General features: G+C 41.5%; 2 protein-coding genes across 2 annotated transcripts; one reads left to right on the forward strand and one right to left on the reverse strand.

Moving 5' to 3' along the window:
• The first annotated feature begins 2,755 nt into the window (after positions 1-2,755).
• Positions 2,756-50,068, forward strand: col2a1b (collagen, type II, alpha 1b). The gene is made up of 54 exons (XM_083971038.1): positions 2,756-2,970; positions 6,093-6,302; positions 7,784-7,800; positions 8,253-8,285; positions 9,374-9,406; positions 9,670-9,723; positions 11,272-11,373; positions 12,137-12,214; positions 14,518-14,562; positions 15,903-15,956; positions 17,620-17,673; positions 18,707-18,760; positions 19,392-19,445; positions 19,562-19,615; positions 19,833-19,877; positions 19,998-20,051; positions 20,369-20,413; positions 20,611-20,664; positions 24,353-24,451; positions 24,650-24,694; positions 24,972-25,070; positions 25,277-25,330; positions 25,488-25,595; positions 26,272-26,325; positions 28,413-28,511; positions 29,910-29,963; positions 30,844-30,942; positions 31,122-31,175; positions 31,574-31,627; positions 32,057-32,110; positions 32,296-32,349; positions 32,549-32,593; positions 32,685-32,783; positions 34,828-34,935; positions 35,056-35,109; positions 35,343-35,396; positions 35,557-35,610; positions 35,936-35,989; positions 38,213-38,320; positions 38,739-38,792; positions 38,908-38,961; positions 39,608-39,769; positions 41,493-41,600; positions 44,088-44,195; positions 44,452-44,505; positions 45,156-45,263; positions 46,213-46,266; positions 46,452-46,559; positions 46,648-46,701; positions 46,817-46,924; positions 47,838-48,126; positions 48,337-48,524; positions 48,634-48,876; positions 49,682-50,068. The coding sequence occupies exons 1-54, from the start codon at positions 2,877-2,879 to the stop codon at positions 49,826-49,828; spliced, it is 4,476 nt and encodes a 1,491-aa protein (XP_083827164.1). The 5' UTR covers positions 2,756-2,876; the 3' UTR covers positions 49,829-50,068.
• A 4,315-nt stretch (positions 50,069-54,383) lies between these two features.
• Positions 54,384-55,244, reverse strand: LOC310986344 (leucine-rich repeat-containing protein 3-like; the record flags this gene model as incomplete). Its single annotated transcript, XM_083972196.1, has 1 exon — positions 54,384-55,244. One exon carries the CDS (start codon positions 55,242-55,244, stop codon positions 54,384-54,386), a length of 861 nt encoding a protein of 286 aa, XP_083828322.1.
• Between the last annotated feature and the right edge of the window lie 6,029 nt (positions 55,245-61,273).

Here is a 61,273-nt window from a genome sequence, read left to right on the forward strand (position 1 = left end):
TCCTTGCCATTTATATATAGCTAGAGTTGACACTACAGTACAAGTAGCTCTTCATGGCATGAGCGCTCAGTTAGCTGCTGTGATTTACAACCTCAGCTTCATGTGACAGGGTTAGAGCAGGGACATGAGTGTCAAACTGTAGACTCTGTCCACAGCTCTGATGAGAAGATCAAGGCTGTTTGGTTTGGCCATGTGTTGCCTGTGTGAGCAGAGGTGGCCCTGGAGATCATCATATTAGAGTCAATATGGAAAGGATTTTACTGCTGCAGCATTTGTGGTTTAAATGTGTAGGAAGTGCTGTTTTACAAAGGGGAATAATGTTCAGTACATTTTCTCACCTAGTACACTTGCAGTACTTGTACTTTATTTGAGTAGTTACATTTTCTGCCACTTTTTGCATCTCCTACGTATCAGAAGGAAACATTGTTCTTATTTGTCTATTTTATAAATTACACTTCCACATTACAAAACATGTGATGAGCTTTTCAAATCTTATGCACTTCATTCACAATGTCTGTGAAGGTATTTTTTTCACATGTGTCAGATCTATGAGAGGCTGAGTTCTCCTCCAAACCTCTCAAATGGTTCCACTTCACTTAGTGTTTGGGGCTCAAATTGGCCAAATCATTCAATATTTCACATGAAGAGCAAACATTTAAAAAAAGAAATAACTTTTTTATTATTTCAAATTCCATTAATGCCCTCCTGAGCCCCCCTGACTTAGCTTGCGACTCCTTGGTGGGGCTCAACTCCTGTGCTGAGAACTATATTGGACTTCACCTACAGACACTCTACATTACGTAAATGTACTTTTACCAACACAAAAACCAACACTGGTGCTCTTTGTCTTTTATTTGAAACAATGCATCTCACTGAATTAATAAACACGCCCAACAGTGATAAACTGCATTATACTTTGACTTCGGTTTCATTGTGCATTTGGCCATAAGGGAGTCACAAGTCCAGGGTAGCTCATTAAACAATGTCGAATGTCTGTCTTCCACTATTTTTAACCACAGTTTATAAAGTCTGTTATTTATACACTTGTCATTAACAAGAGACATGGAAATTACAGAAGCAGCTACTAACATCGCATTGACCATCAGCTGGCTGGAATAATCTGAGCCGGCCACAGACGGCTTGAGAATGTTTTCAATATTGAAGACACCAGAGCCATAAACAACCAGACTGCCATGGTAACCACTCAAATACAGAAATAAATCAAACAGCCAGCCTCTCCTCAGTGTATTCAGCTATCATACATGTTCATCTCTCCACATTAGGCTGGAGGATGTGCCCTCAAACCTCGGCCAGGGTCGTTCCTTCTTCTCACACAGACCTCACTATCAGATCAAATTCCTCCTCAACACACACAGCGGTGCAGTTTATCACATCCATGAGATTCACATCCCAGCAAACCAGCAGGTGAGTCCCCTGGTTCTCCACTCTCTGGCATACATTGGCTTTAAAAGCTAACAAGTGTAAAATAAATACTTCAGATTTGGTCTCATATCTTGACTGACACAGGGGTTAAGAAGGTGACAAGTGTGAAAGCTGTCATCTATGAGACAGTGTTGCAAATGAAACACAAACTGTGCTTTTGCATTCCCTTGAAAAAAAAAACTAAGTCCAGGCTGTATCCACTGATTATATTCAGTAGTGATTAAACCGACAGTTATTCTCCATTAGCCATCGAGTGTAAAGCCCAAAAACTGTTCCCACTTCCCAGTGAGATCTTGTCCAGGATTTGATTTCACACATCACACAAGTGTGTGTGCAAAGATACGGTAGATCCATTATCATGATAAAGTAGTTAGAAATTCATTGTCTTTCAATCAACTAATTGATTGGCAAATCATTGCACTTGCACTGCTAAACTCCAAATACAGCATGATTGATCATACCAGAATAAAGTCTCATGGCTCAAAGTATTAAGTTTCATAATGTACGGTACAACCTTTACTGTTTGACCACAATCTGTAAATTGCAGTAGCGGTGAATTATCATCCATTAACATCCATAAACTAAAACATTACATTATTACATTATACAATATATACAGGAGCCATGCATTATTATATTTACAGCATTTAACCTTTACAGTGATTATAACAATTTATGTGTGAAATGGTTTCATTCCTGTGTGTGTGCCTGGTGCTCTGAACTTTAACTGTCAGTGATGCTTCCTGTGTGTTACACCTGTTTCTCTGCAACACGAGCTTCCACTGTTCTCTCTGTAATAAAGTAATGAACTGGTGAGATGAACATGTGAATTACCGGTGTAGCATCCTTGCCAGTTTAGCCTTCAAACACTTGGAGTTGGACATCGACTTTATCTATCGGAGTGCACATGCCAAGATACAGAAGAAGCTCCTTCTTGCGTAACGAAACGACTCTGACATCGCTATGCTTTCGATGAACAAGGCGGGAGGCGGAAGAAATGGGAGGGCACCAAAAAAAAAAAAAAAAGTTTCAGTTTTTTTGGGTTCAGTAGCAGCACGTGGAGAAAGGAGTGGTCTGGGACTGGAATAATGGAACCTGGGAGACAGAAAGGGAGGGAGACGGGGCTCGGATTTCAGCCTGACAGGGGGTAAGGGGTTGGACTGATATTTGGGAATATACGAAGATTCATTGAAGGCAACGGGGACATAAAACTACAGCGTCTGGCCTGAAGCGGTCGGTGCTGAGTTTCTGCAGGTCCGGGTCCTGCCGCTGGATTGCCCCCATCATTTTTTTTTTTTTTTTTGGGAAAGGGTGAATGTCGAAGGGTTCGGCTTTTGTAACTGGGGACACATACACTAAACACTGAGAGAAGCCAGCGCACCCTTCGCACCCTTTTTTCTCCCTGAAGGGCCCTGCATGTCTAATATTTAGACATGTTCAGCTTTATGGATTCCAGGACTGTACTGCTACTTGTAGCAACCCAAGTCTGTCTATTAGCCGTTGTGAGATGTCAGGAGGAGGACGACCGTAAGTGACAGTTTTGATTTTGTTTTTGTTTTATTCCTCTGAGAGCTTTATTCAAGAGTTTTCCTAACGTGCACAAGGACATCAAACGTTTTCCAAGTCTGATTCTCTGTGAAATATTTAATTTCAACCCACGCACAGAAACTCTGATCAGTTCTGAGGCTGGGCAACTTTTACGCACACGAAGTTCACTTTTGTTCAGGTATTCTGTTGCAGGTAAAGGCATTTTTTGATCAGTGATATTGTGGATGGTCAGTTCATCAAGGGTACTGGTATTACTGCATCCAGGAGCTGTGGTAAAAGTTGGTTTCTCAGAGCTGTGGACGTGCGTAAAAGTGATGGACTGGATGGAAGGATGTGGGACCTTTACGCGAGAGAATGCGCACAACGTTTTTGGTCTCTTGGCTGTTTATATCTACTCAGATTCATGTGTTGATAGCAGTATTCGTTCATTCTTGTTTACGTTGACGTTCTCAGATATAGTTTGGAGACGCGAAAATCCCCAGATTCAGACTTTGATCCACTACAGTAGTTCTCACTGCCTTCTCCTGGCTCCCCCTTCTTTCCTAAGTTAAACTGCCAGACACCTGTGGGTGCTTTAGGGGCCTTGACAAGCTCTCCTTTTAACTGCAGATTCACTTAATATAGAGGGGGGGGAGGGGATGGGCGAAAAGTGAAAGGTGGTCAGGCTCAAGGGCCTTTGGTGAAAAGTGTTCACATTCCATTGCTGTCAGAGGGCATCCAGGCAGATCCTGGCTTGTTGAGGCGGAAAGGTGGACTAAAAACCAAAATTTCCATTAAAAAAAAAACTCCATTAAGAGTCAGACGGCCTTTCTATCGGTCTCCATACCTGCAGACTTTCCTCTGTCTCTGCTTCTTTTCTTTTTTTGGGGGTGGGATTATACATCATCACTATTGATTTTAGTATCCTCAAAAGACATGTGAGAGTTAAGGTATGCCAACAGATTTGGGGCCAGAAATAATGTTCCATATGATTTCAGGGTTTCCATCTGCTTGAAAGATTACCCATAAGCAGTGACAGTCAGCCCAGAGAGAGACAGAGCCAGGGTGCAAAAGAGAGGTGATTGGAGGAATATAAGACAGAGAGTTTTTTTATTGTAATTCTCAGAAGCGCAGTCTTCTCGGTATACAATAAGTCAGGTTTACCGAGCTTTTAAGTGAAGAAATTGTTGTTGTTTTTTCAAGAGGAATGAGAAAAGGGGGGGAAATGCTCATGCCAAAGCAACTGAGAGTCTCAGGTTACTCTTTCAGAGATGTAGGCCCCTGGATATAATGAAAGCCCCTTTCCTCTGCGTTAACTAGAGGCAGAATCTTTTTTTTCTAGGAGAAGTGGTGAAGAGGTCTGATTGTGACCTCAGCACAGCAGGCTCAATGGCCCTGAGAGGACAGGGGTCAGTTCTTTAGCTCTCAGATTTGAGGCCAGTGACTGACCTGTTGATGCAGGTGAAGAGCTAATCAGACAGAGGTTAGAGCTGGAGCCAGGCCTAGAAGTTAGTTACTACACCTGGGTTCACTTTACAATTTTCATTGTTCATTTTACCTCCCTGGAAAACAGAACGTCTGCCAACACACGGGAGAGGGGACTTAGAAATGATCCTCAGTGACGAAAAGCCAGCTTTCTATCAGCTCTCCGGCAGATAGAGGAGCTCTTGTCCCAGAATATCCCATATCAGAAGAATCTTTCATACCTGAGTCAGTGAAAGGACAGGTGCAGGCCTTTGATTGTACATCCAGGCCTGTAAAACTAGATTTCAAAACCGCAAGGTATGCGCATGAAAGCTGACCATTTTCTTTTTCCTGACGTGCTTGAACTGGCATCTGACACAGCTATGGCTTCCAGATGGGGTTTAAAATGTGCCCCGTGTTTATACAAGGCAATAGTTTGTGAATTGCCCACTCTGTCCCTTTCCAGAAAGACCTCATTCATTGCGGCTGAGGTCCGTTAGGTTACCTAGACTTAAGCAGCGCTCAAAGGTAAATATAGCTACTGTACTTGCCCCTTCCCCTCTCACCCGCTCAGCTCTCTGTACCTTGAGGCCATGCTCTGGATACGTTGGACTCTGTCACCCTGTGGTGCAGGGTCAGTGGCTCTAATCAGAGCATGTCTTTGAGCAAGTGTTTGACCACTGACCAAGCTGCCTGACTGTAAAATAAACTGTAATTACCTATGTCTATTGTTAACTTAGTCTGAGTGGTGTAATTGCAAAGAGTACCTGTATTCAAACATGTCCCACCTCCATCACGTTTCTCTATTTGCCCTATGTGCCAAACTGTGGTCCATGAAAAAAAAGAAAGAAGAAAGATCCAAACATTATTCATTTACTGAATGCAGAGTCTGTCTCCTTTGCAGCACATTAGGGTGTCTCCCGCAATGTAAACGAGCCCTATATTTAACTTGTTGAGGAATTTGGGCACATGGTCTCCAGCTCCTGTGAAGTTATTAGAGGTTTCCTGCTGGTCTTACCCACCTTCATTGTGAACATGCGATGCTACACTGCCACCATGTGGCTACTGTAGAGGTTGCATGTATTAGACTAGTACCTGAACTCAATATTATTTATTCATGGATGCAATAGAATATTTTGACTTACACTATTAAGGTTAGTTTTGGGATCGTAACATTGCAGGAGACTTTTGATTTGTGTAAATTGTGCTGATAAGAAGATATATATTGATGCAATTATGAATCAGTATGGGGGAAATTAGCTTTTTATTGGCAGATCAAGTGCTTTTGCATCGGCCCTGCTGACACAACTACAGTGCAGCTTCACTAACACTGGTCTGTAGATGACATTAGGAATTGCTTGGAAAAGTTCTTAGAGGGAATCAGGGACATTCTTCCGAGGCAAACAAAAAAGTTGTGTGGATTAGTTTTCACACAGGTTAATGCTTTTCAATATGTTTTTTTTTTTCATCACTGCACATGTGTTTCCCATCTGAACAAAGCTTTTGGTTTTCTTCCTCATCTCACACATATCTTGTGACTTAAAGTAAACACTATGATGGTTTGACTGCTATTCACACCTGATGTGTAATCTTCTTTTTCCTCCCACCATCCACCTGCCTGGGCCTCTGTGTGTCCCTTGCTATGATCGCACACACAGAGGAGGATGTTTTTAGCTGTTTACAGGACGGACAGCGCTATAGCGACAAGGACGTATGGAAACCAGAGCCTTGTCGCATCTGTGTGTGTGACACTGGAACCGTCCTGTGTGATGAAATTGTCTGCGAGGAGCTAAAAGACTGCCCCAAACCCGAAATCCCATTTGGAGAGTGTTGCCCCATCTGCGCAGCTGACCCGTCCACGCCCATTGGTTGTAATTTATTTATCTCACACCTCTCATAAATAAATTACTGTACAGCATCATGTTGTTTACTTTGGGAGGGAAAAAATGACAAAGTCTGGCATCAATCAAAGGTTGGCTGTGTGCAGTTTAACTTCAAGCCTTTACTGTACGTCACCCTTTGATTTGACCGTCTTAACTATCCCCAAAGCAAACAAATGATAAGAAATAAACAACAACAGTGACACATCTGAGCAGATTTCGTTGAAATGCTACCTCATCATTTTTTTTATATATATATAACTGGCTCACCTTGGCCCCATCTTGTTTGAATACTCTGTTCTTCCCTGAGTATCATGAAAACATGTGGGAGCCATTAAGGAAATACCTCAGTCAAGCAGACACGGCCTCGCATTTCTCCTCTATATCCTCTCTGTGGATTTCTGCAGATCTGATGGCAAGAAAAAAAAACAGTGACAATCCACTGAGGGTTGAGGCTTTTTGAAGGAGTTATTCACCACATTTAAAACGGCCATTTGCCTCCCGCTAAAAAGGGAGCTCATTGGTCGGTTTTGGAAATGTGGACAAATTTTGGCTGAGGAGCATGAATGAAATCAGAAGTGTCACTGTTTGCAATGCATGCTAAATGAATTCAAATGCTTTAGAAAATACTTATCTTCCATTCAAGTCAAAGCTTAGTGCTCAGTTAGAAGTATATAACATGAAACGCATAATTTTAAGTTATTAACCACCTGAGGACAAGAGCTGGCTTTTAAATCTCAATGCAGAAATTTTGTTTTCTTCCTTATTTTCTTAAAAACTGCATTTGATCTGGTGAGACTATTTACTAGAGGCAAATGTCTTCTGGCTACTTTTATTTAGCTAAGATTTAACATTTGTTTTTTGTTCCAAGTCGGGAACATGCTGTTTTTTGGAGTCAGTCCTTGACAGTTTATATCAATTGGCACAAGCACCAAACAGTTTCAAAAACAAAATCTATTTTTATTTCATTTTGCAGATTCACAGCCCTAACTATGTGTGCAAGCTCATAATTGATCAATATGGCTACCTAATCATCAACATGTTCTGAAATATACATAACAAAAATCCAGCTTTATCTAACAGCTATATCTGATTATAATGAAAACATACATTTTCACATACACTTTACGCAATTTCCAATGCTTTTGCTTCCTTTAGTCTCTCTCTTTTCTTTTTCTTTTTCTTTTTTTTTTTTTTTTACCTCCAGCTGCTTTGCTTCTGCTCTGAACTCTTAAGATGGTGACTCAGCCAACACTTTTTCAATCCTGATGGGCTCTTTGGGTACCACAAGTGTGATTTGGTGGTGGTCTTTAGAGCAGTTTAATTAGCAAAGTACAACTGGTCATAAGCATGTACAGACTTTCAGGACTTCTGGGAAATATTGTGTAACCCTCATTGATTGCATCTCTGTAAGCCAGTTACTAACTACAATCTGTTTTATCCCTCTACGCCTCCCGACCACATAACAGGAGTACCTGGAGCTAAGGTGAGATATCAAGACACTGTGTGTGGGTAACATGGTGTTTGTGGATTTGTCTATGTACAGTATGTGATTGTGATGTTGTATGTGTGTGTTTTTGTGTCTGTGGTGTGAATCTCTCCAGCACCTGCAATTAAATCACTATCTGTCCCAGACTCCTATCAGTGCTGCAGGGGGGAACTGTAGTTTATGGATTTGGATGAGACTTTGATGTGAAAAAGATTTGCCAGATGGATTACAGTTATTTCCTGACCTCCACTGAGTGCCATATTTATGTGTCTGATGATACTGTAGAGGATCCTCATTTTCAACATTAGGCTCTCGACCAGTTTTCTTGCAACATCTCATTGGAAGCACTTTTTTAAAATTATTAGGGTGAGAGAAGACTGGAGAGAGATCAAATGTTTTGAAGTCCAAATGCTGATTGCTGTTTTTATGTTTCATTTCTTCACTATCAGGGTCAGAAAGGTGAACCCGGAGACATTACTGATGTAAGTTGACACCACACAACTGAAACATACAACCAAACCATGGTCTTTAACTTGAATGCTCATTAGTTAAATGGCTGAAGTGATAGAGATCTCCTTCAGCCTCGAGTGAAACACTTAACAACCCTTACACCAACAGAAGAAGTTACAATACAGCAATATAAGAATGCACCACTATTAGCAAGTGTGAAGTATTTTAACAAAATCAAAATACAAATTTGAAAATGGGATCTGTATAAATTATATTATTGTACTATACTATTAGATCATTGTTATTGATTCATCAATGTGTCAGTAGTTTAGGTAATTTTAGGTAGTTTCATCATCCATATATACATTTAATCTACTGTAGATAAATACATCAGTTTATAATCCAAAGTGTCCCATTGTGTTATGCACAATAACTACAGTAATAATGGAAGTATTACTTGAATAAATGTACTTAGTTACTTTCCCTCACTGTTGTTAGTATGGATAAGTGTAATGTGAAGGTTTTTAACACGGTATCACTGTTGTAACATTTGTAACATCACTCATTATTATGAAATAACAATAGATTGTTTACTGCCAGTCTAAAGAGAGAGAGAGAAGGCAGGTCTGTTTGCCCAGTCATCAGGAGGACAGCCAAGTGCAATAAGTCTCCATACAATCCTCCATCTGCATAGGGTAATAGAGAGAGAGAGAGAGGGGAGGGGGGAGTGGAGGGAACTCCCTGCTGCTGCAGAGCTGCACCTGGAAATGCTTTACCCAACTGAGGGAATGCAAGTTCATGGCAGGAAATAAGGAGGCATTGTTTATTGTATGTTTCTGATAATGCTTTGCCTGAAGATACAAGTAATTAACAGGTCTGTTCTGATGGGATCCAGATAATGTTTCCCCTCCTGTCCTCGGAGATCTAAACATCACATGAGCAAACAGATGCTCTAAATGTAGGCTTTAGCGGTGGGCGGCTTCAGTTTGTGCACACCAACGTGCCTACATACTGTAGGCTACACCAGCGAGGACACATTTTATGACAAATAATCAACATTGTACAAAGCAGATGTCATCATTATATATTCTCCGTTTTCTCCCTTCCTTCACTTGCTCAGGTTGTAGGACCAAGAGGACCAGGTGGCCCAATGGTATGCACCTATTTATACATTTGTATATACAGTATATTATTTTCCTTAGGGAGCTTATAGAACTTGCTATTTAAAGAGTGTCCTGTATCATCTGTGTTCATTCATTCAAGTCAGAAAGAAACTGCATGCCACTATGATCTGACATTAATAGTAGCAGAGCTCCTGTGTTACGTCTACCTGCTGATGATACCTATAACTGATTTATAGTGAGATCCTACCTGACGTTACTAATTTACTTGAACTGTTTATTTACATTCACCCAGGGCCCACCAGGAGAGCAAGGAACCCGTGGAGCAAGAGGAGATAAGGGAGAGAAGGTCAGTTTGAGAAGGTTTTTTTTGTTTGTTTTTCTTAAATGGCCGTCTTAGTCTCGCTCTGACCCTTAAAATAACAGTTGGACCCACACTCTGCTGCCATAAGAAGTACAGTATGTGCCATTGAATCTGATAGCTTTAGGTCTTTGGGGGCGGGCGGTGGAGGTGTGGGGGGGGGGGGTACCTGCTATAGCTTGCAGGTTTTGCAGAATGGTAGCCTTTCATTGAGCAGCTCAGACTAACTAGTCATGTGCCGTTTCCATTAGTCTGTGTGGTCTGGGTTGTTTAACAGATGTGGGGCTGTCGAAGTCTCGTAATGTAAACCTCTGCTTCTCTCTGAGGCCTCTCAGTCTCTCAGTCTCAGTCAGTCAGTCAGCGCCGCCGCCTTGGCCTGGCTTTGATCACCACATTAATGCGACAACACTTGAACGTGATAATGGCCGCAGGCACAGAGTTTATGTCATGTAGTCAGCTTGTTTATGTAGATTTAAGCACAAGGTGGACTGCGTTTTGGCTAGCAGAGGTTAAATACACATTCTTCTCTCAGGATCCCCCTCGCAGGGTAATTTGTCACTACATGCACAGAGGTATGCCAGGTAGTCTGATACCTGCGCTGATAAATCATCAGCATTCACAGCAGCCCCCCCGAGGAAAAATATCAATTTTGTTTTGAATTATGTAACCTGCAACGGTTATGGCAGTTTTATCTAACAGTTCAGCTCTTTTAACCTTTAAACGTCTGGTGTGACTGAGTTCCTCAAGTCAAACTTCAGTCCTACCTGTGTTTCAGGTGTCATCATGTTCCCTCGTGTAGACTGTCAGTGCAGTTTGGAAAAAGTTCAACTGAACATTAGGCCTCTGTCAACACTATCTGACAAATGTAGTCCAGCAGTCAATCGTTTGCCAGCTACCGTGTAATGATTTATCCAAAGTAGTTCTCAGTTCAAGTGTTGGCGCACGGGCCTAGAATAAATCAAAGCTGGGTTGTAAAAATGGTAATTTGCTGTGGTTGTATAATATGCTTCAAAATAGAACTAGAGGATTATTCATCAAGGAAGTGCAATATGTTATCTGCTTTTTCTTTCAAATGTGTGCCTTTAGTTGTCTAATAAAGGAGATTCAGTAAAAACATAAAGAAGATTAAGATATTTGAGATAATTTGCAGATTAATCAAGAAGTTGGTTAACAGAAAAGACTGTCTTTTTTAAGTCAAAAGTCTAAATTCTTCTGGATGCAGCTTCTCAAATGTGAATATTGCTTTTTTTGGTAGATTTATTTAAAGGCAAATTGAATATTTTTCCCTTACAGACGGTTGGTTAGACAAAGTAGATATTTGAAGATGTCAGCTTTGATTTTTTGAAACTATGATTTGAACTTTTTGGCAAATTTATCACAGTTTACGGACCAAATGATCGATGAAACCAAAGGAATGTGATAATGTAATCTGATTGATTATTTGCATTGAGAGTTATTTCCCACCTCAGGTCTCATACTTGTCCTTTTAATGAAGTTTATGTATTTTAAATTTGTAAAAATGTGAATCTATCTCAGGGAAGCCCTGGTCCCCGTGGCAGAGATGGTGAGCCTGGCACCCCCGGAAACCCCGGCCCCCCTGGACCTCCAGGACCTAATGGACCCCCTGGCCTCGGTGGAGTAAGTATCTCATGACGAGAAGAAGTGGTGGACTGGCATTCACTGCAGACAGAGGAGCTGACAGGTCGACACAGGGCAGAGCGCGGGCTCTGGAGAGAGAATGGTAAAAAAAAAAAAAAAAAGGAGCAGGGAAGAATTGAGAGGCACAAAAGATGTGGGAAACTGCTGGCAGTGGGAGGAGGCCGAAAGACAACGGAGAGTGGATGCAGAGAGAGAGAATAGATCGAATGCCTCTCATTCTTTGCAGGAGAATAGAGGGGAGGAGGTGGACTGAGGGGAGGGGGGGTGGAAGGGCAGGAGGTAGTATGATAGACTTGGGGAGGGGAAGGGGAAAGAGCTTTCCTAGGAGGGGGCAAACAAGGAGAGTCTTTGTGAGGGAGAGAGAGATGAAAACTGTTCACATGCCCTCTGTCTATTCTCCGTCTGCGTCAGGATTCACATAATGAGCTCTGATGCTAACAAACCTCTCTCCTGCCAAAGTGACACTGCACCCGCCAACCTCTGAGAATCAATAACAAACACGTTTAGGATACTTCAATTGTGCAACACCTAAAAACCAAAGCTCAGTTTTAAAGTAGATGCAACTTGCAACCTTCCCCAAGTTCATTTTTGTTTTGTTTTCAGTCTAATTCCAACCAGATGCTTCACCCTGCAGTCGATATAACATCTTTTTCTTTTTCAACAAATGCAAATGACTTTAAAAGCTCAAGTTCACTAACTGAAGATAAAACAACTCACCGTCCCTTCTATTTGTCTCTTACAGAACTTTGCTGCTCAGATGGCCGGCGGCTTCGACGAGAAGGCCGGCGGCGCTCAGATGGGTGTGATGCAAGGACCAATGGTGAGCGAGTGATGATGAGAGCTGCTGCCGCTCCTGTGATTTGTTTTTTTTATGGCTGTTATTGAATCTGCTGGGATGCAACAGCAGCTACAGTAGCAGCTAGCAGCAGAGCAGAGCGCTTAGGCAGGCTTCCACCCCCCTCTACGTGAAGACCCGGGTTAAAATTCTGCATCGACCAACATCTGCAACATCTCAAAGTGTTGGAGTGAAATGGCGTTTTTTTTTTTAATACTTTTTTTTGGCCTCTCTGTGGCTGATTCTGCACTTTGACCCTTGTGGAGGAACACAAAAGACATCGTTACACGACCCAGAGAAGGATCACATGGTTCTCAGATGTAAAATACAAGACGGACACATTGTCACCATTGTTCTTCGCCAGGAGAGGAGACAACCATGTAGGATTTTAAATCACCAAGGCTGGGAGGAAACTGCGCAGACTTCTGGTTTATGTAGCACCGCATACGTTGTAAATGGTTTTGATGAAAGAAACCTAAGCCATAAAAGTGAGAAGTTTCCCAAGTAATGGAGAAAGAAAACAACAGAGTTCTGCATCCTGAAGGAAAATAAACACCTCCCATGGAGTACAGAAGGGGTCATTTTATAAATTGAGGAAACAGCCATTGATTGTCATTACGCTCCAAACCCATGAAAAACCCACTGCTGCTGTCAGTTAGCTGGCACGATGGCAGAGAGGAGCACACTGGGAGTTATTTGGGTTCAGAGAGCCACAGAGCAGCTTGGCAGCGGCTTTGTGGGGGGTGGTTAGTGGTGGTGGTGGTGGGGGGCAGCGGGCGGCTGGAGTCAATCAGATCCCCACAGCTAGCAGCGGTGTGTGTGTGTGTGTGTGGCTTCACTCCTACTGACTGTCCCTCCACATGTCAGACAGCGCGCCACAGTGCTGAGCCTTTTTGAAGCCAGTCCACATTTACTTTGGCGTTTTCTAGCCTGCTGGGGGAGAGAGACGTGAAAGAACAGACTGGACTGATGTTAAATCACAACACACACACACACACACACACACACACACACACACACACACACACACACACACACACACACACACACACACACTCCGGACCTCAAATCATATCCATATAGTATACCTACATACCAAATGCTCAAACAACGCTCTTACTGAAATGTATGCACACACACACACACACACAAGGACACATATCCGTGTCCCTCAAACACACATTCAGAAGTTCCTCCAGATATAGAGCCCCATTGATAAGTTCCTAGCCACTGTGGTTGGGGGTTCCCACACCCACTGAAAGGTGACTTTCATTCCCCCTCTGAGGACCACTGTGCCGTGCTGTGACGTTTTCTTTGGCTGCCATGCCTCTTTTTTTTTTTTTTTAAACATAACCATGATGCTAAAAATGAGGGGTTATAAAAACAAGCCGACTGAAAGGAGTGTTTTCACCCAAGAGTGAAGCCGTCCCAACTGATCTGAGTCAAGTTATGTACTGAAGAACACCAGAATCATTTAAAGAGTTTTATTTACACCAACTCGTGTATTGTTCCTTCTACAGCTGCCTTCATATGTATATAAGTATGAGTGTGTATGTGGGAGGGGGGTTGAGGGGGAATGTAATGAAGGTTTGGCTCATCACCTCTACAGAATGTGATTTTCTCTTGCTGAGCGCTGATGCATGAAGCTAAAGTAGAAATGACTGAAGGCATTTGACTCCAGCCAGAAAGCCCTCACAGAGGAGATTAAGGTTCAGTCAGAGAAAATATAGTGGCAGAAACCTCACCTCTTCTTGTTCTGGTGCCTGAAATCTCACATCTCTGGGATGAGGAATTTCTCTAAACCCGGACAACTCTGTATTATGTTGTTTTTCATTCCATGTCAAAGTGGAAGAAGTCATACAGAGTTCAGGCACTTCCCCTTAAGAAGAGTACAGCACTACTGCTGCTGATGATGACCTTCGAACTACAGAAAACACACAGGACTTGGGTTAAAGGAGCTGACAGAAGAGGAAAGAGGTTGGGGGGTGGGGGGGGCATAAGTGAAAAAGAAAGAGAGACATTGGATGCCATTGAGGAATTTCAAAGGAGTTATGGATTTGACAAGTCGAGCTGTTGAGTTTTGTGTGGCTTTAGGGCAAAGCAGGTGAAATGTTTTCATAGCTTCTGATGGAATTCAAATGGACAAGACCAGAGAGCAGGATTTCTCCCCAATACAGCTCATATGAATAACATAATGTGTGAAATGGCTGTTCTCTGTTTGTGTAGTTTGAACTGATTATATGTTGTTAGCCTGATGTTGTGTCTCTGGTGTGTTTTCTTGCCCTCAGGGCCCCATGGGACCCAGAGGACCACCTGGCCCCAGCGGATCACCTGTAAGTACCTCCTGTTCTCCTCAAACAAGACCCAACCTGGGCTCACCTGTAGACCACATCCTGTGTTCTGACAGGATGCCAAAGATTAACTCTTGTGTGTTCGATGGCACATAGATACGACACATGCACATTGTCTCTTTACGTTTATTTATTAAGAGTTAGATTCATATTTATTTAAAGATTTACATGAAAAATTACCAACAGGGAGTAAATCACTATCAGAGATAAAAAGTTTACACACAGACCCGTTGAACTGCAGGTGTCTGCCAGTTCACAGAGCTGGGTGGTGGCGTATGGAGAATACCTGTGTCTCCCAGCTGCAGGCTCCAGGGCTTTTTCCTACGCCACAACCCAGACGCGCTGTAGAACACCTGACAATTTACCTTTCACAGAGCCCACTGGGCTTCACCCTCCGTCCCCGACCTGCCCGCAACTCAGCTCTGACTTCCAGAGTAAAGCTATTAAGGTTTAGGCAGTGCCAGCTGACTTGCCTCAACTTGACGGTTTTATCACCATCAGCCCATATTTGGAGGGAAGAATTTTCTTCTTGGGTAGAGACGAATGCTTTTATATAGGAAAAATATTGCCTGACCTTTTTAAGGTGATAGGTGATATTTTAAATGGCTGCAGTTTGTGGTGTAGACCAACAGACACAGACATGTAATGAAATGGTTTTTGCAATGATTTTAAGCTGTTAATGAAGATATGAAATAAAGACCAGGGTGACTATAGTGTCATCTGCTGCAAACGTCTAAGACTGAAACAATTAGCTGATTAACTGATGAGTCCATTAAATAATCAGGAACTATTTCGATGTGAATTAAATGTTTCAGTCATTATTCAAGAAAAACTTGTGAAAAATAAGTTACACATTCTTCAGTTTCAGGTTCCTCAGTGTGAGGAATTTGCCCTTAAACTCAACATCTTTTGGTTTTGGTCAGTCAAAAAAAAGAGAAGAATGGGTTTTGAGTTTCAAGAGGTTGTAGTGGGTATTTTTCACTATGTTGCAGCCCAAATTAAAAATTTGCTGCATAACAAATTGACAATATCAGTGGTAAATAGAAGTATCTTTAAGAAATGGCACAATGCCTTTTATTATCAACTAATCTGGCATTTATTTGGTTTAACAATTAACTGTCAACATAAATACCGGAAAATGTTCTAATGACATTGTCCTTAAGCCTGTGCTGACATTATGAAATTGGCTATTTTGAAAATGTCACTGTTAATTATAGAAGTCATGAGTCATGATCCACAGGTTTTTTTTTTCTCCAGGTGTCCTCATTGCCACAGTGATTATAAAATAAGTTACACTCTCATCTTTTCTTTCTACATCACAGGGCCCACAAGGTTTCCAAGGCAACCCAGGAGAGGCTGGAGAGCCCGGACAATCTGTAAGTGTCCCACAGAGTGCCACCGCTTCCCCAGTCCACATCACATGCTGTATTATAAATTCTTGCTGGTCCGCCTTTTTCATAACCTCTTCAGATGTCTCCCCACCCCTCCAAGGCCTTTAAGCCTCTCTTCTTTTCATTGTGATCCATCTCCCTCCTCTCATGTCCACAAAAGCACTATTTGCTACCTTATAGTTTACGTTACCCACTGAAGTAACATAAAGGAAAGTTAGACATTGTTAATACAGTACAGGGCGTTCAAGAGAGACAGGGAGCCATAAAATAGGTCTTAAAGGGACCAAAAGAGCTGGATATAGTCTGTTTAACCTCATACTACTCAACTCTACATGGTGGAGACTTCTACTATGGCAGCTCCTTTGTAGCTATACTTTACTTCTATTAACACTTTCTAACCTTTCACTGCCAGACACTAACTTATATATCCAGTGCTTGAGTAGCCAGATCTCAACATTTACAACCTTCACAGTCAGTCAGTCCTCACAGGCGCAGACTCACTGTGGAGCCTGACATTTAATGGTAAAAGGCAGAGTGGCTCTCCTGCTCTGTTATACAGTATTTATCCTCAGATAATTCTCTTGAAGTAACTCCTCTCCCAAGGCTCTAAGCCTTTTCTATTCATTTTCATTATGTGTTCCTAAATTCCTCCTCTCACCCCCTCCTCGCTGCGCCCCTCTGCTCTCTTAGCTCGCACCACCCTCCCGTCCTTCCCGTTCCCCCAGCAGGTAGACAATTCAGGGCCTCCACACCGCTGTGTTAATCCGCTGCTGTGGAGTTCAGATAAGCAGGTGGAGGTGCCCTCTCTTTTAAATACATGCCAGCGCATCATTATGAGCGATTAAAATCAAGCTTTCCACCAGAAAATAACTTGACAGTTGTGTCAGGGTCACAGTGGTGGCTCTGTGTTTGTGAAGCGCAAGGATGATTTTAGCTCGAGAAATCATAATGAGTCAGTAAAAAATACCAACAGTGTGTCATTAATATATGTCATTTTTAATTTAACAACCGCCATGTTACTGCAGGTCAGTGTTTTATTTACCATGAACACTTAAGGGATTTATTTGTCAGTCGTTTCGCTTGCTTTCTTGTGCCAGAGTAATAAAAAGAAAACCAGATTGGTCGTCCAGATGTCAAAAATAATATTGGTAGCCTAAGGAAAAAAACTCACAGAGAAACAGCTGAACTTTATAATAAGTTTATTTGTTCCATCTTTTTGGCCTAATCTCCTCTATAAATCCTGTTGATTCTGGGCCTTCCTCGTGATACTGTCATTGGGAGTCATAATATTGTCACTATTGTTCAGGGGTATGAAAATGTATATGTACTCATGTACAAAGAGATGCTTGTATTAATTACAAAGCAGTGTTCAATGTGTTTTAAATGCTTTTTATTAACAAAATAGTAAACACATGATTAATGGCACCTTATGTCAGTGAGTTTAACAGAGGTTGAATGCTGGTTAAAGTCATGTGTAGAAGTGTTTTCATGCGTTTCATTCATGTTTTGCTAATTGCTTTCAAGGACAGCAAGAATTATCCCCACATGCTACACATTTTAACCTAAAGTTCACAAAGTTGCCCCCTGTTGGTTAGAAATGGTAACTCTGACTCACCTTTACTTGTTTTCTCTTTTCTCATGATAATAGGGCCCCATGGGTCCCCGTGGCCCCCCTGGACCTTCTGGAAAACCCGGTGATGATGTGAGTGTATTTAAACTTCATATTACAGTAAACACAAACATCAGCTGTCCAAAAGTCTGAGAGGACTTGAATGTGACGCCAATGTAATGTAATGTATCTATACTGAACCATCAGAGAAGTTGAGACCTTTTCTGACTCTGGCAGAAGACTGTAAATGCCATAGGTGAATTATGATAAGAAGAATTACCATTCACCTATCACATAAAAACACTGAATTACTGTGTTTATTTCCAGCAGCTGTACTGATATAAAAGTATAAATCCCAGTATCTCCATTATAAATTGATGTAATAGTTTTATATATTTTACTTATCTCACCTTGGCTTGTCAGATGTTTTTGTTTGGTGTTATAACTGCTACTCTAGACTAGACATAAAAAATTGTTGCAAATGTGTTTTACTTTTACACAATTTCAATAAAAAATTGCAATTCAGGGTAAAGCTAGCACAACAACTATGACAGCATTAGATGTGCCACTACTGTCATACATTTAGGCCTTCTGTCTCTCTCTCAGATTGAATCGTAGGCAACGGGACTTGGATTTGTCTAGGAAGACGTTTCGCCATTTAGGCCTTTACTGTATTCATTAAGACTGTATCAGTCAGAAACAGAGACAACCTGCTCATTTAACCTGTGTCGTTCTTTAACTTGTTAGAGAGAGCTCTCATGCAATGTGTTCATAGATAAGTCTATAATGTCTTTTTATATGAGACTACAGATTCATTTCTCTTACTTCGTTCATGTTGCTTTTTCCATTTTCCTAAAAGTGACATGTTCATTGCTAATCTACCTGCCAAAGGAGCGATGGACACCAAGGTGTAATTCCTACTTTTAGCCACATGATGGCAGCAGACATGACGTGTTATGTTGTGTCCACTAGGGGCGCCCACTCTTGCGTCAACCAAAATTATACATACAATACTATAATGAACAGCATGTGGCATTTAAAAAAAACACCAACACAAGAGTGAAAACAACAAATTCAGACATTTTATTACAATGTTTTTACTTTACACTTCTTTTCCTTTCATTAGGGTGAAGCTGGCAAACCTGGAAAAGGAGGCGATCGTGGACCTACTGGACCTCAGGTGGATCATTCAGACTCTTTACATAATAGGCATTTATCTAAAGGGAAGCTTCACTTGATGTACTTGATATAATGAGAGTTCAAAGAACTGAGTCTTATAGCAGCTCTCAGACTAAAGCTGACTTCTTGGAAATAAATACAAAGCTTTACTGGGATTTGCCAAATATCTATCTGAACTTTTATATGACGACTATCGCTACTGTTACTGGAGAATCACTTAAACTACTCAAACTGCCAGTGTATTTTCACATTTCACCCCATACTGTTTATACAATAAAGCAGCTCTCACAGGGCTGATAGTCATGATGGATTATTATAGAATAAACATACCTAAATTTGAATTAGAGCGGTAGTGTATCTGAAAGTTACTATAATGATCTAGAGTTTAGAAGGAATTCTTCATCGTCTCGAGCCAAGAACCTGAGCATGGAGCAGGAGCCAAGAGGAATTAACTTCTGAAATCCATCCTAATGGACATTGGACATGGACATTTGCCTCAGAACTTTTTGTAAAATTGTTTACTACCAGGAGAGAAAATCATGATATGAATGTGATTTTTCACTCTTAGCTTCATCACCTTTCCCTCCACTATGTATTAACATTGGACTACTGTATCTCTTCCTTTATCATAGGGAGCCCGTGGATTCCCAGGAACTCCTGGTCTGCCTGGCATCAAGGGACACAGAGTGAGTGTGTTAGTTGTCTGTTGATGATGATTTCCAGAAAAAAATATGTTTGGTTGTTGTTTGATTTCTTATTTGGTATTTCTAACCGTGCACTGTCTCACTGTACAATGTTTTAGGGCTATCCAGGTCTTGATGGTTCAAAGGGAGAGACTGGAGCTGTTGGTTCTAAGGTAAGATTTATGTCTGGATCAACTCAAGCTTGTGCTGTTGGCAGAATATCTAAGCCCAGCATAAAAAGGAACAGCTCAGCTCAAATACCGTTTGGTAGGCCTTTAAGATGATTTTCCATTGACGGATTGAGAGATGTTGCACAGGTAGCAGCTGATGGGGATTCAACCAAACCATATTGCCTTGTCCCACTCGCAACTAACTCTTCTCTGTCTTTAGGGTGAGTCTGGCTCTTCCGGAGAAAACGGCGCCCCTGGACCAATGGTGTGAATTTCTCAACATCACAATATTCAAACATTAACAAGAAAAAATATGTATTACCATCTAAATTCTACAAGCAATGTGATGTGAGGGTTTCTTTTCCTCTCTCTCTCTCCTGCATAGGGACCTCGTGGTTTGCCCGGTGAGAGAGGTCGCCCTGGACCCAGTGGATCTGCCGTGAGTGTCTTTTTTAATCGAATACTCTTATTGGATGAAAAAAATCATAGACATGGTTTAGATATTTTCTGTAGGTTGGGGAGCATGTCCTTAGAGTGCACTTCAGATATTTTACCCTTTATTGTACCAAACAGTAGAGGTAATAGTTGCACTGTAATTTGGAGGAGTTGTGCAAACCGTTCTCCAAAACATTATTCCCATGCACCATTTTGCTCATTTACACAGCTTGTGTGAAACTTTTGGATCCCATTGTGAAGAAAATTTTAGTCCAGCTGTTTATGCCACATGTTGACAATGCATTTATTCACCATTTCCAGGGAGCACGTGGAAATGATGGCTTGCCCGGCCCTGCTGGACCCCCAGTGAGTATCTGAGTCTCATTTCATTCACTTTCATCCTATGGTTTGAGATTTTAATAAGAAACAAAGCGTATAAACATCAAACATCCTGGTCTCTTCAAAGACTTGTTTCTCCCCGCGGTAACATGAGAGCTGTCTCTACACCTGGAAGTGTCAGTGATTAAAAGTTGGGCTGAAAGTCTGTCTTTTCCTCTCTGTAGGGCCCCGTTGGTCCCTCTGGAGCTCCTGGCTTCCCTGGTTCTCCTGGTTCAAAGGTGAGTAGACCGGTGCCATCCTCTCCTCTGCTCTTTCTTTCCCTGTTGTGTTTGAGAGAATGAGTGAGTGCATCTCTAGTGTGCGTCCTTCTCTCGCTCTCTGAGAAACACTACCAACCAATTGCACCGACTGCCTCGAGTGATAGTTTCCTCAAACAACAAGAAAAAAAACTATGTAACAGGCATGAAAAAGGTTTTGTGAATTCTGTGTACTGTAGTTGAAATAAGACTTTCTTGAATCAAATCAAAAAAGTTTATATCTCAGAAAATGGCAGCGCACATACAGCTCAGGGAGGATTTGTGGAGACAAGTTGAAATGCTTTAGTGAAATTGGAGAAAGCTGCACTGCATTGAAAAGTGCTTTAAGCCTCCATCTGTGTGGAAAATTAGAGAGGAGGGGGTTTTAGAGTGTTATTCTCCTTGTCTCGCTCACCCTCACTGTGTTTTCTCTCTCTCTCTCCGCTTCGTATCTGATTTATTCCTGCTGCATGGCAGACAGGCTCAGATCTGTGCTCGAGGGCCTAGTGCGGGTGGTGTGCTTTCTTCTCTGAGCCCCTTGATAGTTTGGGAAAACTTTAAGGAATTACAAATGGAGTATCTCTTTGCAAAATCCAGGAGTTCCCCCTTTAAGATATATCAAGGCAGTCTCAAGATGTGAAAACTTGTGTCTGTGTGTGTGTGGTTGGTACATCTAGAAACATATGCAGTGCAGCTTATTGTTCGTCTGCCTCTGTGTGAATGGGTGTTGTTGTGTGGCTTTAACCTCAGAGGAAGTGTCCCATGGTGAGGAGCATTAAAACTCTCAAATTACCTTATTTTGCCGTACCTTCAGGATCCCACACTCTGTTTGGATCAGGCCTGTTCGCTCCCTGCAGCCTCATTTCAGTTGCTTCTTCTCTGGGCCTTATGAGCCGGGCGTTGCATGTATAAAGGGACCCAAGACTAACCCATAAAAAGAAAAAAAAAAGTTGTAAGAACAGAAAAATACAATTATTTGAACTTCAACTGAGTAAACTTTGTTGATCCGATGGGACTTTTTTTTTTATCCAACTGAATATTGTTATTGTATTATTTTTTTAAACCTCCAAGCACAGCAGCAATCCCATCATTTTTGAATTTTTCCCCCCAAACTTTATTTTAAAAACTAAACCTCTGTTGCAGAAGCAGTGAAATATTGCCCTTGACACTATTATGTCACCATTTTTGCAAACACTCAAACTCTACTTACTACTATTATGTCATACTCTCGAGTCTGCAAAGTGTACAAAGCTGCAGCAATAGCAAAGGAATTCCATTCACTACCATGAGGCTGCATACCAACAGTGTGGTAAAATCTCTGGCTTGTGTACATAGGAAGGGGTGGGGATGAAAATATTGACTTCAGTTCCTCTGAATAAAGGCTGAAATCATTTTTCATCCTGACCCAGAGGATCCATAAAACATTACGCACTTGGCCGAGGATAACACGTCCTGGGGATAGTCATAGAAAACTCTATTTTGTGTAAATATCTAACTGAGCTTTCACTTTTTCCCTCAATTTAAAAAAAGAAGCAATTGATTACTGATTTTAGTCAGATAACATGTGATATCTTATATCTTATTATCAAATATATAGACATTGTTAATATTTGGTGTTGCCTCATCTGTATAATAGCGAACTGAGATGAACTTTTCTCCTGACATTCATCAGAAAGCTGAGAAACTCTAAAGAGCAGGAAAACTCTAATCATGAAGTACAGCAAATGACAGTACACAGACACATGTGGAGGACAGTACATGCAGCAGCAGCATAGCCAAGCATACTGTACTGTATATAGAGCAGATGGAGTCTGGCTGCGTTGGAGGTTTCCTCTCTGTTGGGTTTTATTATGATACACAGGGGTGTGAAGAAAAGTAAAGCAAGCTGTCACACAAACACACTAATTTGACAACATGAGGACAACACAGCAACTTTGTGACTCTTCATATTGTGTGTGACAGACGCCGTGGAGAGTTTCTGATCCAGTCGCTGTAACAGGGAAATAATGATGTGAATAAATGGGCTGCATGCAAGACAAGTCGTGCTGAAGTGCCCAAAACAACAGCGACAAAAAGGAGGAAATGTGTCACTAAATAAAAATCAATACAGCCAACAGTGCTCACAGTGCTTATTTCATTACTATAAACAGAGAAAGCTTTGTAATAACAGCAAGCAAAGGAAAAAATGAGCCCGGCAGCCACAACAACAAAAATACTACTACCTCTAAATAACCACATATGATTGGAACTCAGCAGCATGAGCTAAAGCAGAGACAGCAGCATTTTCTTGTAAAACTGAAAACTTTTATTTGAAAACACTTTGGATAAATGTCTTGTCCATGTGATGGTGCTACTGCGTTTTGCCCCAGTGACCGACAAGGGGCAACAATGAACACAAAATTCCACACTGGGAACTAACCTTACTGTCCTACTACCATGACAAAGCGGTCCAACACAAAATCTTATATTCTTTCTTCTGCTATTCCCAACTCAGCCCCGACCATCAATCCCCTGGCGCTCTTCTTATTGTAGCTTCTTTTGGGTCTTTATGTGAATGTATTTGATGATGATGTATTCGTGATATGTTGGGTTTAAAATGTACCTAATATTTACCCCTCTGCACATACAGTATACAGTAAGCAGCATGTGATCAGAGTGAATTCAGAAACAGTAACAGTTGTCAGGACACAAGCAGTCAGGTCGACCTTCAAACCTCAACCGTTAAAGTTGCAACTTGGTCCAGTGCTGTTGGTGGACTAGGAGGCTTTAAAACTGCTGTATGGGCAGCAGCAGATAACAGCCTGATAGTAGCAAGGCCTTCACATGGATCATAAAAAACAGTGCAATGAAAAACTGCACCATGGATAGATGACTGAACAGGTGCCAGGGTGTCAGGAAGAGGCTAAATCTGGCCAAAAATGGATTAGTATACAGTATGTCCAGCCCAAGTATCCTAGAGGACACTACATGGCCACAAAGATGCATAGCAACTGCAAAAGGTCACAAACCAATGGTAAACCACCACAGAGAGATGTGAAAGACACACAAGGAGATGTAAACATGTTCCTGAAGAGACAAGAAAATTATGAAAAGTGAAGATCTTAGTCTGATTTAAAGATGAATAGTTACATTTCAGTTCAGTGTATCAAACAATGGTTTTGATTATTGTGCACACATTAGCTATATTGCCAGTTGTTAAAATATTGGAAAGATATTTTATTAAAATTGTTCTATCATAGAAGATTATTTGACAATTTAGTGTAACATTATCAGCCAATCAGTATATCCTTTTTTTTTTTTTTTAAACTGGTTATGGCTAGAAATACAGAGGCATAGCACAGTGTATTTTAGGGCTGAGTTGTGTGTGTGTCTCAGATAAGCCTTGATTCTGATGTACTGTAGCCTACTTGAGATTATAGTTTTTAAAATGTAGCTACTACATGTAAATTCAGTTTAAACTGGGATGGACTCTAATCTCTCCTTGTCCATGCCAGGGCAAGTTTTATCCAGTAAAAATCCATGTTTGTGTCAGCTCTGTATTTATCTAATTTCTGCAGGATTTGTCTGTTCTTTTAGCTGGAGGACAATTATTATATGTACTCAAACCTCCAAAGATCTTTCCTCACATTTTAATCTGTCTTCATCTTTTCCCCCCTCTGTTGCTGACCAGGGAGAAGCTGGTCCCACTGGTGCTCGTGGACCTGAGGGAGCTCAGGGACCTCGTGGAGAGTCTGGCACTCCTGGATCTTCTGGACCTTCTGGTGCTTCTGTAAGCAAAGATATTAACATATATTTCAAAGGACAAAGTTTGCATATGAACTCTGACAGACCAATACTCAAAATAACAGCTTTTGAAAATATCCCTTTGTATCATATCAGCTTCTCAATTATGCCAATCAGTCCCAGAACAATAACTGAATCAGGTCATTGCTGTCTGTTGACTTGCTGTGTTATTGTTTCTTCACAGGGCAACCCTGGTACTGATGGTATTCCTGGAGCTAAAGGATCATCTGTAAGTTTAAAGCTGCTTTCTGTCTCTACTTCAAACTGCCACTTTCTTCTTACTGTATATTTTACATTTAGCTGCCGTACAGTAAAAGTGCATGAAAGTAGGCTACATTATCTCTATGTCTGATATATTTTCCAATAAAATGCAGAAGGTCTTAAAATTGTTGAGTATTGCAGTTGCAGCCTGTGAATCTACATCCAGTTAGATGGTAGAGAGACCAATCACCTGACTGATTCACATCTCTCTCTCTCTCTCTCTCTCTCTCTCTCTCTCCCTGAAGGGCGCTCCTGGTATCGCTGGTGCTCCTGGTTTCCCAGGACCTCGTGGGCCTCCTGGGCCTCAGGGAGCTACTGGACCTCTCGGGCCCAAAGGAACATCTGTATGTACTCACTGAACCATTGATGAACCACAGATAGTCCCTGTCATTGCAGTTGTGTTGCTTGGAAACAATTTAGGTCCAAGGTTATTCCCAGTTCACAGACAGTATCAGCTGCTGATTCCATTTTCCAAATAATGAAATGGAGCAGAAAGAATAATGACAACCTGCTCACTCTTCTCCTCTCTTGTTTGTCTGTTGCTGTTTAGGGAGACCCCGGTATTCCAGGGTTCAAGGGAGAGGCTGGACCAAAAGGAGAATTTGTGAGTTTTGTTTTGTTTTCTTTCAATTGTCCCTGTTGGATCATTTATTCAAAAAAGATGAAAAGTCCCCGTCTTTTCATTTAGTTTCAGTTATGTAATAAAATCACTTCTTTTATTGTCCTGCATTAACACCGTCTGATATGGGAATGTTTTCCAGGGACCAGCTGGTCTTCAGGGACCAAATGGCCCACAGGGAGAAGAGGGCAAGAGAGGTCCTAGGGGTGAGCCCGGTGCTGCCGGCCCACGTGGACCTAATGGAGAGAGGGTAAGTACTGACACAAAGTTAAAAAAATAAATAAAAAAAAACACTCTGGTACTGCACCAAGTGTGTATATTACTTTTTAATACACTTTTTAGTATATATTAATATGCTTTGTCAGCACCCTGACATCACGTTGACAAAGTTTGATCCACAAAATCCATACGTTGAAGTTTTTGTTGCAGTTGAATACTACAGTCAGGGCCGTTGTATAGGGGAGAAAGGCGATGATAACCCTAGGGGCCCAGCGCCCAGTGGGGCCCACAAAAAACCCCAGTAGTCTTATCTTTGTATCACTGATTTATTCTGCATAAGATCCTGACTAATACTCATAGTAATGCTGCATTAGCATCAAAACAAAGTAGGCTAAATAAAAAATGATAATACATACGTAGTCTAAGAAAAAAAAATGGAAAAGTTAGGGGGCAGGGGCCCACTTTAGTATTCTTTAAGGGGGCCCAGAATTCCTAGCAACGGCCCAGACTACAGTAGGTATTACACATATGGAGAATAAATAAAAAATATCAGTGAGAGTTTAACACTTTAAATGTTTTGAAGACGGGTATTTTCAATTAAATCTTCCTTATTTTGTTGGTTACCACTTCTGCAAAGATCATTATAAGATTCCCTGACATATATTGGTGTTGTAATCCTAAATTTTTGTCTTATGTTTTGTGTGTAGGGAGCCCCCGGTAACCGTGGTTTCCCTGGTCAAGACGGTCTGGCTGGTCCCAAGGTGAGTTCATGATGGTTTCAGTAGTTTCTGAGAAGAGCTTTTGGTCAGGACAGAAATTCTGCTCCAAAGGAGAAAATAAACAGAAATGTGTTCAGATGGAAGAGATCTGGCCGAGAGCTTCAGATGAATGCTGCGGATACATCTGTAGTCACGGATGTAAAACTGTGAAACTGATCATTCCCATATTCCATCGGCTCTAAATTGGATTTGAAAACTGCAGTTAGCAATGTTTTTTTTTCTCCATGTGACATTTCTGAGTCATCTAACCACACTGTCGTCACATGGTACAGTGCCATATGCATATTGATTAAAAATCACATCACCATAACCTGGAATTCAATTTCACTCATTGCAATTGGATAACACTCAAATCCAAGCGGAAAAAGATGAGTTGCTCGTAGTGTTTTGTCATCTGCCTCACGTCTTATGAGCAGTAACATCACTCTGCTGTGACGCTCTTTGGAGAGCAGTGACTCAACACTCTGAGCTTCAAACAATCCTGTATGTATTCTCCCTCCAGCCAAACACTGAATCCACCTCCACGCAGCTGTCATTCACAATAAATGGCATTTCTCTACAGAAACAAAGTCACAAACTGGGCAAAAACATCTTGAAAACAGTTCCACTTTAAGGCCAGCTCCTCATATAAGCTCTGAATGCAAAACTTTCCTCCGGTTTTGTTATTATAAACTTTTTACCCAGATTGGTTGTTGATCATTACAAAACAGGACACTGTTCGGACAGCTTTTTCATTTTCACACGGACAATGTTCCGTCTCATGAATGTGACACCTTGATTATTCAGCTTATCAGATTATGTAGATTATGTAATATAGTTCTTTCTCTTCCTCTAACTTTGCTTTGCACAAAAAAATAACTACTTCATTAAAAATGATCAGCCTTGTACAATATAGTGCTGCCCCCTGGAAACGCTCAATTTGACCTTAATTTAACAGTCAGACAGTTTTTCAGCAATGAAGGGAATAATTTGGCCTCCAACTGCTTCACTGCATCACAAACAGCTGGGGTGGGGGTAGATTTCAGTTGATGTCCTTTAACAACACTCAGAATCAGGATTTGACAGCAAGTACAAAGTGAGCACTTCTCAAATATCAATAAATAAGAGTTCAACCACATTGCATAATGTATATGACAATACATTTTTAAAACTAAATTATATATTTCTCCTACATAATATGTTTTTTCCCCAAAAGAAATTTAGAAAATAGATGTTACATTCTGACACATTCAATTTATTACAAAATAAAAGTCTATGCAGGATGCTGGCCTCCACTGTAACTTAAAGGGTCTCCAGTTTATATTGATCATTAGTGTTTAAGCTAGAAGAATGAATAATTAATAAAGAACTGACCGTACTACACAGCATTTCTCATTGTTCATATTCTTCTGCATAATGGTAAGAGCAAATGATAAAAAATGAATACTCAGCATCTTTTGAATATTTCATTGAGCCAGTTGTCCCTGATGACATCCCAAAGATAATTTCTCACCTCATTAAGTCAGAATAAATCTCAAATCAAGTTAAAGTGTGTAGAGCGGCTTAACAGTTCTCAAATGATGATAGTCGATGAGGCGCGAAATAAGTGAAAGGCTTCCTCATGGTTCACTCTGGAATCAGATCAGCAGCCTAACTGACAAATTAAAGGAGAACGTTGTAAATCACTTTTTTTTTCCTATGACAAAAATTTTTCAATACGTCTTTTTTTTTCTTTTTAAACATGATTCATCACAAGCTGACTTTAGAAGCAGCAGTGGTACATGCAGTTCCACCGTCTGGCCTCAAGATGGCAGCATAAGCCATTCGCCTGTCATGCACTACTGACCTACATGTCCCATATCAGCCAAGCCAGGATCTCATTTAACATTATCTTCTCCCCACACAATTTCATTTATACCAAAATGAGCCTGTCAAAATTTTAATCTTCTCATCTCCAGCAGGTCAATGAAACTCCTTTGCACTATTAAACGAGAAACTCATTTCCTCTGCCGTTTGAGATTTAAAGCGTTTCCTCCTTTGTGATTAACTGAGTGACCAAATACTGTTTTATATTCTTTCTCATAACACAGGGAGCCCCCGGTGAGCGTGGACCCTCTGGTGCCAGTGGTCCCAAGGGTGCCAACGGTGACCCTGGTCGTCCCGGAGAGTCTGGTTTGCCCGGTGCCAGGGTAAGTTTAGCCTTTACCCGTAGTGTGCCTGTCGCAGATCTGGATGTTGGAGACCTGTCGGGACAGTAATGTTAATAAGAGTCAATATCAGTGTCAGGTGTCAGTCATTCTTTTGAAGATTACACGGATAATATGTTAGTGGTAATGTTCAACATCAACAAGTATTGTGTTGCTGTATTGTAGACCCTTAGTGGTCCTGTGAAAACGTTGTATCTTTTAAAAATACCTTTTAATACTGTGAGAGAAACTGCTGCATTTTCAGCTTTGTGGCAATTACATGGTTATTTCAGCTTAAGAAGTGTGAGATTTATCTCAACTGAACAAACAATAGATGCTCCAGTGATTTAATGTTGCACTTCCATAAATTCACACAGATAGGCTGAAAAACGAATAAAGAGTCTGCTGACCTATCCTGGGGATTAGCCTTGTATAGGTCAGTTGAATAAAATGCTGGATCCTTTATATATTATTCCACATAAAGCAGCCCAGTGTTTTGAACCAACTCAAGTCTCCCTGCTTGATCAACACTCAAAGTCCTATTTTCAGCACTGATTTTTCCGGTAAAAGATTATTCCACTGATTTAGCATTGAGCTCCTGTGATGTTATCAGAACAGTGGATTATAGTTCATGCAACAGAACAGTCTTTTGTTATTCCCCACTTTCTACTCCCTCAGATGCCTACTTTACCTACAATGCAGCATGACCACCAACCATTCGCTCAGAGATTCATATGCCTTGTACTTGTCACAGCTAATGAAGCCTTGAGCTGTTTCCAGCTGAGATAAGGAGTGAGTCTAACTCTGCATTTGTAAGCTGCAATAGCTTTATACAACTTTTTTTTTTATCAGATGCTGATATGCAGGTCCTAATGATCTGTTGTTTAAAATAGCTGGAGCTGTTGTTTATTTGGACAATCTCAAAACCAAAGCTGACAGTAACCCTGACACCTGACAAAGCTCATCTGCTGCCATGGAGGCCTGCATACAGCTGATTTCACAAAGGGTGTGTTATTTTCCCATGAGGAGCAAACAAAACAAACCTGAAGCATAAAATAGGGTTATCCCAATTATCAGTCCTGGAGATACATTGTTTTCACCAGACAACATTTTTGATTTTTTTTCCTCAAACAGTGACACAAAAGGGTTGTTCATGTTGGAGCACAATAACCACAAAGGAAATGTGGAAAAAAAGCAGACTGAGCCGAGCTGATCCTTCATTCATGTTTCAATCATTTCAATCAGCAGGTGTTCAACTGTTGCTTCTTGCACATGGGGCCAATCAGAGGCGTAAACCCAGTTTCCCACAGTGCCATATGCTCCTGCCTTTATTTAGCACATGTCTGCATAGAGACGTCTGATGACTCATCTGGATTGCGACTGTGTTTTTTCCTCCTTCAGGGCCTGACTGGACGCCCTGGTGACGCTGGTCCTCAAGGAAAAGTTGGACCTTCTGTAAGTGCACTTTTTTTCCTTCATGTAGTAACAACAATAATGTACTGTAGGCCAAATAAAATAATCACACAGCCGGATCATGTGTTAATGTATTACAACATGAGAGCGGCTCGTAATTTTATCAAATATGCTCTCACATTATGACTCATAAGTGGTTTCATCAAATTGAATTGCAGGAGATTTATCCAATCATTATCCACCAGCTTTGTCCCCAGTGGTGTTTGTATTTCAAATCATCTCAACCTCCCCGGTTTTCAGACACCCTGCAGCTCCTTTAAACTCTCACATTGAATCCAGAGCAGTCATTTCCTCCAGCTCAGCTGCGTTCGCTAAACAGCCTCCTGTTTCTCATGATAACGCTTAATTCTGAAGCGTATGCACTTTGTGTTCAGTCCACTCTGTTTCCTGGCTCTTTTCATGTGGGCTAAATAAATATAACATTCACATTTAAGAAACACATAAGACATTTTTTTTCTCTTTGGGAACTATATCTCATTAAAACTCAACAGTGCACTGCCAAGTAAAGCAGTATTTCCCTTTTTTGCCTGTTGACAGACTGGCACATGGGCAAATTGATTAGGATTGAGGGATTATTTTATGTGTTGCTGCTGGATATTTCTGTTAGACACCACTCCAAACCCACAGCAGCATGACCAGATCCTCTGATAAATGACTCATCATCTCCAGTCAAAATACAATGGTACAATTGTGATTCAGCACTTTCCACTGCTGACCTAAGACTTGAGAGTGTTTTTTTTCTTTTGTGCAAATGTGATCAAGACTTCATGTGTGATTATCATTTGTTTCGATTTTTTAGTTCAAGTACTTCAGTTATTACTTGTTATTATTTTACTAAAATCACTTCCCTTTTTCTGACTAGGGAGGAGCTGGTGAGGATGGACGTCCAGGACCCCCGGGCCCACAGGGAGCCCGTGGACAGCCTGGTGTCATGGGATTCCCCGGACCCAAAGGAGCAACTGTAAGTACAGTATTTATCAAAAAGAAATTATTTCTTGAGTAGGATCTTCATCTGGATTTACCACTTAGCAGGATTATGCTATTTCAATGTGAGCCATCTACTACTACTACTACTGTGACTGGTACAGGATCAAGTGAATCAGCTGACTAACCACTGTGTTTTGTTCATGTTGTGTTTAGGGTGAAGGTGGCAAGTCTGGTGAGAAAGGACTGTCTGGAGCTCCTGGTCTGAGAGTAAGTTCATTCCCCTTTCCTGCTTCCACATGGATCTGACATTAGCATGCATGAAGATGCAAGAACCATTTAGCTGATATCACATTATGACATTTTAAAGTCAATTACCCACAAATATATACAAAAATATTTATTTAAACAGATCCAATTTGAACTTTTCCTTCAAATACCGAGGACACTTTATCCTCTCAATCTGCTGTGAGTCACTCATTGATCTACAGTTGTGTCTGTAGTTCAGCTTCCACATGAGAAGCATGTTGAAAAGCTCAATTATAGCTATCAGATGTCTTTCCAGTTAATAGCATCACCTCTGGCTTAACTGTTGATATCTATCTATTTGTTGCCCTCCCCTCCTTCTCCTCATCCTCCCTCCTCACTCTCTTTCTTCCTCACCTCAGGGTCTGCCCGGAAAAGATGGAGAGACCGGCCCTGCTGGACCCCCCGGCCCTGCTGTACGTATCCCATACCCGACCCCTCCCATACCACTCCAATAGCTTCAGCACTGATATTATCTGTCCCTTTTTCTTCAGTCTGCACTTTAAAGCAACCTTCAGTATCTCTCTTTCCTAGACTGCCTCCATCATAGATCTGTCTGGGGAAAAAAAAAAATTATTTGACACAAAGTGAATATTGTCAGATGGCATCACTGTCTCGCAGACTTTCAGCTTTGAAGTTTGTGTTCGAACAAATTGTAACCTGATTTAACCTGATATGTAGAAAACACAAATATTCATATGATGTTGATGAGCGTCAGAGCTGCGTTAATGGCAAGTTTAACAATATTTTCCGACCATATTAGCCATTAAAAGTCACATGTGAAATCGTTGACATTTAGTTAATGATAGTTGGCTGTGATCATGAATTATGGATTGTCTACATAGGGCCCCGCCGGAGAGAGAGGAGAGCAAGGACAGCCCGGTCCCTCTGGCTTCCAGGTGAGTGTGTCTGCTCACGCCTTCACTTCTCTAACTGTGTGGTAAAAGTATCCGTTTTTACGATGTAAGGCTCACACATACAAACTTCAGTGGCTCAGTTTATCTCTGATACCCTCCTAATCTGTGCACACATCAGCACACATCTACACGATTCCCTTTCAAGGCTTTTTTCCTCTCATACACAGGGTCTGCCTGGACCTCCCGGCCCCCCTGGTGAGGGAGGCAAGCCTGGAGACATGGTGGGTGAACTCATGACAGATTAAATACTAAGATATTGTTAGTTTAAAAAAAACACATTTATAAAGTTAATGTTACCTGTAAATACCCTGTTCAGTCTACAGTATAATCTAAATCTACCAGTAGTACTGTTGTACTAGTCCCTCTTTTTAAGTTTATATAGATATATTTGTTACACGCTGATCTTTCTGGTCATTTCAGGGTGTTCCTGGAGAGGCTGGAGCTGCTGGTGCCACTGGTCCCAGAGTAAGTCCACCATCTTGATTTAACTCAACAATTCTACGCTGAACTAATTGTTAGACAAGCCCACTGACTGATCGTTGTGTCACTTGTTCAGGGAGAGCGTGGTTTCCCCGGAGAGAGAGGAGCTGCTGGTCCTCAGGGTCTGCAGGGACCCAGAGGTCTGCCTGGAACTCCTGGAACCGACGGACCCAAGGTGAGTCCAGCATTTGGAAAAACCCAGGCGGATCTTCAAATCATAAAATGTTACTCCCTGATATGTACTCACAACCGGCAAATAACATTCTGTGGTGCTCATAACACAGACAGATTTGATATCATCTGATCACATGCTGTGGCAGCAACACAGCAGTCGGAGTATGCGATTAAATGATAATTGCCTGAGTTGTGTACATTTAGTCATTAAAAATCATCTATGGCCCTGACTTTGACACAGTTGTAGGTCCCTTTTGTTTGCTGATGACAGACTATTGGCAGTCTGCTTTATGAAAAAGCTTTTCTGCTCAGTTCATCTGAAGGAAAATGTGTCATTTTGTAGAACTGAATTAATTAACGAGCATCCCAGACAGGAAAGCAATAAAGAAAAATAAAAAATAAACATATTTTTGCCACATTAATTGATACAATTAATGCTTCGGGGCTCAAGAAATTATTTTAATTAAACAGAAAATTGTGAAAAATACATAGACATTGTTTTGAGTTAAGGAGTAACAAGCAAACAACAACAAAAAAACCTTAGGAAGCTCAAACAGTTTGGATGTCAGAGTCTTTTTCTTGCCTCTAAAATCCGCCCAGAATCACAAAAAAGGAAGAACTGAATAGGGAAAATATAATATTTATCTATGTAAAGATGTATTTTAGTCACATAGACTCTATATGTATCTGTACCTGATCAGTCATAAACACACTGTATAGTCATACAAACATGCACACTGTAAACACATTTCTGGACATAAACACTGTGTGTAGATACTGCAGGAAACCCTATAGAGAACATTATTATTAGTATCACCATCAATACTACAGTATAACTCTTTGCCTGTATAATCCCTGCATTTTAATGAGTTCATAATAATGTTTTTTTTTAATAGATAAATTAAATTTAAAAATCCCCCATATTCCCCGAACAACTGGTACCTCAGTGTATTTCCAGTCGCTTGTTTATCAGCCATCAACACATTTCAGCCACTGCAGTAATTTCTCACAACAGCACTGTAAGTGGAGAAAGAGCTCAGAGCTGCTGCAATTCTCACTCTTGGTTTGTTATCTGGTTAGATTTTAATCCCAGTTCATAAGGTTTTTTTTTTTTTCCTCTCCCTTGAGGTCAGACAGGAGTAGATGGGGGGGATGAGGATTATTGAGCTGACGTGAGTGATGGAGGAGGAATCAACAGAGAGTTTGTGGAGGGTGAAGCAGGACTGAGACAGATTTATGAAGGATTTGTTGCCGAAGACGCATCATATTGGAACTTAAGTGGAGCTGATGTACAGTTTTAATGCATTCACAGTCAGCCAGCGCCGAGGCTGAGCGAGCCCCGTGGTTACGGCTTAATGAGCGCAGTTTGGCGGCTGAGTTGGTTCGTCTGATCTACAGTGTGAGGCTGCAGCTGATAAGCCTGACAACTTTTGACCAGGAGTGCTTGGGCCTGGTGGAGCCACTTACCAACAAAATCAAAGTCCGCATTTGCTTCCATTTTCTCGGCTTTGATTTGTGGGATACAGTTTTTAATGATCAAACTTCCCTTTCTACTTAAAATACAGCTTTACACGAAACACATGAAGGTTGAGATATTTTTTTTAATATCTAAAACTGATTGATTCAAAAACTCCAAAACTTAGTTGATTTTCTTTTTTGTCAAAAGATTTGATAAAAGTTTGTTTTAACCCAGAAAGTGAACGTCCTGTGTGTGGTGAATACTTTTTAACAGCTGTTTTTTTTCTTTTTCGTAAACCCTCAAGCAAAATATATAATACCAAAACAAAGATGGATATGCGACAGAAACACTTTTGTGTTTCTAACTTTTGTAAATAAAGACAAAATCTTGGTAAAGAATCTCAGATGTGACAACAAAACAAACACAATCAAAGTCTTATTTCTGCTCAAAGCCTTTGATGCATCAGTAAACATACAGCATCTCCTCCTCCCATCTGTAGCAGCTACAGTACACTTAATCAATATTAACTTCAGGTTACTGCGCCAATCTCCTCAACACATCTCCATCTCCTTCTGCTCTATAATAGGGAGCCATTGGACCTGCTGGTGGCCCCGGAGCTCAAGGACCCCCTGGCCTGCAGGGTATGCCTGGAGAGAGAGGAGCTGCTGGCATTCCTGGACCTAAGGGAGACAGAGTAAGTCATGACGAGACCAATATGTTAAGGACAAAAATGCCAATACACAAATATAAATGAGTTCAGGTCATGAGCCTACAACTGCCAGATGACTGATTTGTTTTCTTCTAAACCCCATAGGGTGACCTCGGAGAGAAAGGAATTGAAGGTGCTCCCGGCAAAGACGGCGGCAGAGTGAGTCATTGTTATCAATTTTGTTTTTCATGAATGATAATAGTTGGTGTTTAATATGGACAGAATGTACTGGCTCTGCTGTTTTATATATATATATAAAAGTTAAAATCCTGTGTTCTTACAAAGGGAGCATTCAGTGTTTCAGAGCTGATTTCAGGAAAAAATGTTCATTACTGCTCTTACTGTAGTTTAAACCTTTTTTGTAAAGTTTTTGAACTTGTTTCCTGTCACAGGGTCTCACTGGTCCCATTGGTCCTCCTGGTCCTGGTGGCCCCAACGGCGAGAAGGTGAGTGCAGCAACATGTGATCTGATATAATCTGTATCATCTGTTAATACTATAGATGAGTTAGTATGACGTCCTTTTGGTATATTTCATGTTTCCATACATCTGATTCACTGTGTATCTGAGACTGTGTTTCTGACTTGGTTCTCCTCTTTCCTCTCAGGGTGAATCTGGTCCTGCTGGTCCCTCTGGAGCTCCTGGTACCCGCGGTGCTCCTGTAAGTGTCACAGCTTGATAACCAGTATCAGTTCATCCAAAAGTGGGATGTTGTTGTTGCTGTCAGGGAAAAAGGAAGCTTGAATTATGAACTTAATGACTCCATAATAGCGGCTTGTACCAGGTAGAGATCGATGTTATCCCATGTTACATTTTTCAGAGGTAGTTTTCCTGTTGTGCCACAAAAATCAGAGATGATGGTTTTGTTTGTCTGTGTTGCTGTTGTTGGAGTCCAGGAGAAACACATTTTCCCTTATTTTCTCAGTCAGCTCTGCAGCCTGAACAACCCACTGAGTTTTGCGTGCCTCTTTTCCTTCTTCTTTCAGGGTGACAGGGGTGAGACTGGACCTCCTGGGCCTGCTGGATTCGCTGGACCTCCCGTAAGTAACAAAAACACCACAGTCTGAAACACCAGAAATCTGAGGAACATCACTGCAGAGACACAGAATAAATGTCAACACATGCTCTCTAGAGAAAATTGAGTGATATGCGACTCAAGGGACTAAAATTGGAAATCCGTTTTTTTTTAATCAGTTTAAAAAATATGTTACTATAGACTATTTTCCTACAGTATGTATATTTACAAGTATATTTACAGCAATGATACTGTAAAGAACAACACAAATTAAAAAACGTAAAAGCAAGAAAACTAGCACCCACCGGTAACAAAGGTTAGAATTATAATAGGTACAAAAACATCTAATGTTATATTACTGGATTAAAGACAAGTTCAGTTTATTCATGCTGTAATTTGTATTTATAATAATTAGTCCTAAGGCTTAGAAATCCACAACCATAGAACACAAGAGAAGAGCTCAGCAAGATACTTATCAAATCAGGTTATAGTGACAATGTTATTTTATTCTATAAGCAAAGTGGAAAGTGAGACTTAGCTCTGTGTCATTCCCAGCTGGGAGAGGACACACGTCAATCTGACACAGCTTCGCTTTTTTTATATGGAAACACTTGGATTTCCTATTCCCCCTGTTTCTGCCTTCAGTGAATCATCATCATTTTTTATCTTGGCACAGTTTCCTCTGTGTATTATTCAGCGGAGAGAGATGAGTGTGTAGATAGTCGGAAGTCTTCACATCACTCATCCATTTAGTTCCTCCCAAAGACTCCAGCCTGTCATCAAGTAAATGTTTTTAATAAGCTGCATCCTTCCAAATGGAGTTTCATCAATGTTTCGCTGACAACAAAATCTCTCATAGGTTTTTTTTTTCTCCAGGTTGCTCTATAATTAATTATTGAATTTATGTCAGGATGAATAACACTACAAGGTGTCTGAATACTTCTGGTTCACAGCTCAGAGGCTGTAACATCACAGCTTATCACCTCACAGTCTGACAGACATAGATGTTGTACAAAAACATCTGCAGCACCCATTAAATATTTTGAAATCCAAGTTGACAGTTGTAGACGTTTAATTGCTGTTAAGGCAGTCACAGTCTCGATCAATATTTATGTGGGGGGGAAAAACAGGAGGAGGCTGAAAGGCATCAGAAAACTCATCTCTTCTCCGTTTTGAAGAAAATAGCAGCTGCTGCTATTTTGAATAAAAACAATGTAAAAGCAGCCACTGTGGCCTCAGTGACAATTGAGGAAAATACTAAAATACAATATAGCAGTAGGACTTTGGAGAAAACATAGAGTCAATGAACAGAAAATATCTTTGCCTGTTTGTTAACATTAACCACCATATACTTATTTATCAAACTGTCACTGATTTCCTTTGGAAGAGGATTAATATTATATTAGGCTATTATACAAATATGAAATATTGATGCTTTCATATATGTGAAAATGTGTAATTTGTTTGTATAACACTACAATAAGTTAATATTTTCTTTTCTATTATGCAAAGTGTTGTGATTTTTTACTTGAGTAAAGATACACAACATCAAAACTTAACTTGGCTTACTCTATCTTATTGTGCAAATGTATGCAGGACGGGCAATTTGAATAATGAATATTCTATTACTGGATTGTTATAAGTGATGCGCTGTTGTGTGCAACACATTTGTTTAGCTGGTACGGCTCAGGCTGATTTTATTATATTTTGCTGAGTGAATTTTCCCTCTGGATCAATTAATCATATCTCATCCATGTTGATTTATTTGCTGGTTATGTTTTGTTTTATCACTTTTATTATTCAAAATAACCGGTCGCTAAGGCTATTAACTTAATGTAGTGGAATAGACGTATAGAGCAGCAGAAAATGGAAATACTCAAAGTATATGTGTGTATGGACGCTCCATCTTATGCAAGAGTGGTCAAAATCAAACGAATGATATCCTAAATTTTAGTGTAACTCCTACAATTCCCATCATGCAACTCAGCAGCATATTTTCATCAGAATTTCCATACCTGAGAAATACGCCATACCTCTAATTTTCAAGGCATACATTTTAAATCCTTTTATAAAACCACAGCCACCGTCCAACTCAACCAGTAAACTCGAATCAACGACTTGTGCAATCCTGCAATAAAGTATATTTAGTTTGTTTTTTTTAAACAGTAAACTACAAACATTTAACAGTATGAAACGGCTGATTCACAGACAGACTTGTTTCATAACTGCTTCTCTCTTTCTCTATCAGGGATCCGATGGTCAACCAGGAACCAAGGGAGAGCAGGGAGAGTCTGGACAGAAGGGAGACGCTGGTGCCCCTGGACCCCAAGGACCATCTGGTGCTCCTGGACCTGCAGTGAGTGTCACTCTAGAAATGTCTTTTTATATATATATATACTGCTGCTACACCAAACACTCTACTTCTGCTTAATCCTTAAATAATGAGACCGTGTAAACAATAAGACTCTGACTGACAGTTTTTTTCATGAGAAGAGAAAAATGCAAAAGTCGGAATAAAAATCCTCCTTTTTCCTCTTCGCTGAACATCTGTGGAGGGTTGAACATAACACCAGGGTGAAAGATGTCCTTGTCACTGATTGTGCCACACCAGGCAGAATAAAAAATGATTTGAGGCAGACATCCTCCCAGCAAACTGAATATATTCCAGCTTCATTTCATAGCAACTGAAAATGTTTTTAGATTAGGTTTATACAACCCATTACAAAACATACTGTAAAACAAATGTCAGATAGTAATGTACTTTTCCTTTCCAGGGTCCTACAGGCGTTTCTGGACCTAAAGGTGCTCGTGGTGCTCAGGGACCTCCTGTAAGTGACGTTTTGAAAACAGTTTTTTTTTGTTCGTCTTATAGTGGAACAAGCAGACACCATTGTTTTGTGAGATTATTTTTTATCTTTGTCTAAATTAATGTTTCTCTTCCAGGGTGCCACTGGTTTCCCTGGTGCTGCCGGCCGAGTCGGACCCCCCGGTCCCAATGTAAGTTCAGTTCATTTGCAGCTAAAAATACAGCTGTAGTGCTGTTAGCAATTACCATTTATAAATGCATTGATGTAGATATTTTCTACATTATTTGATGGATGTGAGTGTGATCTACTCTACTCTACTTTTACACCAGTTAAGATATCAGTTAAGATCCAGATAATAGCCTTGGCTTGCCTTGTATGGGAAAGATACAAAAAAAAAGAATACCAAGTATGAGAAAAAAGAAGAAAATGAGTTTGATTTATGTTTTACAAGAAGAACCAGGTGCTGCAGAACAGAAAGAGGAACCTCCTAAATGCCACATGACTTACTGTTACCCAGTAAGCCAGGTGGCTTAATTTGCACCTGTAAGACACTCACACTTGCGGTTTCAGCACAGACACCCTAGCAGCACAGTAGATCTGACACAGTGGGGATGTGCTGCTACTTGTTTAGAATTCTTTTTCACAGACTTGAGAAGAAGAAGTGCAACATATTGTGACAAACAAGTGTCATCATGTAAAACCGTAAATGTGAGATAGTGTATGTGTTGTTAAAAGTTATTTAAGGAAGTCCTGGAGTTCAGTGTGACACATAGAGGAATATTTACCTGTGTATATGGGCTTGTAATTTATGTTTACATCCTCCTTGCACTTCTCAGGGTAACCCTGGACCTTCTGGTCCCGCTGGCCCTCCTGGAAAAGATGGACCCAAGGGTGTGAGGGGAGACGGTGGACCTCCAGGCAGACAGGGTGACGCTGGACTCCGCGGTCCTGCTGGGACTTCTGGAGAGAAGGGAGATGCTGGAGAGGATGGTCCTCCTGTGAGTCCATCATTCTTTAATCATATATCCTCTCAGCTTTTACATTACCTGTATCTTCTTGACCCTGTGACACTTGAAATACCACTCCAATCACACATGTTAAGCCACTCAAACAGGTTAGTCTCCTTGGACACCGTCAAGGTGAACACAGGTGTCCATTACAGAGAGAAGAAAATGGTTAAATGTGTTTGTTTTCTACATTTCTGTCGACTTCTATGTAGCTCTGTCAGCACAAAGAGCCAATTTCTTCAGTAATGGACAGCAGCTGAGCACATTCTCCATTAATACACACAGCTGTCAGTGTCCATCAATGACTGTAATAGCAGACCAAGACACTTGACAGCGTGATGGCAGCACGGGCCCAGTGACAGACTGATGACAGGACCTCAGGCTTTTACCTTCCCTACGCTTAGCACTACGCACACACCAATCACAAACATACAACGGGTCCTGTCAAGATAATGACACACAGATGATTGCACATTCAAACATAAGGATAGCTGCTGGGTCCAGACCCGTCCTACCCATAGATTACATATAGGAAATCTTGACATATGTATCAACACATTAAGGCCTCTGACAGCTGAGATGTTTGGGTTTTTTTTTTTTTCGTGGACATGGTTTAAGGGAGCTTTCATTGTTACACACCTCGGGATATGTGGCAGAGTGGACTGAGGTGGTGGAGATGATGTAGACCTGAAAGGATAGATGGAGAGATTGACATTGATGTGTGCAGCTGCGTCTGAGACTTGTAAAATCCCTGATGGAGCCAATGATATAAATGATGAGCCAAAAGATATAAATAAATCTGAGTTCCTTAAGAAACATAACAGAAGCAGAGGACAGAACAGGACACAAATAAGACGCTGTCAAAACACAAGTATTAAAATAACTTTGCACCCAGCTGTATGGGTCTGTCAGTAAATCAGTGACTGAGTGTTTATCAGTTGATGTGTGACGTCACAATAACACAACTCCAGGATATATCATCAGGTGCTTGGCTCATTATGCTAAACTAAGATAAATAAAATTAAAGTAAGATAAAATGAACTAAGATAAGATAAGATAAGCCATGATAAAATAAGATAAACTAAGTTAAACTAAGCCAAGCTAAGCTACGATAAGATAAGATAAGATAAGATAAGATAAGATAAGATAAGATAAGATAACTAGCTGCTCACTGCACATATACTCTACAGACTTAAAAGTGGTGAGGACCTTTTCACCTAACCAGTCCATTTCTGAGAATGTCAAACTATTCCTTTAAGACCCAGTTGCCCTTTTGCATGAAATACTGTTGTAATAACTACTCAACAGTTTTTAATTTTAATTGGAAAAGGACATTTTCTCTTATTAATCTTAGAAGGTATAATTGCATGAAGGGGAGAACACAAAAAGATGAAGAAAGTATGAAATGCACCTGTGTACTGTACATTAACAAGAACTTGAGAAAATATAATGTTAGTTTATTTTAGTATATTTATGTACTCATAAGTACTCTTATGATATAATGAAAGGCTGCCTTATAAAACATGTTAAGATGACGTGTAAAGTGAAATGATGTAGGCTGATTCTTGGCTGATTTTATTTCAGTACATTTAAAAAATGAAGATAAAAACTCTATTCAAATGAAGTGAAGGCACAAAGGACAAATGGGAACAAATCACAAAACACTGGCCACATTATTAATTCTGACTCCTGCCTCTTCTTTTTCCCCTCACAGGGCCCCCCAGGTCCCTCAGGTCCTCAGGGTTTGGGCGGTCAGCGTGGTATTGTCGGTCTGCCAGGACAGCGTGGAGAGAGAGGTTTCCCTGGTCTGCCTGGACCTTCTGTAAGTCACAATACTTTTACACACTCATCATTATGCTAATCATTATGCAGTTTCAGGCTGCAGCTAACAATCAATTTTTAGTCCATAATAAATGTCAGACAAAAAGTCTGCCACAGTCTCCAAGACGTGTTGGCGACATCTTTAAATCACTTGTTTTGTATAAATGTATAAGACATTATTCAAGCTGTACATGTCAATCATTCTTCACACTGCAGTTTAAGAAAACATGTTTTTTTTTTTGCTTGTCATCTCAGGGTCTGTGTGCTGAGCTCACTTATCTATCACACTTTTTATTTTCACTGACTTGTGTGGATCCAAGTAATTCACTGATTACACAAGAAAGTAATCAGCTAACAACTTGATAAGGAACAGATTCGTTAGTTACAGTGCTATGCACCAATATCACACAGAGGCGTTGCAACAGGGCAGGCAGCCCAGGCAATTGCCTAGGGCTCTGAGCTGGAAGGGGGCCCCCAGGGACGGCTGACATTGGTCCATATCGGTGACCTGATGTTGTCACTGGCTGTGTACATTAACCCAGTATCATATATAAAAATGTAACCAGAGAACATTGCCGTTTTGAATTATTCTGGCTAGATCTGAAAAAACAACAAGCAAGCAAATGATTATGTACTGTACATTCACTGAGCAAATATCATGAAAATAAAATATATATTTCTCGCTAGAAATGTAATCAAAAGGCATTTTTATGCAGAAACTACCTCAAAATATTGATTTTTCCACTAAAAAACTATAGAAATATTTGCTATTTTGTTCTCATGGCCGGAAACTTGAGAGTCACGTGTCTTGGACGCAAAACAATAGGAAAAAGATGTAACAGTCATACAATTTAAGAGCCGTTATTGTAAACCCTCTATGTTTTTGCACTTTGGACCAATGTAGCCAAGGTACGTTTTATATGAGACTGCGTTGGCATAGTATGCAGAATTGAATCATCAATAGTTTGGGATTTTTGGATTCATTAACAGTTAATCTTTATGGTCCCAGTTGGGGCTGGGGGCCCTCCAAGTTACCTCTTGCCTGCGGAGGCCTCCAGAGTGTCTAGAAACGCCCCTGCTTAGTAACACAGACCATCCTCACAGTCCACAGTACCTAGCAGCGTTCTTCATTAATCACAGTCAAATCACATCTCACACGAGTCAGGCCTTCTCTCCTGGTGAACTGACTCCACTTGATGTATACGGTGTGACACGAGACAAGATAACTCCCCCTGCTTAGATCACTCACTATCAGAGATGTGACACGAGCCGTGTCCCCGGCCCACAACATCTCAGTGGGCATGTCCTTAGCTTTAATTATTCATCAGTATGCATGAAGGGGATGCCAAGAAAGCAGCCAAACTCACCCAGGACGATTTCAAGCAGAGTATATGCTGTCAGTAGCAGAAGTTTGAAGTGCAGATTGTGTTTCTGTGGTGCTGTGTAGATCTCAGGTTTGGTCTTATTATTGAAGGCAGCAAGTGTTTAGAGTTTGTTATCTCTGGATTGAAGCAATATTCAGTGCTCTCCCAAAAAAATCTAGTTTTTAGATGAAGTATAATTTTCATGGGTAAATTAGCATCTCAATTTCTGTGTTATAGATATGTGATTAATTAAGACATCAACATGAGGCGTTCCTACAACATCAGCTGTCTTTGTTTCTGATTTTATAATCTGACAGCACTGTCAGCATCTGTCTGGAGACGGCACCAATACTACTGCCCAAAGCCTGTTTCTGAATACAATATGAAAAGATGAATTAGGCTGGGTAGGAACTGTTAAATAACTTAATGTGATTAAACTGAGACTGGGATTAGATGAAGCTTCAAAAACAAGCTGGATATTATAAACACCCAGGTTTAATTGGTGTTAACAAGATTTGGGAGTCTTGAAAGGCAATAATCATGTTGTCATCTAAACATTGATCCAGTAGCCACTAAATCAGAATACAGAGGGTGGGGGGGGGGGGGGGGGGGGGGGGGTGCTTTCACACTTTAATGCTGCAGCAATACTGAGCTTTAAGATGTAGACAGGCTGTGTAAAGATAGTTGATGAAGTGGTCTGACACTGATTACATCGCCGTCCCAATGGGACTAACCTCAAACATGAACTCAGATCTGATCTGATTTTCAAGCTGTCCTGTTGGACACCAGCTAGCAGGTCTCTGAGACGCCGTTACACAGATGTCAGTGCTGGTTTAGAGGATGCCACTAGTAGAGCTGATATCCTCCTCTCCATTTGAGGTGCTACTTTGCATACATGAGTTTGCAGAGGCTGTTATCAGCCAATTTCATCAACAGCAGTGTGCAGTGATGGCGATCACACTAAACCTGTGATAACTAGGTTGTGTCCACAAACAATGTCAGTGTGAGAAATGTGAGTGAACACACCAGTGGGGGAATCATATGATAATATATATTTAAAGGTAAATAGATATGAATATTATTATAACCATAATGTCTTAATGTCTTGTGTCTTCTCCTCTCAGGGTGAGCCCGGAAAGCAGGGAGGTCCTGGTGGCCCTGGAGACCGCGGACCCCCTGGACCTGTTGGACCTCCTGGACTCACAGGACCTGCAGGAGAGCCTGGCAGAGAGGTCAGACAATGTCCAACACACAGCATTGTCACATTGTTTCTTTTCTGGAGGCCCGTAACTGTTCATATTCAAATGCTGAATTTTGGTCCGGAGGCCAAGTCCATTAAAATGCATTGCGATTTGCGTCATGTTTACATTTGCATGTTTGTGTGTGTGTGCACCATATCATTAATGCAGCTGATCAGTATTCAAGAGGACATCTGGTCCGCTGAAGGTGGAGGCTATTAACACTTGATATTGTTTTGTCGTCTGACAGGGCAACCCTGGATCCGATGGACCCCCTGGTAGAGATGGTGCAGCTGGAGTCAAGGTAAGAAACACAAAACACTACATCAAACATACACTGCTGTAATTACAAATCATTGTACGTTTTCTGTTTGAAGCCCTTTGCCTGTCAGCTGTTGAAAGGCTTCATGAACTTTTGCAAATGTTAAATGTTTAATTGTGTTAGTGACATGAATGAACTGGGACACTGATTGCATCTCTGGTTCAGATGATACAAACCCTCTGAAGTGCTTTTAATTTGGCCTGATGGGATGAATTTGATTGATTCTCTCGACACCAGCATCAGCGCTCTTCTAAATCTGCTAAAAACGCCTAATGACCAAATTGCAGAATATGCAACAACAACATTTATCACAAACTCTGCTCTATGCTCCATCATCTTTTTTTAAGTACCCTGACACCCAAAAAATAATTTTGCCACAGATGAAGAGCCATTTGCTCATCCTTTTAGTGTGTGAGAGCTTTTCATGTCAGACACCAGCACCGCCTCTTTTCTTGTTGCTGATCTCCTTAAGTGCACCATTTTACTGCATTTGGAAATTACTTTAATTTGTTTAACTATCTGGGTCACACTACAGGCCCACATTTTCGTCTTGGAAGTGTAAACTACAGGTAGGCCCATCCTGCGTGTTCGTAGCTTCTCTTCTCATGACCGTTGTGCTCTGTGTGCTGCAGGGTGATCGTGGTAACACCGGTCCTGTGGGCGCTCCTGGTGCTCCAGGCGCTCCTGGCGCCTCCGGTCCTGTTGGTCCTACCGGCAAACAGGGAGACAGAGGAGAGTCTGTGAGTATATTGATTGATTGATTGATTGATTGATTGATTGATTGATTGTTTTTTATTTCGTATGAATGACATACATACATATGTACATACGAAACGGTAAGAAGCCAAAGGCTTATGAGGAACCTACCCCCTTACAACTGTTACATTTACAATCAATCATGGTGTAGAGACAATATCACTAAGGTACTTACATATAATACAGAGACAAGTTGGAAGACATGATTCAGTAAGCAAACATTGTTAAATAAGAAAATAAGACGAGTATGGGTTGCTTTGGCAAAATTCATACATAATTCATACCTCACACTTTATGAGAAATGAGGAATAGCTTTCTTCTAACTTATTAACGCAATTTCATAAACAAGGATATTAGTAGCTCTAGCACAAGTAAAACTGTTGTCATTTTTGTAATTCAATAGGTTGTTAGCGAGAAAGGTTTTACTGTTAGTAAAGAAGACGCTTGGTTTATGGTTTTTATTGGGTGAATCTTCATGTGCTGGAGATGACCATGGTCAGATAGCATGTAAATACAGAAGAGGATGTCTCAGGTGTTTTACCTGTGGTTAAAGGGAAATAACTTCTACTTTCTTTCATAGCATTTATTCAGCACATTTCTCTGATGTTTTTTTTACTTGTTATCTGCGCAAATTGCTCTCTAGGTAATTAATGCAAAGTTATCTAAAACTAGAAGACATGTATTTTACACTGTGGGCTTTTAGAAAATTGCAGTTTTATCTTTCCCACTAATTACCTGTAGGTATTTTAACAAGAGACTCTTCCTCACCAACTATTAAATGAACAGCAGGTCACATAGGTGATGGCTACACAATACTGTATGTACATACTGACTTAAAACCCTCATATTAAAACATACTGTCAGTTTAAATACTGCTCCAAACTTTATGTTACAACTGTAAAAATCACTGTCATTTTTGTTTTCCTTTCTCAGGGTGCACAAGGGCCTGGTGGACCTCCAGGACCTGCTGGAGCCAGAGGAATGCCCGTACGTATCTTTCTCAGCATTAACACACATGCATTCACTTTAAATTATTATTTGCCACAAGCAAAATCCTGAACACAGAATTTGTTTCTCCATCCAAGAGTGAAATTAAGATTTGAAGTTTACAGGATAGAAACACTTCACCATGCAAACACATGTGAAGAAGAATGTTTTCCTCTTGTTCCCAGGGACCCCAAGGACCCCGTGGTGACAAAGGTGAGGCAGGAGAATCTGGTGAGAGAGGACAGAAGGGACACAGAGGCTTCACTGGACTGCAGGGTCTGCCTGGACCTCCGGTGAGCATCCAGACAAAAAATAAAGAAACGTTCACGCTTTCAGTCCACACATGTGTTTGTTAATGAATGTAACCGTGTCCTGTTCTAGGGTCAATCTGGAGACCAGGGAGCTACTGGACCTTCTGGACCTTCTGGACAAAGAGTAAGTGAAAGCCAAAGAGCTCATTTGTAATAACAAAATTAGACCATCATCTCTCCGTCTTTAGAGATTAAAAGAGATGAACATTAAGTATTTCTTACTCTGTCTGTGTTTGTAGGGACCACCTGGACCCGTCGGCCCTGCTGGAAAGGATGGAGCAAACGGTCTGCCAGGACCTATTGGACCCCCTGGACCTCGTGGTCGCTCTGGAGAGACCGGTCCAGCTGTAAGTTCCCTCAGAACTATCTCCACCTGTAAACAAGAAAATAAGATTAAGTTAAAGATATCAGAAAATATTCCCATTAATGATTTTAACATTAACACAATCCTTAATTTGTGTTAACGCATCAAAAAACTAAAGCCAGTAGTATAGCACAGTAACACACTTAAAAGTTTCACGACAATGCTCCAAGGTAATTCAGTGTTTAAGATCATTAATGACTCACCTTTTGATACTTACGTGGGAATTTGGGACTACCAAAGACGTACTGCATGAATAAATACAGCAAATTATACAGCAAACAAACAAACCAGTTAATTAAATTTATTGACAACTGGTACAAAAAAAAGGAAAGAAACACTTCATAAAATCAGTTTTAAAGGAATGCCAGTGCATTTGTTTTTACAGTTTTTACTTTTTGTTAGCCTTATGCTAAAATCTCATTGCTGATCAAGAGAACTGAGAGACACACAACAATAAAGGATCTGAATACTTTGTGTTAATATCATACTTCAGTTTTTCCTTTTCTTTTTTTATCCTTAAATTTCAGCATAACACTGCAACTTGCATAACAAAACGTGAAAAAAGTGAGCGTGTGGTCTGAACTGTTAATAAATGCACTGCAAACAAGATGTAGCTAGAGCTCCTGTTGGCATCAGGTGAAGTTGTTTGCCCATACATGCGTTGTTCAAACTGAGAGTGAAACCTAATACCAGAACAGTGAAAGGCGAGGCCAGATTGCAGAACAGATGGCTGCATTTCCTGCACCTAATGTGGGAGGTGAGGGAGGGACTGGTTTATTCAGACTGGAGAAGGGAGAATAATCCTCCATTTGTGAGAAAGGAATGATAATACACCAGTGGAAGACTGGACAAGCTCTAAATATATTCTGTCTGTCTTTCTCTCCTTTGTCTCTCAGGGTCCTCCCGGAAACGCTGGACCCCCCGGTCCTCCCGGTCCCCCTGGCCCTGGCATTGACATGTCTGCCTTCGCTGGCCTGGGTCAGACCGAGAAGTCACCTGATCCTCTCAGGTACATGAGGGCCGACCAGGCCTCCGGAAACCTCCGTCAGCACGACGCTGAGGTCGATGCAACCCTGAAATCCCTCAACAACCAGATCGAGAACATCCGCAGCCCCGAGGGGTCCAAGAAGAACCCGGCTCGCACCTGCAGGGACCTGAAGCTCTGCCATCCTGACTGGAAGAGCGGTGAGTTACACAGGGAGGAACTGGTTAGATTAGAGTGAGACGATGAAGCAGACACAAGTTATGGGGCCTTTTATGTCGGCACCTCAAGTTTGGTGAAGTCTGGGAACTATCTATCTATCATAAATACTCAGCTTTTAGAGATTATCAGCTTTAATGCAGCTTGAATGTGGAGGTAAATCTCACTGATGGTTTTCTTTTGTGTGTGTGTAGGAGAGTACTGGATCGACCCCAACCAGGGCTGCACCGTTGATGCCATCAAGGTCTTCTGCAACATGGAGTCAGGAGAGTCCTGCGTCTACCCCAAGCCTTCCAGCATCCCTCGCAAGAACTGGTGGTCCAGCAAGAGCAAGGACCGCAAACACGTCTGGTTCGGAGAGACAATGAATGGAGGATTCCACGTAAGTGTTTCCAGAACTTTATGTACAGTGATTCAGAATCAGATGCATATCAACGTCACAGCCCATCACATTGTAAAAACAAAAAAACATTTCTCTGTCTTGCTTGCAGTTCAGCTATGGTGACGACAGCTTGGCGCCCAACACCGCTGCCATTCAGATGACCTTCCTGAGACTGCTGTCCACCGAGGCCTCTCAGAACATCACCTACCACTGTAAGAACAGCGTGGCCTACATGGACGCCTCGATGGGCAACCTGAAGAAGGCCGTGCTGCTCCAGGGCTCCAACGACGTGGAGATCAGAGCCGAGGGCAACAGCCGCTTCACCTACAGCGTGATGGAGGACGGCTGCACGGTAAGAACCGGCAGATTCAACCACGCTCAGACAGCACACTGATAACGTTTCTTATTTTCCCATTTTTGGGCTGGACTGCAGCAGTGAGGCCAGCACTATAATTGCAAATGTTGCTACCTGACTGACTGACTGACTGACTGACTGACTGACTGATGGCATTTTCACCAGTGTCAAGCCTCAGTCCATCAGGTTGCTCTGGTTCCTCAGCTACTTTGGGAACTGCTGGGAAGCAGAGTATCACCTCCATTACACTGAGCCTCACCCCCATTACAGCAAATAAACCACTTTCATTCCATGTATCATTATTACTAAAGGGGAAAGAGAGAGAGCGACGGTGAGAGAGAGAGTCATCAGTAATGAGGCTTCGTACTAACGGCCCTGACTAAAAACCTGCCTCTAATAAAAGCGTGTTTATGTTCTGGGTTTGAATAAATAAAAGCTAAACTATTGTGTATCCCCCGACGGAGGCTGTGCTCCATGTAAGAGACAAAATAAAAAAGTCTCTGGGGGGGGGGGGGGTGGGCACCCAGGTGACTCACCTGGTCTCTCTCTCATTATGACAAACGCCTGAAGAATTACATTAAAAACTCTCTCTGAGTGATTATTTTATAAACCACAGTCTTTGTCTTTGATTGATGTGTTTGGTAATGGCTTTAAAATCAGGATTTAGGATTCTCGGTTCAGCTGTTAATAAGATTTTGACCTAGTCTTCCCTCTCTGGAGGCAACTAATGTAATTTTAATGCAATTTTGGTGAAGTCATAGGTCATTTAACATCTATTGGGCTTTTTCTTCCCTCTGTGCAGAAACACACAGGACAGTGGGGCAAGACAGTGATCGAATACAGATCGCAGAAGACCTCTCGTCTCCCCATTGTGGACATTGCCCCCATGGATATTGGTGGAGCAGACCAGGAGTTCGGAGTTGACGTGGGCGCAGTCTGCTTCTTGTAGAGAATGAGGGATCGAAAAGAAGAGAAACAAAAAAGTGGAAATATGAAAAAAAAAAATCAAACGAAAGAGGAGCACACTTCAGATAAAGGAGGAGAGAAAGAGAGAAAAAGAAAAATCAAGACACTTTTTTTAAACGGGACTTTTTTTCTAAGTAAAAAGTGCTTTTTCCAAGTCGAACTCCGTAGGATATCTGCACTGAATGGCACAAGCAACCGTCATCTGTGATTAATCCAGCATTGCCTCCAGTCAGCTCGCCCTGCCCAGCCCCATGGACACCCGGCAGTCCCTCAAAAGCCCTCACTTCGTCCTGGGTGAACAGCAACCCCCCTCTCACCTCCCCCCGACCCCAGGTCCATGAACAAGACGGAGGAAGTATGAGGAGAGTACGGGAACTTACCAGGGAACTAGAGAGAGAAAAATGTGTAGGTGTTATTTATTTATTGTTTAGGTTTGGGTCCCAGGTACGGTAGGACTGAGTTTATTGCTAAGTAATAAAAAGCCCACTTACACATATAAAAAAAAAAAAACTTCCACCAACTTCCTCTCTTACTTCCTCCTTCCACTAAAACCTAAATATCTCTTTGAAACCAAAAATCTATCTCTTAAGATAGTGCAGGTGTTCCTATTTCTACCACCACAGTGTATCAAAAGTTACTGTGTATTATAATAAAAGTCAATGGTGCTATTGTTGTAAAACAGTCTGTATTTTTTAACAACCAGATACTCGTTTGTAGTGACTTGTATATATGTATATATATATGTATATGTGTGTATACATATATATAAAGTTTCTCAGAGAGCATTTCACCCCGGGACTTCAGTGTGATAAATGTCCCCTGCTTTTCCCACCTTCCTGCTTCAACCCTTGTATGTAAGCAAACATGTCCGTGATGAGTTTTTTTTTTTTTTTACAATCGAAACATATCCAATTTGGAACTTTTTTTTGTTTTTTTTGTTTTGTTTTCATTTGTTTTAACATTTTAAAGCTACCTCACACTAAAAAAAAAAACATCACAAATTGAACTAAGGCCTTTCCCCCTCTGAAACCTTGTTTACAAATTGCATATTTTAGGCAAAGGAACAATATGACCAATATTTTTTAAACGTTTGGTCATGAAAGCCCAGTCTGCTGCCCCCGACCCCCTCCCCCTCCCCATTTGCTGTGACCTTTGACCCCCTCCCCCATCCCTCTCTACTTCCTCCCATCAGTCCCCTCACACAGGACGTGCCCTCTGCCTCGGCGTGCACACACACACGTACACACACGGCTGAAGAGATTTAAGGTGTGTTTGACTTTGTTGCTCCAGTTCGACAGCCAGCGCAGAGGGTTCATTTGTGTGAGGTTGTGTATATTTTTTATTATTAATAATAGTATTATTATTAATAATAATAGCATTATTATATTATTATTATGATCATGACTTGTTTTTGTTACGTTTTAATTAATGTAAATTGGAAATAAAAGACAAAACCAAGTAACAGGCTGAAGTTGCTTTTTATTTATATCCTGCTTTGTTCTCCCCATGTTGAAATATCTGGGGCAAAAGGTTTTACTCTTCCCCAAGGAAATTCCTTAAAAAGAAAAAAAAAAGTCACGCCTAAACATTTCACTGTGCCCTGCTTCCACTCAGTGTTTTTGTATATATTTCCAGGGGGAGAAACAGCTCACATGTCAAGCAAAGGCAGCGGAGAGAGGGATGAATGTGGGGCCATTTCCAATTTGTTCGCTGGTGACAGAAAAAACAAACAAAAAAACAAAATGTTGAAGGAGGTGGTGAAAGTTCATATCATTTACTTTCTATATGTAAAATAGTTTTTCAATCATTTCCTTTTCATTTCATTTTTATGCACGATAGAGTAGAAATACAGAGACACTGCCGACCATGATCAGCTCTTTCTGTGAACTGATGATGTCTTCCTGTACTTCTCTTACTTCTCATCTTCTTGCCTTTTTTTCAACTTACAGTAGCAATAAAAGGTAGAAGCATTTCTATGAACGATGTAGAGCAATGTTTCTTTTATTTTTTATATATTTGTTGTGTTTTTCCTGACATCACTTTTTGATAATGTAATGGTTTCCGATCGATGACTCCATCCTTGTTTGCATAATTAATGGCGTACAAACAGGAAAGAAAACCAATCACCAGAACAGAAATACATCACCAATAAAAAAAAAAAAGTACCTACAGAAAAAACCACACACAGATGACATGCTTGGTTCTTGTGCATTGGATTAACAGTATCACTGTATTATCATGAGCCAAAGGTAGTTGAAGATTATGTCAATGGCAGAGATGCATTAAGGAATCTAAACTCAGGCAGCATCCACATTAGATGTATGATTCATGACAGACAGGTAACATTCAGGAAAGCATTGTGAAGTTACAGCGACAGATTCACAGGGGTATCCACAGAAAGTTTTGTTTTTCACAGAATATCCTCCTTTTTTATGCTCATCTTTTTGCCTGTGGTTTACCACCAGAGACCAGGTTTTACATTATTCATTACAATATCAAACATTGTTTCTACTCAGAGTTTGACTGACTCTAGTTCTAAATTCACATTACGTGTTCATCCTGAACGACACAGACTTGAACCAGTCTTTCTCTGTAGATTACAAAACACGCACACACGCGCACTCACACACACCACATTTAACACATTACAGCACACAGAAATTTGACCTTTTCTAGGTTTTGCCTCTGTTCTCACCGACCCAATCCTTAGGTAAAAGTGGGGTACAGTTATACTTTAATATATCCATGAACACTTACAAGATTGTGACTGTACAGTTGAAGAATTAAAGACATGAATGATAAGAGTCTACAGCCATGGCGGCTGCACAGCGGCACAAAGACGAACATGCTGAGGTTTGAAGTTTACCTTGATCGTTAACCATCTTACCTTGGCATGTTAGCTTTCCAACAGTTGCCAATAAGCACTGTACGCACTACAGCTGAGGATGATGGGAAAATTTGACTACTGATTATAGAGGCCTGATTATAGAGGGAAAAAACTACAGTATCACGTTCAAAGAGGAATCCACAGGTGATAGATCAATAATAGATCCACACTGCCAGCCAAGCTAGAACAGAGACTAGCTCAACCAAAGGAATGGATGCCTCTGTTACTCCCTCTTTGTCAAAATGGACCATTTCTCTCTGTAAATTAACTTTGAAAGCCTATCAACGCCTAGATAATCTAAAACAAAGTTAACTTTTTGAATAATTTACCCCGCCGTGGAGCCGCCATGCTAAATTCACATTAAATGTTACTGATGAAAAATTTGAGAGAGCTCTTTTACAGTTTCCATTTGTATCCGTGGAGAACGACAAACAACCCCCCCCCCCCCCCCCCCCCCCCCCCCCCTCCCCTCAGAGAACGATGCTTCGGCTCACAGTAAATATGATTAGGAGGAACTCAAGTGAAATTAAAAATGGTGCCTGTTAATCCAGTCACGTTTTGTTCCATTTACTCTGAGCTGGATATTCAGTGTACCGACAATATACACACCCGGCTTACTTACTTTCAACATCACAAGCATCAGATGTACTACACTGAAAAAAAATATTGAATTTATAATCAGAGAGCTCATTATCACAGTGGATAAAAAAAAAAAATCTGTCATATAGCCTATATGGAAAATGGGAGTGGGAACAATTTGTACACAGCAATCAGTGCAGAGAGGAAGCAGGACTCGAGAGATTAATTAAAGCTAAACCAACAGCTCCTCTCAGGATAAATGGCTATACTAATGTAATTTATAACAGCGACCCATTTCTGGTTGAGATGTCTCTGTACCAATCAGTGGCCGCTGTACGAACAAACACTAAGCCAGATATTTTGTAGCTCGTGGCTGCAGCTTGGAAACAATATAGTTTACCTTCAGCTCTAATGGCTCCCTGAGAGTAAATTTAGATCAGCAGTTCTCCATGAGCACAGAAACAACTGGCTTAGTGACCGTGCACTGGGAGAGGCTTAAATAGGCGACGGCAACAATACACAGCACCACAATGTGAACACAACGAAACAAATTAGACAAGGACACACGTTTGAGTTTGCACACTGTCCCTTTTGACCTGATAAACACACTCCGCCTGATTAGTGCCTTTCAAGTGTTCATTAAGGGTCAGTTGGTCAAAGACTCCTAATTAGAGCTTAATGAAAGATAAAAGGGCGCAGTATGAGGCATGAAGAAAAGAAGAGGAAAGTGGGACTACAAAGAGAGAAGAAGGTTATTAAGTTCAAACTATTTCTTTCAACACATTCTTATTTCCTCCTTTCATCATCGTTTTTCAGTTTCCTCTGTTGTCTCTAGGTGCAGATGGTAGAAAGAGTAAACCAATAAACAGCAGGAAACAAAAACATGAAGAACCACAGGGTAGGGGGGTCAGCAGTAACAAATATAAAGAAATCTTGTAATCACAAAGCTCAGCTGTAAATGTCAGTTTCTTCTGTGTCTGCGTCCTCCACAGTAACTCCACAGCATTTTGAAGTTTATCAGTCGCTGCCAGTTGATTATTCCATTGAAATGACAGTACAGCGCAGCACAAGTTCAGAAACCCGTGCTCAGGGTGTCGGTCTCTGTGGGGGTCTTGCGCGGGCTGGGCAGACTCTTCAGGTACTCCAAATGCCTGCGGGCCTCGGCCTGGTTCTGCCTCACGTAGTACACCACGTACACGATGACCATGAAGAACCACACGAACATTGTCACCAGCATGGCCACGTCTGTGGTTTTCCTCTGGAGGCTGCAGAAGTTCACCCCGGAATCCAACAGTTTGACCAGCGGCTGCCCCGCGTGCTCCCCCAGCGACCCCGGGTCCTCCCACCTGCTCCCCTCGCCCACGCCGCGCACCGAGCTCTCGCACACGATCCCGTTGACCGTCTCGGGCTCCAGGTTGAGAGCCTCCATCAGCTCCTGGAGGGCGCAGTCGCAGTGCCAGGGGTTGTGGTAGAGACGCGTCTTGGCGCGCGTGGGGCCAAACTCCTCCCTGTTGGCCTGCTTCAGCTGGTTGTGGGAGAGGTCCAGCAGGCGCAGCTCGGGCCCCAGGTGCCGCAGGGCCCCCGAGGCCAGCGAGTCGATGCGGTTGTGGGACAGGTACAGGTCCCGCAGGTGGAGCAGGTCTCTGAAGGCGCTCTCCGGGATGTTGCGGATGTAGTTGCGTTCCAGGTGGAGGGAGACGGTGTCGGGCGGGATGCCCTCCGGGATCTCCCGCAGCCCGGCGTCCGAGCACTGCACCGTGGCCGTGTCCCAGGAGCAGAGGCAGCTGTCCGGGCACTGGGGGGACGCCTGGCCCCACAGGACGGTGAACAAGAACGAGACGCACATCCATGAACGAAGATCCTCCACTCCTTTGCCTCTCCGTCTTCCTCTGCTGACGCCGATGCAACTCTCCTCACGCCATCCTGTGTACATCGCGTCACCATAGCCTCCTGAAACACACCAGGTCCCAAACAGACACACACACACACACACCGTCCCAACCAGCAGAATCTGACAGATTGACAGGAGAAAAAGGGTCAGTGTGGATAAGACACGACAGAACACATACAATCAAATGAATGTAGACAGAGGAGATTATTCATTCAGGAGGAGGAGGAGGAGGAAAAAGGTCAGTGGGTAAAGAGATAGACGCTGAAATAAGCTTAAACCAGTTTAGCCTACAAACACAATCAGAGGATGACAATGTCAGCGCAGGAGAAAAACCTCTCTCTTCCTCCACCTCACAGTAACTCATTCATATTTGTTCATATCTTTGGAGAGAAATTGGACTTTTAGAGGAGGCAACAGAGTGTTTCATTGCAGCGACTCCCCCGTGAATCACTGTCTAAGCAGCAGTAATGATACTTTAAGTGATCTAATCAGCTTGAAAATCCCTCTTGTATCCCTGCATTAAAAGAACATTAATCATTATGCACGACTGTTTGAACCTCTCCCACCCAAGAAGGAGAGCGTCACGTTATGCTCATCAATAAATGTTGTTCTCATTTATCCCTCTATTTATTTTCCTATGATGCCATAGCCCCCTTCATCATCTTCCATGGGTGTAGGGTGGGGAGGAGGAGGAGGAGGAGGAGGAGGAGGAGGAGGAGGAGGAGGGAGGGGGGAATCGATAGCCCAAGTATTGCCTGCTACACTATTAACAGCAGGAACATCAATCCTGCCTGAGTCTCACAGTGTCAATAAGTGACAGAGCTGGAAAAAAAAAAAACCCTAGCAGTAGTCTGGGTGTTAGCATCCACTGACTGCTCCTGCTGTTTGGAGGCGCAAGTTGTTTTTTTTGTTTTTTTGAAACAGCACTCTGGCTAGACTCTGGATCACACAGGCAAAACCACTGGAGAATACATTACATGTGTTATGTGTGTTAAGCTATTTTAGAGGCACTCAGTCTCATCAGCCTCCCTGCTTGCTGCGTGCCTGCTCCCTGACTTTTTTTTTTTTATCTATGTGGGTCTGGACTCTGGAAATGGTGTCAGTAGTTTTTTTCCCCCCCATACAATCCAATCAGGTGTCTTTAGATGTGTGGCAGAAATGATGGGCTCGTCCTCCGAGACACAATCACAATCCAGCCCTTGAATCTGATTTAAAAGACCATCCTCTGAAATGTCAAGCACTTTCTGCTTTGTCCTGGTCTTTATAATAGAATCTAAACTAAAGTCATGCGAGTCCGTCCCCCTGCACACAGAGGGCACACACCGAAGGCTTGTACCCCTGAGTAACAGTGGCCTAGATTGGCCTGATATGCCCAAAGGTGACAGACTGTCTGTCTGTCTGTCTGTCTGTCTGTCTGTCTGGTGGACTGGCTGACTAAGTGTCTGACAGCCCTGTGATGTCCATCAAGTGGCCACTGTGAGTCTCTGTGTGAGCAGAGGTGAGGATTTTGTTCACCAGTCATTACCCACCAGTATTAACATGCTGAATGTAGATGCATGCAAATCCCCAATTAAGAAAAATAATAATGGGCTGCATGAATAAGAAGGGGAGTGAGAGAGGTGATGGATAGGGATGGAAAGAGACACCACGAGCAAATACAGCTGCCACTGTGGTTATAGCTAATGATGACTGCTGCTGCCCTGTCGTTATTCTTCTCTTTATCATGCTGCCGCGGCTTTTCAAAATAAAAGACATTAACTTCATACATAAATGTCAGGGTGGAGCGACTCTTTGCTCTCCGGGTCTGACTTCGTTTTACCGTGCGATGAATTGTATTGTATAAGATTAACCTGAACTGCCCTGAGGAAATTTCGTTCAGACTGTAGATAACATTAATCTGGATGAAAGAGGTCGGAGCCACGTGAAGGTGAAGGAGAGGAAAGTCAGGAAGCAGCTTTTCAGTTTCATGCAAACAAACAATAAATTAATCATTTCTTACATTATACAGCAGCCTCCTGTCTCGTTTTGCAACTTTGGAATAATGCAAGTTTCATTTAATTTTGTCTTTTTCTTCTTTTCTTTCCTGTTTTAGCGTTTTTTATTATTATTAGTGACTACCCAAAAAGGAAACTGTTGCCAGACCTCTCTAGCAACATGGTCACTGCGGCTGCTACATTTCAAATAAAGTGTTGGCAAAAAAAGAAAGAAAAAAAGAAAAGAAAAAAGATTTACCTGTAGAAGTTGTCTTGTTAAGTTTGAGATCCAGAAGACAGAAGTTGCTGTTTATTTCTTTAGACTCCGTTTGCAGTTGTTCCTCGGACTTTTTCCAAAGGCAGACTGGGAATCACGTTCCTTCTCTTTCACCGGACACAGACACACACAGCTTCCAAAGAGCGACGTGAAGAGAAGCAGTTGTGGCTCCGTGTTGGTCGCCTGCAGACGGCTTCATCAGCGACTGTCGCTCCGGAGGGTAGTTACACCAAGAGGGATGTGGGGCAAACTCTCCCTCCCTCTCCTCTCTCTCTCTTTCTCTCCCCCCTCCCTGTGTGTGTGTGTGTGTGTGTGTGTGTGTGTGTGTGTGTGTGTGTGTGTGTGTGTGTGTGTGTGTGTGTGTGTGTGTCAGACAAAGAGACAAACATGGAGGTGTGCCATCATCAGTATAATGGACATCAGTCTCGGATTTCTGAGAAAACACTGCTTACCTCCAAATGAGAGATTAACTTAATTACCTGCAGGTGTAATTAGATTCGTCTCGATCTCTTCCTGCAAAATATGACTGAACACTCACAAGTGGAGAGACAAAAATATATGTGTATCACACACACACATATTGCTGTATTGTTGTGCTGTACTGAAGAATATAGGCTAGGTACCTCAGTCAAGAGTTAAAGCTGCATCCTGCCTCCTGCCCAGTGTGTTTTGACTGACACCCCAGGGTGAGTATCCAACCCATGCAACCAGAACCCCCTATTCAACACATATGGCTTAATTTCATTTTGATTTATTCCATTCATGGTATACACATAGTGGCACACATTTACATAATGTGTACATAGTCACCATAAATGAAAAGGATGAAGGATGAAGAAAAACTTTCCTGCCCCTCTCTATTGTTATAATTGCATTGGCTTACTATCAACACCAATATTATACTCTATTTCAAAAAATGAAAGATGATGAAACATATAATAATAATAAGAAAACAAACAAGCAAAATAGCAGTGGTCATATCTTTTCTTTTTTCTCCCTTCTTTTCTCTTCTTTTTCCTTCTTTTTTGTAGGCGCTTATCTTTTCTTTTTTAAACATTTTTCTTTAACTGAGATATACTTATACAACTTTTCAGTTCCTTGCTTTGTGAATGCCATAGTTTTACACCTGCAAAAGAAATGCACATTTGTTTTAAGCTTAGCCTTGCAAATGTGTGTTTAAAATCAAGCTTCAGTCTGTTGTCCTCTTCCTCCTTATCTTCCTCCTCGTGTATGTATACATTTCAGCTGTCTCTATAAACATGAGTTGAAGAGCTGGAAGAAAGGATAATGTTCGATTTTTCTAACATTCATGCCTGTCTTCCAGGAGTCCACCTCCAACCAAGTTATAAAAAGAAGCATTTGTGGGAACACACATGCAGCAGGTGTTGCATCTACATGCACACAAGCACATGCATTTACAAACACAGGAGAGGAAGAACCACAAGACAACCTTGGGGCTCCCACATTTAACCAGGGTCACTCATTTCCATATAAATAACAAGGACATGGCAGCCACACTCACACACATTATACATACTGTTTGTTTGGACAAAGGTATTATTAATGGAGGTTTACGCTTGGTGTGAGCGCCCTGCTATCCCCTTTTGCTTTTCTACCTCGAGCAGCAAGAATATCTGCCCATCTACACAAGAGCCCTCGGGGGGGGGGGGGGGGGGGGGGGATGAGTGTGACAGCTATGATGGTAGCACATAACCTCCTCTGGCTCCCCTGCCTGTCCTCCTCCCATCAACCTGCTAGAAACTATATGACATTCTGACTTCCTGACAAATATCATACAGAGGGGCTGTGAGTATAGCGTTTTTTTTTTGTTTTTTTTTAAGCGCCACTTTACAGCTGAATATTTGCAAATGCCCTTGACAGGCGATTGTCTCCATGGTTGCCTGAGTCGAGGCTGCCGACAAGCCAGATTTTGTGGTCTGTCAGATAGAAAACAGGGGACAAAGGAGTGCATAATGAGGAAACACAGGATGGTAGAGAATAAAATACCTGAAAAAATATACTGTATATATATATATATATGGCACATTGTCTATTTTCCCAATCCCTGAGCTGAGAGTGAATGGCCTGATGATGGCTGGGAAGTTCAATTTGCAGCAAGAAAAATAGAGGTGGAAAAAAAAAAATAAAGAGTTGAGCCAGGAAGGGAGGTGGTTATGTAGTGTCCATTTGGGATGTTCTCATAGGAAGCAATTCTAATGGATGTACATGCCTAGGAGCTGTTTGTTGATGACAATGTGAACTCTACTGGAAAAACCTGACTTAAGTGAAGTGAAGCAGTTTGCCTGGAGCCCCCTGAGGAGAAAAATGAATGAACCTCACTGTAGTTTGTAAAAAGATAGAGGCAGTGGAAAAGCTCTGGCAGGTAGCAGCAGAAATCTGCTCTAAAAAAACACACAGAGCGCCTGCTTGGTTTACGGTTTCGTCTATTATATGTGTTGTGAAAAGAAAAAAGGAGGAGGACAGTAAGCATGAAATACATGTCCTGGCTGCGTGTTGAGTGGGAGAGACAGAGATAATAAAAAAAAAGAAGCGGTGGAGCATTTCTTGTAACTACCCTATCGTTCTCTAGGGATCAAATCCACTAACAACAGGTCAGGCTGGGGGCAGGTGTTCTGCTGAGCCTCTCAGTGTGCCATTTTTCCACAGCGCAGCCAACTGGGACTTGAGTCTAAAAATGCTTACAACCCAGGACCGACACAAAGGTTCAGACCGTCTGTTGTCGCCGTGTCGCTCGAAAGTACAACGCAGACAGAAAAATCACAGCTGCTGACAAAAACGTATAACAAAAAGTATTATTAGTAAAATTGTTGCTTTGTAGGTGATTTGGGTGACACGGAGGGACTTGGTGCCAGCTACTACTCCCAAAGCAGAGCATAGGCTAAAAAAGAAAAAAGAAAAACAAGCAGAAATGCAGGAAAAGACTCAGGAACCTTTTGGATTTCAAAATACAGTCGCAGCATCCTGTGATTTCCTGTGCAGAGCAATCAGGCAAGTGCACTTGATCATGAATAAGCCTGAAATTGGGCATGCAAGGGTAAAGTGGTGGCTGGAAACTCAAATCAATACATATTAGGCTACAAGTCCGTTTCTTTTTTTTTCTTTTTTTCTCCTTTCAATTGGATGTTTTTCTCAGACTGTCTGAAACGACACCACCGTGGTGAACACACCATCCCTCGTCTCCTGCTGGGAAAAAAGGGTCATCTCCCGTGTCTACCAAAACAACACAAGCACTGTTTGGCAGAGATTACAATACCAACCATGTGACTGTAAAAGGTTGTCACAAACGTGTATAGATTAGATTGAGACCTTGGCTCTCGTCCAGGAAAATAGAGAGCACAGTAATAACACTAAAATGTGTGTGTGTGTTTGTGTGTGTGTGGGAGAGAAGGAGAGAGAGACAAGTGTGCAAAACAAGATGTCAAATTTGCAAAGGCGTTAAAAATAGCCTTTGCTCTCTCAGCTGAAAGGGAAGCAACAACCACGCAGTTGAAACTTGAGACTAAATATAGATTACATGATACAGTAAAAGCTTTAATGCTGTGACTATGCATTTCCTTTGCATATCTGTAGACTTAAAGGCATCTGATGTTTGAATTTCTCCACAGGATCCACTCAGAGTGTAAAAAAAAAAGCCTCTCTGTTTCAGTTAAGAGTGAAACAAGGAAATCTAAAGGGCGACAAAGAGACATGGAGGAAGGGTCTTGTCACTGCAGAATTAACAGTCCGCACCAGTGAACACAATAAGTGACAATGAGGGAAAAAAGTGAAGAAGCAGAGCAACATTTACAGCTTTCAGTAAC

Source organism: Trachurus trachurus (genome assembly GCF_905171665.1).
Source record: "Trachurus trachurus genome assembly, chromosome: 5".
Classification (NCBI taxonomy): domain Eukaryota; kingdom Metazoa; phylum Chordata; class Actinopteri; order Carangiformes; family Carangidae; genus Trachurus; species Trachurus trachurus.

Coding starts and splice junctions, on each gene's coding strand:
- col2a1b (XM_083971038.1), top strand. CDS start 2,877: ATGTTCAGCTTTATGGATTCCAGGACTGTACTGCTACTTGTAGCAACC. Junction 25,331..25,487: donor CTGGACCAAAAGGAGAATTT/GTGAGTTTTGTT, acceptor AATGTTTTCCAG/GGACCAGCTGGTCTTCAGGG. Junction 35,110..35,342: donor CCGGCAAAGACGGCGGCAGA/GTGAGTCATTGT, acceptor TTCCTGTCACAG/GGTCTCACTGGTCCCATTGG.